The 72,089-nt window shown below is 36.8% G+C and overlaps 1 protein-coding gene across 1 annotated transcript; it reads left to right on the top strand.

The window, feature by feature from the left end:
* Window positions 1-38,592: 38,592 nt before the first annotated feature.
* LOC131069201 (ethylene-responsive transcription factor ERF010-like) lies at window positions 38,593-48,949 on the top strand. Its single transcript, XM_058004559.1, has 2 exons — window positions 38,593-38,877; window positions 48,743-48,949. The coding sequence occupies exons 1-2, from the start codon at window positions 38,593-38,595 to the stop codon at window positions 48,947-48,949; spliced, it is 492 nt and encodes a 163-aa protein (XP_057860542.1).
* Window positions 48,950-72,089: the final 23,140 nt, after the last annotated feature.

Genomic DNA, 72,089 nt, shown 5'->3' with positions numbered 1-72,089 from the left:
AACTGGTAGATGATCTGAAACAACACTTTGCAAAGATAGAGTTTGAGCAGATACCAAGAGAACAGAATCGCGCTGCTGATGCCATGGCTACAATTGCTTCACTCATTGACCTACCGCAAAATGAGACCTGTTATGAGTTCCTGGTTGACAACCTGCTGATTCCGTCATATGAGATCACTCCTACGGAAATGATATGTGTTGTTGGTCCTGAATCCCAGTTATATGGTTCCATATTCACATACCTTCGCGACAACATCTTACCTCCCGATTTATCGAACAACCAACGCCGCACTTTCATCCGCCAATCCTCCCGATACGTTATCCTAGCTGATATCCTATACCGACGAGGTCTAGATGGCACCCTCCTTAGATGTTTAGAGAGTGACGAAGCTCAGATTGCGTTACGAGAAGTGCACGAAGGGATATGTGGTCCGCATACTAGTGGTCCTACCTTGGCCAAGAAACTCATCAGGACTGGATACTACTGGCCTACCATAGAAAAAGATGCATATCAGTTTGTCAAGAAGTGTAAGCAGTGTCAAATTCATGGAGACCTCATACACGCACCAGCACAAGAACTACAGCCACTTGCATCTCCTTGGCCCTTTTGTCAGTGGGGACTCGATCTCATAGGCAAGATTCACCCTCCTTCTTCCAATGGACATAAATTCATTATCACAGCCACAGAGTATTTCACAAAGTGGATTGAAGCCGTGCCTCTCACGCAAGTTACTGGGAAACAAATCGCTACGTTCATCCTGAACTACATCATTTGCCGATACGGGATTCCTACTTCCATTATCACTAACAACGGGCGTCCTTTCAAGAACCAGGATGTTCGTGAACTCTGTGAGCGATTCCATATCTTTCATCGTTTCTCCACACCATATTACCCCCAAGGTAATGGCCAAGCTGAGGCGTCTAACAAAACAATTCTCAAAATACTTAAAAAGACAGTCGACGACGCTGGCCGTAACTGGCATGTCCAACTCAATCCCGCACTTTGGGCCTATCGTACCAGTGTCCGCACACCTACAGGAGCTACACCTTACTCACTTGTCTATGGTGCTGAAGCCATCTTGCCTATTGAGGTCGAGTTACCTTCTTTACGGGTCTCCTTGAGAAACATAATCAACGATGAAGACTACAGGGTCTCTCGCTTACAAGAACTAGAACTGCTGGAGGAACGACGACACACTGCTTTTAATCATCTCAAGGCTTACCAACAACGAATGAGTCGTAGTTACAATCACAAGGTCAAGCTTCGCACATTTGAGGTAGGTGACTTAGTCCTCAGAGAGAACCCCAAGAATCAGCAAGATAGAGAAAAGAAGGGCAAATTTGAACCCAACTGGCTTGGTCCTTACATCATCACAGCAGTATATGGATCTGGGGCATATCAGCTCTACTACAGAAGGTGAATCCTTGGAGGATCCTATCAACAGCATGCACCTTCGCAGGTTCTACACATAAGCTCTTTTTGAGTATCCTAATGCAAAAATACAAAAAAAAAAAAAAATTTCAAAAATACAAAAAAAATTATAAAACAAAAAAATTGTTACTTGGTGAAAACCTGGCAAACAGGCGCCTTGTGACAACAAAAAAATTGCAAAATCCAAAAAAGTAAAGAGAAATAATTTCGTCCAACGGTAAAAACCACTTCGGTGGCGCCCTGGGCAAGTACCATGGTGAAAACTGGGTCACCAGCGCCATGCGTAGGGACTTTGCTCCTCCCTCCTTCAGGATTCCCTTTCATTCTTTCACTTCGCACACACTCACGACCAATTCACTCACAATAAACTTATCCATTCCCATCATGGCTTGTTATTGATCTACCCACGATTGGTTAGCCATTCATAATAAACCCTCCCTTTTCACTCTCTTTCCATCCATAATAAATCAGATCCTATCTGTGACTACGGCCAATTCCTACGTCTAGTAATGGGTGTGGAACTGAGAACATCACATGTTTCGAGGAGTACAGTTTCTTTCAGCTCTCTTCAGTCGATCCACGTGCAATTCGCAATAAAGCAACATTTTTCATCACAGATCCGCAATACAGTTTCATCTTCTCCACGATAAGGTATCAGTTTCATGGATTCAGTCAGTTTCCAAGGAGACACAGCAGCAACAATGGGCTTCAACAAAATCAAATCTTTTAACAGACTCAGACAACATATGGTTCAGTGCTATCTATCCTTTTTGTGAAAGTGAACATTGTGACCACAATCAAAATTTGACTTAAACAAGTGACAAGAGACACAAACTTGAGGACTACAGTGGATGTGGGTGTCGAGTCTTGGTTTTCTTTTGGTTTTATCTTTTTGGTGACATGTCTTTTAGCTTTTCCGGGATGTCTTTGACTAGAGATTCTATCTCCAGGATGTCTTTGACTAGAAAGGCGAGGATGGGGTATCGTCACTTATTTGCATTTGCTGTCTGTGGATTGTCTTTTAGTAATGCTATGACTTGTCCAAGGATATGAGGACACTGTGAGTCTAGTGTGAACTGGGGCATTCCTTGTTTATGACTGTCTTCTCTCCATGCAAACAGGTACAATGACTTTCTGGGCCGAACATATGCCTCGATTGTCATAACCTATTCTGCCATAATAAAGCTCAATGATGATAACGCACAAGAAGCTCTTTCACGTTCATATCTTCTGTCTTCCATCCCCCCTTTCTTGATTGACTTTCATTGTCCTTCTCAAGTCCGCGTAGCCCGCTATCACATGACTGAGTATAATGACACACCAAAAACATTTGCATTTCATATAGTTGCACCTGCATCACCACATATAAGCATTTCATACATATAGATATTATAATTGCATCACATCCTGCATACAACATATGTTAGCACATCTCACATTTTCATTATGTAAATAATCATTTGCATTATTATATTCACTTGTATCACATACATTTTCATTTGCATCATGCATCACATATACAACATAAAAGAACAAAAATATATGGCATTGCATCATATAAGCATCCATATCATAAAACATGCATCACATAAGAACAAATGCATCACATAAGGTACACATGCATATAGCTGCCGCAAAAGATGAATCATCTCATATATATAATCAATCAAATGTGTCATAATACAATGATGTCAAAAGAACCATATGGCTACAAAAGAATCACCCGCAGGTGTCTACAATACAACAATGATACATCTACTGATACAATGGGAGCCCACTATAGCTATGAGGAACTCCCTCCCTCGGAGCCACCTCGCCTCGACGGAGTCTGAGTTGTAGATGGCCCTACCCCTGGATCCCCCTGTCCCTCTGGTGGTGGTGGAGGCCCCATAACCCCACCGCTGGATGCCTGTCTCCTGCGGCTCCCTCCCGTAGCCGTCGCTGTGCGCGACGACCTCTGGAAGCTCCTAGCCCGCTGCTCTGCTGGCACGGCTGCATAATATAGATCCCTCCAGTAGGCGATCTCCTCTCCCGCTCGCAAAACATAGGCGTAGCCTGCCCCTGCATCCTCTGCTGCCCGCCTACCTGCCCTCAGAGCTGTCTCGGCCTCGGTATATCTCTGGATGGCCTGATCCCTCTCCCGCTCTGTATCTCGGACCCTGATCCTGAGGTGGTTCCTCTCTCGAACCAAATCCTCAATCTCATCTGCCTGGCCCTGGCAGATCTCCCGCAGCCTCACCACCTCATCCTCCTCGGAGTCTCCGCTCTCCGTCCCTACCTGTGGCTCCTCCTCTACAGGTGCCTGTCCCTGTGCCTCTGCCTGCACCTGTCCCTGTGCCTGTATAGGTACCTGTGGCTGTACCTGTCTCTGTCCCTCTGGCTGCACCTGTCTCTGTCCCTCTCTGGGACCCTGTGCTGCTGGCACCTGTAGGGGCAGTCCACCCCGTCCTCTCACCACTGGAGCTGCTCTCTCCTGACCTCCCTCCCTCCGAGGTGCTACCCGTCTCTCTCCCACCACTCCCCTCCGCCTCCGCCGGCCCCTACCTGCATCCCCTCCTCCCTCATCATCATCTCCTCCACCCTCTCCATCCACTGGCTCTGCCGGATCTGTCAACCTCGGAAATGGATGCTCTGCCCAGTACGCAGAGTACTCTGCGTCCATCCCTGCATCATCTACCTCTGGCCACATGTCCCATGGCATCGGCATCATCTTCGCTAGCTGCATCACTGCCTGATCATATGATAGCAGTGGGCCAAACTGCACCTGATCTCTAACTGTACGGGCATACATGCCCGAGCCTCGCGGCATCCTCTGAATCCGGCCATACTGCCTGCATACCCTATCCACCAGCTGTCTCTCTAATATATAGGGCGTCCGCCCAATCAGGTACCTGCTCCGGAAGGTGTAGGGCAGCTCCAGTGCATCGTCCCCCCACTCCTCGCACCCCAGGTACGGCCTCCAGATCACCATATCAATGTCATCAATGACTCTCCTCCAGTGCTCCAATCTCCCAATCCGAGGCTGGGATGTGATCATGGCATACAAATGAACAAAACTCTGTCCCTGTCCTCTGCCTCAGAAGTGAATCGGCCGTGTGATAGGAAGGTGCTCATAGGCCCACACCTGCAATAGAGTCACACCGCAGCCCAGCCCACTGATCCATGGTATACAAACTGATGCAGCTCATAGTACAAATGTGCTAGGACACATGGCCCCCATGCATACCTAGTGTGCTCTGCCATCAGCGTCTCCAAGGCCCCTCCCCAGCCCACTGCCAATCCTCGTGTGGCCCTGTCTGGACACAAGTATCCACTGATAACTCCCCCAATAACTGCCGGCAATGCCAATCCTGTGGCAGTCATGGTGTCCCAGGCTACATGGCCTGCTCGCATCTCCAACTCAGGATCCTGAAAAACCCGTCTCAAGGCCTCCCTGTCACCGTCACGGTCGTAGGGGATCAACTCTCCATCAATGGGAACATGTAATATCCTGTATACATCCTCCAGTGTCACGGTCATCTCACCCATCGGCAGGTGAAACGTGCATGTCTCTGAGTGCCATCTCTCGGCCAGTGCAGTCAGCAACCCCATGTTTGCCCGAAACTCGGGCACATAGAGCATATATGTGAGACCCATCTCCTCAATGGAAATCATGTCCTGGATAGACAACTCTGGACGCAGTCTCTGAGTCGATGGGAATCTCTCCCGTGACTCCAACATCGGCAAATACTCCTGCAGTCAAGCAAATCAATCTTGTCAGTTATCGTGGCATTCACTGTTTATCACAAAATGCTACTCGCTACCCAAATGCATATGGCTATCTACCCTAGTGACACTCACTGTTCATCACAAAGTGTTGCTATTTATCCTAGTAGTGCTCACTGTTCATCACAAAGTACTACGAGTGTGACATTCCCTGTTCATCACAAAGTGTCACTCACATTTGCACTCCCTGTTCATCACAAAGTGCTGCATATCCTGGTGCTCCCTGTTCATCACAAAGTGCCTTGATTTATCCTAATCTTCCTAGAGGACCTGCTTGAGTATATCCTCTCAGCAGCTTATCCAATCGACAGTGTATGTTCATCACAGAACTGCCGATTTGACCTAAAGGACTAAAACCTTGCATTTAAACACACAAACGCACTTTTTAAACACACACGCGCTTTTAACTCATAAACGCGCTTATAGACTGCATAAACGCGCCTCTGCAACACAGACGCGCTTTCTGAACACAAACGTGCCTATGCCAGACACAAACGCGACCAGGGAACACAGACGTCCCTGCATGACATAAACGCTATTCAAAAGCACAGACGTTACTACATTTCACAAACGCGTCCGCATTCAACACAAACGCGGTTCCAGGCACAGACGCGCCTGGACCCGACACAGATGCGCCTGTTGGACACAGACGCGCCTGGCGCTGACACAGACGCGGTTGCGCGTTTTTACACTTTTTAACTACCCTATTTCTAGCGCATTTATTGCTACCTAGCATGCATTAATGACAAAACTTGAAATGCGTGAAAGTACGAGGAGGTTTTCGGGTACTTACCGGCTCTCCTGCATCGGCTGGTCGCTGGAATCGGCGGACACGGTCGAATCTATGAACGAATGCCATCGCTGCTGACTGCTGCTGCTCTTTTCTCGCTCTGCACTGTGATCTTCTATGGGTGTGGATGACAATGAGGATGTATTTTCCCCCGTGGTCTCTCTTATAGCCTAGCCTAGCCCTCGCTTGCATTTTCCCGAGTCCGTCTTCTTTATCCCGTGACTCTGTCACTCTATTCGCTCAACCCCTTCTATCCCATTTTTCTTATCGAGAGATTGTCTGCGCTCTTTCCAGACTTTTTCATCCAATCTCTCGAGGGGGCATATCATTCCCATCCTGGGGCAACTCTGTATCAGTTCATCTTATCTTGTTTGAAACAACGCGACAAGCTGCATTGTCTCAAAGAGGGGCAAAATGTAGACACCCAAAATTGTCATGTCTAATTAAATAAATATTTTATTTATTTAATTATCTAAGCCTAATTCTTCTATTAATTAAATAAATCTTTATTTATTTAATTAATTCATTTATCCTCTTCTAGCCTTATTTCTCATTTAAATAAATACATTTATTTATTTAAATTATCCCTTTCCTAAATTAAATAAATATTTTATTTATTTAATTGCCCTACTTCTTCTATTAATTAAATAAATCTTTATTTATTTAATTAATTCATTATCTTTTTCTACACATGACACATGTCATTCATCTCTTATTTCCTACACTACCTACCTCTTTCATTATTTTGGTATTTCTTATACCTACCCTCTAATCCTAGCCGACCTCTCTTTTTACACCTCTCAATCTTAACCCTCCATTTTCTATTGTGTCTTCTATTTAAGGAGATGCTTTCTTCATTGTCAAACCCTAATCAAGCATTCTAAGGAAGAACTCTAACTACTGGATCAATTGACTACACTACAATTCTACTTGCAACCACATTCCGTTCTTTGTTGAGCTCTTGTGCATACAAAAATCTGAGAGCAAGCATATCAAACAAGATCAATGGAGATAGGAAGAATGGAGATCAAAAACCCTAGTGGACATGTGATGGTATAATCTTTGTGATTTTTGAGTTATTTTGCATTGTCTTAGGTTATCTTCATATGTTATGGTGGATCTTTGTTCATTGTTAGGCTAGGGTTTGGTGGTTGAATCCATTTTAGTCTTTCAATATTGTTGTTTATTGCTATCCATTTTCACCATATACAATATGCATGCAACATTTTGTAGCATAGTCTTGTATACATGTAAAAGAAAGCATTTGCATATAAAATGAGGAATCATAGATTCAAACAATGAATGTAGATTGTATAATTTCATAAAATGAAGGAGGTGTCTATTGCACCAGATAATGTCAAAATAGATTGAGTAAATATTTTAGAAACATTCAAACAAATGAGACTTCATTGACTAGGGCATATATATGAAGATTGGGTTCTAGGAATTCAAAGGAGGATAAAGTATAACTTAAGTATAGGATCTTCCGATATAATCTTGCTACACAAATTCAATAATCATAACCACTTATGATAGATACCCAAAGATCTATATCATACCAATAATAGCAACAAGAATGCTTGAATCATTATAAATATAGAAACTTAGCATACCTAAAGATCATGTCCTTTTGTATGCTTAAATGCTCTATAAATTTTGTCTTTGTCCGAATATTTGTCATCTCCTACACAATATGATAGTACATTGTGGCTTTTGGGTTTCCAATCTTAACGTCATTTTATAGGAGCCTTAACACACATATCCATTTTACCCATTTTTATTTTATGATCAACCTGATTGTAGGAATAGTTGAACCAATCTCAAAATCCAAACCTTGATTCTTATTTTATTACATAAAATTACATTAATATTCATGGAAGCATATCTTCATGTTTGATTTCCTTTAGGTCTATTCATGTCATGTCATGTTATTTCATCAACACTTGTGATGACATTCAAAGTTAATTTCATCATCAATCATCATCAACTACAACAGATCTGAGGTATAATATTCAATATTTTACTTCAACATTTTAATTCAATCCAAGGGTTAAATCCAAACTCAACATTTGACCTAGGAAAACCCCTATCACCAACATAATTTATCTTGTTCTATGTGTAGATGACAGGTTCAAAAGCTATAATTGAAGAATTATGCAAAGTAGATAGAGACAATTAGATTCAAATTTTGTAAGAGTGAAATGCAAAGGACAAGGTCATCCTACACACATATGTCTTAACAAATTTTTGACAAAAAATTATGAGGACATTCAAAATTGCATTTTGATTCGGGTGAGATCACTTTCATTTGCATCCAACATTCTAAGGATAGGTTTTCTAAGCACACAATTGTCCCACACTTTTAGGCTCAAAGTCCATACATAGGTTCTCCTCTACCCCTTGATTCCATATACATATTACAACTACATATCACATTTGAAACTATTTGTTCTTGTTAATTTATATCAATTTTATACCTTTAGCCCTAGACATATTATTTAATTTACATATTTTCATAGCTCATTTTCAGCTTAAACAAAGGAGAAACAAAATTCAATTAGCATTCATCATTTGGAGGCGAATCTATTGATCTCATTTCCCTTTAATGTAATGAGTGAAAAAAAAATTGTTATTCCTTGTTTACATAGCTAAACTAGTGAATGCCCTATTTTCCACCCATTACATCATTGATAAATTAATAAACAATCATGTTACGAGTCCCAAAATTGACTACCCAAGTATTGTAAACACTATCTATCCTATCATCTCAAATAAAACATACCAATGTACGAATGGGCACAAACAACACAAACTAACCAAGATTGCATGAACACTATATCAAACTTCATGGATAAAGGTAGTCCACATTGATATCATACCACTGTAATCAATAGTTTGCACATTCCTACTAGCCACATAACTCATAGATCCAAACATTAAAACATGCAAACTCATCATCACATTAGTAACCTATAAATTGAGATATCACAGAAAATAATATTGTAGACCACATGACTTAAACACCGAATCAACCTTAGGTTTGATGAGACAAACATGTTCACATCCATGTACTATAGTCAAAGAACCAAACGAGCATATAGGATATAAGAAACAATCTTTGAACATAAAATCAAATCATCCCCTAGCCACCAAAAATATGATTATGTCATGTGTCAATGCAAATGTGTACCATAATCAACACTAAAATCATACCTTCTCTCAACTATCTCCTACACAAGATACCAAGTTAGAAGCCATGTCCTCAAAACTGAACACAACCTATGTATTTGTCACCACAAATGTCTAACTTTGAAAAAAACTATTAAATTATACAAAGAATAAAAAAATCTTAATATTATCTATAACATAATGAATGCCACATAAAAACATGCACGCATTCAAGGTTTTGAACACCTCTTCACTTGTTTGTATGCCCATACAATCAAATCTTGAATCTCACAAACCTACAAGTGGTAAACAAGGTACACAAGTATTTATACTTATCAAACTTAAAAAAATAACAATACAACTGTGTAGTAGACTTAACATGCTCTCCAACACATATTTGTAACCAAGAATCTGATTTCATATGCAAAAGTTATGCTTAAAATTGTGAAAACACAGATATCTAAAATCCAGACCTCAAAACATAGTCAAAACAACAAAGTTAGGGAACCAAACATATACCACTATGCCATTTCTAGAACTGACTTTCCAACAAGTATAAGTTAAAAATATGAGAACGTAGGTGAAAGTTATGCTTAGTTTAATTTTTTTTCCAATTTTACTATAAAAGGATGTATTGGTGGCCCTTGGGCAAAGCTACCAACAACTCACATGTGGAACCCAAACAACATTGTGGTGGATGGATGGTGATGTTGTGGTAAAGGGTAGATCCGCCAATTTATAAAATTTGATTTTCAATTTTTAAAATGACAAAAAAATAATAAGAAAAATATTTGACAGGGTTTAAATATTTTGGCATGATTTTCATTTAAGAGTGTGGTTTTAATCACCATTGTTGGTAGTGGACCAAACAATGAGAGACAATACTAAAAGGTACTTGTGCTACTTATGGTAACTATAGTTTTACAGTATCTGCAAGGGGATCTAGTGTTGGGAGTGACCCCCCCAAATTCCAAAACTTTCTTGAATGCTACCCCAAGGGTTTTTTTATTTTTAAATTTTTTAAAATTATTTTGGTAGGAATATTAAAATGACACGGCTAAATTATTTATTTATTTTTCTTGCTCCTAGTTATGTCATACAACTAGGACTAGGAGCAAAAAAAATTGTAACTTTTACAAGATATTTCAAATATGTTCAATTTAATGTTATGATTCATCTCTTAACCAACCTATATCTAATATTGAGGTCCGTCTTGTCTCGGAAAGTAACTTGTACAAATTATCCTACAAAAACCTCACATGAAAACCCATTCTAAGAAGCCCTATTGACCCATTTTTCTCACAACCCAAATTTGCCAACAATCCATTCTAACAACAAACTGAAATCCCACAAATCTAGAATAAACATTTGAAAATCTCTCATATCTTGTCATGTCTTCATTCTTTCATGCAAGCCTTAGATTTAAAATTAGCAAAGGATTTACTCAACCAAGGGTTATCCAACAACAACCATGGCTCTAATACCTCATATAAGGAAACTTGTAGCCACATAATGATAATTTCCAAATAACCAAAAATAAAATATATGCAATCAAGTATATAGATCCAAATGTGAGAGAATAGACAACATAATCATCAAATATGACATAAGATATATAATGGGAAGACCCTCGAGAGGGAAAAATGTAACCTAGAAAAGCATCCACGACTCATGTACTATTCAAAATAACAAAACTATAGTACATCTTCAGAGCCTCCATAAATATCTGTAAATCTTGTCCTCTCTTCTTGGTGGAGTTTTTTTTCCCGCAAGGGCTTCTCCTTGTAAATCTTTTGTTATGTCCAGGTGTTATTTTGATCAATTTATGTCTTATTGATGATATCTTATGGTGTTTTTTATCATCATCTATTTCTTTTATAATTTCACATAAGACAGGTTTATTAAGCATGGTTAACAAGCAGATTTTTGGCATCATAAACAAAAAGGATCCAATCATAGGTTTTCCACAATTAAGGAAATTTAATTTATAGATTTCCATATGAGTTTCAGATTTTCATGTTGCTACTATCCAAGCCTTGAATCTCATCCTTTGATTAATTTATTGGATAGGGATTTATTTTCATAATCTTTGGTATTGAAATTAATTTCTTAACAATTTATTAGGATTTAAAATCATAGATTTTAATACATTGGTTAGTAGTTTTGACTCCAAAACTAGGTCACATCAATTAGTGTAGTTTGTATTAGGGCTTCTTACTAGGTGGTCATTTAACTCATATTGGTATTATTTATCCCCATTAATCATTTTCTAACCATATGGAGTCCTTAAAGCATTTCCTCCAACTTTTACCTAGAGCTCAAGTGGCTTGGATTGGATCGCTAAATTTCTAAGACACTTAGACATGGTCCTTTATGTTGGAAAATAATTTCAATTGAAGTTACACATTCTTTTATATAAAAATGTCTATATTGGTAGGATTTTAGAGTTCAAATTCTCTTCAACATCTGAAAAGATAAAAATGGTATTTTAAAATTATTTTATTAATTCTTGTTATTCTTTGTGTACTAAAGCCATGATATACTCCATGTGCTTTGTGAAGATTCAAGTGCAAGCTCATAAAGTTTCACTTGAAGTTCCTTATCTCTAGTAACTGCCAAATCATTGTGGGAATGTTGTTTAAATTATATTGTAGTTATGCTTGATCCACTCCTCAACAAAGACATTGACATGAGTGTAACAAGTTTACAAGGCATGGCAATGGATCTTTTTTTCAATAGTGAAAATGGTTCTCTGCCTCTAGCTTTCAAGAACACTATTGATCATGGAGGGAGGATTGATTGTCATGGATACCTTCAACCTCTTTCATGTATAGGGAGGTTCTTTGATTGGGCTTACTTTGGAAATTTTTATTACATGGAGTTGGTCATCTCTCCAATAGGTACACATCATTCTCTAGAAAACTATCCTAAAGAAGAAGAAGGTGGACTCATTGGATGCAAATTTATTAATGATGCTACTCGTCGACATGATCTAATTAGACTTTGTGAGTGAAATTTCTATTTTTCATTTATGCTATACCTTCCTAAACTATTTATAAAATTGGAGTTTTGAATTCCATTCTCTTGCAGAAAGATTAGACCTCACAAAGGCTACTTATGGCTATCTAGAGATGTATTTTTATGGTGGACTAGCTAAATATTTTATGATAGCTCATTTTTTTCAATTGGGACATGACACCATAGATTTCAATGTGTTTGGTCAATAGTTTGGGTACCAAAATTAAGCCACATCACTTGTTGTAGTCTATATTAAGTCTACTCACTAAGTGGCCATTTGAATTCTCTTGGTATCCCAAATCCCCACTAATCATTTTGTGACCATGTGGAGTCCTCCAAGCATCTCTTATAAAATATCTCTAGAGCTCAAGTAGATTGAAATTGGAAACATAACTTTTCAAGCCATTTAAACTTGCTCCTTCTTTTTGGCATATTATTTTAATTGGAGATTGGCCTTATTTTGGACACAAATATATGTATATTAAGTATTCTTTCAAATTGAAAATTATCTTCAACATCTGGAAAGATAAAAAAAATATTATTATTATTATTATTTTATAAATATACGCAATTCTTTGTATACTAAAGCCATTATTTACTTCATTTCCTTATGAATATTTAGTTATAATATCATAAAGTTGCACCTTAAGTTGCTTATTTTTAGGAACTACAAGATCACTAATGGAATGCCATCCCTATGTAAAACAATGTTACTTAAAATTTATTGGACTTGGCCCTATTAATGTTCATTAATTTTCTTTTTGAACATGATCTAATCATATTTTGTGGGTGGATTTTTTATTTAATAATTTTTTTTTATTGAAACAAAAGAAATGAAGGAAAAGATAATAGGCAACATCTATATAGCCCCTAGGGTGCAACCATCCATTAAGGTTTCACATCTGAATCCCCATCATCATAACTACAGTTCTTCCACCTTAGCTCAATTATCAATCATTAATTATTTCTCATTGTCCTTTTGCTTCATCTATAGTTTGTTGATTTGATATTATCTCCCATGATGATTTTCATTAAATGTTAATTTTAATTTACATATCTTTTAAATTCTCTTGATTTAAGTAAGGTTTTACATTTATAAAAGGTTTTAATTTTACAGTTTATACTAAGCCTGCAATGTAAAACCAATGTGTATAAATATATTTTAATTTATTTATTTTACATATTTTTCTTATGTATTTAGAATATGAAATATAGAATATAACATTTTATTTAAATATATAACATAATATCAAAAATCAAATATTCCACTTATTTTAAAAACTTAGAATATAACTAAAAATATGAAATATATATTTTTAACATAAAATAAGAATTTCATATAAATAAAATATAATATAATTCAAAATTGTATAAATCTTACTATAATAAAAAACATACTGTATATGGTGAAAATGGATAACAATAATAACAATATTGAAAGGCCAAATGAATTCAACCACAAAAACCCTAGCCTAACAACAACAAAGATCCACCATAACATATGAAGATTACCTAAGACAATGCAAATCAAACGAAATCACAAAGATTATACCATCACATGTCCAATAGGGTTTTGATCTCCATTCTTCCTATCTCCATTGATCTTTCTTGATATATTTGCTCTCAGATTTTATATGCACAAGAGCTCAACAAAGAACAGAATGTGGTTGCAAGTAGGATCGTAGTGTAGTCCAGTGAATGATTAGCCTGAGTGATTAGGGTTTGATAATGAAGGAAGCATCTCCTTATATAGAAGACACAATATGAAATGGAGGGATAAGATTGAGAGGTGTAAAAGGAGGTCGGCTATGATTAGAGGGTAGGTAAAAGAAATAATAAAATAATGAAAGGGGTAGGTAGTGTATGAGTTAAGAGATGAATGACATGTGTCATGGGTAGAAAAGGTTAATGAATTAATTAAATAAATAAAGATTTATTTAATTAATAGAAGAAGTGGGATAATTAAATAAATAAAAATATTTATTTAATTTAGGAAAAGGATAATTTAAATAAATAAATGTATTTATTTAAATAAGAAATAAGGCTAGAAGAGAATAAATAAATTAATTAAATAAATAAAGATTTATTTAATTAATAGAAGAATTAGGCTAAAGTAATTAAATAAATAAAATATTTATTTAATTAAACTGGACAATTTTAGGTGTCTACATTTTGCCCCTCTTTGAGACAATGCGGCTTGTCGCGTTGTTTCAAAGAAGATAAGATGAACTGATACAGAGTTGCCCCAAGATGGAAATAATATGCCCCCTCGAGAGATTGGATGAAAATGTCTGAAAAGATTGCAGACAATCTCTCGATAAGAAAGAAAGGCTAGAATGGATTGACTGGATAAAATGACAAAGTCACAGGATAATGAAGACTGACTCGAGAAATGAAGGCGAGGGCTAGGGTAGGCTATAAGATAGACCATGGGGGAAAATACATCCTCATTGTCATCTGCACATTCACAAGAGCATATTGCAGAGCGAAAATAGAGTAGGAGCAGTTAGCAGCAATGGCTTTCACTCACAGATTCGACTACGTTCGTCAATTTCAGAGGCCAGCAGAGGCAGGAGAGCTGGTAAGTACCACCAAACCTCCTTGTACTTTGACGCATTTAATTTTGTCATTAATGCATGCCGAATAGGGTAATAAATGCGCTTAGACTAGGGTCCAAAAAGTGTCAAAAAACGTCCAAGCACGTCTGTGTTCGCGAGGCACGTCTGTGTTTGTGCTAGGCGCGTCTGTGTCTAGACCCGCGTCTGCGTCAATTGCGGTCTTGTCTGTGATGTTCAAGCGTGTTTGTGCCAAAAAGGCACGTCTGTGTCAAACAGGCGTGTTTGTGCAGAGCATAGGCACGTCTGTGTCAAGCAGGCGCGTCTGTGTTTTTCAGGCGCGTCTATGCAGTCTTTGAGCGTGTTTATGTCATGTAAGCACGTTTGCGTTTGAAAAGTATGAATTTGCATCTTTTAGGTCAAATCGGTAGTTCTGTGATGAACATACGCTGTCGATTAGATAAGCTGCTGAGGGGATACACTCAAGCAGGTCCTCTAGGAAGACTAGGATAGATCAAGGCACTTTGTGATGAACAGTGAGTACCAAGATAGAGTACTTTGTGATGAACAGGGAGTACTGAAATATGAGCAGCACTTTGTGATGAACAGGGAGTGCAAATGTGAGTAACACTTTGTGATGAACAGGGAGTGTCACACACGTAGTACTTTGTGATGAACAGAGAGTACCACTAGGATAAATAGCAACACTTTGTGATGAACAGTGAGTGTCACTAGGGTAGATAGCCATATGCATTTAGATAGCGAGTAGCATTTTGTGATAAACAGTGAATGCCACTATAACTGACATGATTGATTTTGTTTGACTGCAGGAGTATTTGTCGATGCTAGAGTCATGGGAGAGATTCTCGTCGACGCAGAGGTTGCGACCTGAGTTGTCGCTCGAGGACAGAGCTGCCATCGAGGAGATGGGTTTGAGACATGTGTTGTATGTGCCTGAGTTTCGGGCAAACATGGGTTTGCTGACTACGCTGGCTGAGAGATGGCACTCTGAGACGTGCACATTCCATTTGCCAATGGGTGAGATGATAGTCACCTTGCAGGATGTCTATAGGATACTGAGGATACCGATCGATGGGGAGCTGATCCCATACAATTGCGATGGAGACAGAGAGGCATTGAGACGGGTATTCTAGGACCCTGGACTGGAGATGAGGGCAGGACACGTGGCATGGGATACCATGACAGCCACCGGGTTAGCTTTGCCGGCAGTGATCGGAGGGGCTATCAGTGGGTTCTTGTGTCCGGACAGGGCGACACGGGGTTTGGCTGTGGGTTGGGGAGGAGCACTGGAGACACTGGTGTCGCAACACACCAGATATGCCTGGGGACCATGTGTGCTGGCCCATTTATATTATGAGCTTCATCAGTTTGTTTATCACGGATCAGTGGGACTGGGCTGTGGAGTGACACTGTTGCAGGTATGGGCCTACGAGCATCTGTCGGTTACCCGACCGATACACTTCAGGGGCAGAGGTCATGGACACAACTTTGTACATTTGTATGATATGATCACATCACAGTCGCAGATTGGTAGGTTGGAGCACTGGTGGCGAGTGTTGGACGACATTGATGTGGTCATATGGAGACCATATCTGGGCTATGAGGAGTGGGAGGATGATGCCGTTGAGCTACCCTACACCTTCCGGAGTAGGTACCTGATTGGGCGGATGCCCTATGTGTTAGAGAGACAGCTGGTGGACAGGGTTGGCTGACAGTTTGGCCGGATTCAGAGGATGCCCTGGGGATCAGGCATGTATGCCCGCACAGTCAGAGATCAGGCGCAGTTTGGGTCGTTGCTGTCATATGATCAGGCAGTGACTCAGCTTGTAGAGATGATGCCCCTACCTTGGGACATGTTGCCAGAGATTGAGGATGCCGCGATGGATGCTGAGTATACAGCTTATTGGGCAGAGCATCCATTCCCACGATTGACAGATCCAGGAGAGGCACTAGAGGGAGATGGGGGTGGTGACGAGGATGATGGTGGAGGCGATGGGGGGAGAGGCCGACGGAGGAGGAGGGGAGTAGTTGGAGAGAGACGAGTTGCACCTTAGAGAGAGGGTGGAGAGGAGAGGCAGGCTCGAGTGGTGAGGGGTCGCGATGGATTGCCTTTACAAGTGCCAGCAGCACAGGGTCCCAGGCAGGTACAAATACAGGGACAGGGACAAAGACAGGTACCAGTACAGGCACCAGTACAGGTACAGGTACAGGCAAAGGGGCAGGCACCCGCAGAGGGGGAGCCATAGGCAGAGGCAGAGGGGGTTGACCTCGTGGAGGCTGAGCTGCTAGATCTGAGGGAGATCTGCCAGGGCTAGGCAGATGAGATTCAAGAGCTAGAGAGGGAGAGGGATCAGCTCAAGATGAGGCTCAGAGATACTGAGCGGGAGCGAGATCAGGTTATCCAGCGCTACACAGAGGTTGAGACAGCACTGAGGGCAGGGAGACAGGCAGGTGAGGATACAGGGGTAGGATACACTTATGTCCTGCGGGTAGAAGAGGAGATAGCCTACTGGAGAGACCTCTACTATGGTGCAGTGCCAGCAGATCAGCGGGCGAGGAGCTTCCATAGACCGTTGCATACAGCGACAGCTACGGGAGGGAGCCGGAGGAGACAAGCATCGAGTGGTGGGGTTATGGGTCCTCCACCACCACCAGATAGAGGGGATAGGCAGGATGATCCTGGGGCAGGTCCTTCAGGGGCTCAGATTCCACCGAGGCTAGGCGGCTCCGAGGGAGGGAGTTCATCATAGTCATAGAGGGCTCCCTTTGTATCAGTTTTGTACCATTTTTATATTGTAGACACCTGCGGGTGCTTTTGTAGCCATATGATTTTTTGACATCATTGTATCATGACACTTTTATATATACATACGAGATGATTCATTTTTGCGGCAGCTATATGCATGTGTACCTATGTGATGAGATGTTCTTATGTGATGTTTGTTTATGAGATGGATGCAAATATGTATATGATGCAATGCAATATTTTTGTTCTTTTATGTTTTAACATGTTATGCATGATGCAAATGTGAATGTATGAAGTGCAAATGAATATGATAATGCAAATATCTATTTACATGATGAGAATGTAAAATGTGCTAATATGTGTTGTGTGCAGGATGTGATGCAATTGTGATATATATATGTATGTATGAAATGCTTATATGTGGCAATGTAGGTGCAACTACATGACATGCAAATGTTTTTGGTGTGTCATTATACTCAGTCATGTGATAGCAGGCTACGCGGACTCGAGAAGGACGATGGAAGTCAATCAAAAAAGGGGGATGGAAGACAGAAGATATGAAAGTGAAAGAGCTTCTTGTGCATTATCATCATTGAGCTTTATTATGGCAAGTAGGTTATGACAATCAAGGCATATGTTCGACCCAGAAAGTCATTGTACCTGTTTGCATGGAGATAAGACAGTCACAAACAAGGAATGCCCCAGTTCACACTAGACTCACAGTGTCCTCATATCCTTGGACAAGTCATAGCATTACTAAGAGACAATCCATAGACAGCAAAAGAAAATAGGTGATGATACCCCATCCTTGCATTTCTAGTTAAAGACATCCTGGAGATAAAATCTCTAGTCAAAGACATCCCAGAAAAGCTAAAAGACATGTCACCAAAAGAAAGATGAAATCAAAAGAAAACCAAGACTCGACACCAACATCCACTGTAGTCCTCAATTTTAGTGTCTCTTGTCACTTGTATAAGTCGTATTTGATTGTGGTCACAATGTTTACTTTCACAGAAAGGATAGATAGCACTGAACCATATGTTGTCTGAGTTTGCTGAAAGATTTGATTTGTTGAAGCCCATTGTTGCTGCTGTGTCTCATCTGAAACTGACTGAATCCATGAAACTAATACTTTATTGCAAAGAAGATGGAACTTTATTGCGGACTATGATGCAGATGTTGCTTTATTGCAGATTATGCACGGATAGACTAAAGGAAGCTAGAAGAAACTGTACTCCTCGAAACATGTGATGTTCTCAGTTCCACACCTATCACTAGAAGTAGGATTTGCCTTAGCCACAGATAGGAGCTGATTTATGGATGGAAAGGGAGATGAAAAAGGAAGGTTTATTATGAATGAAAAGGTTGTGAGTGTGTGCAAATTGAAGTGATGAAAGAGAATCTTGAAGGAGGGAGGAGCAATGTCACTACACATGGCACTGGTGACCCAGTTTTCACCATGGTACTTGCCCAGGGCGCCACCGAAGTGGTTTTCACCGTTGGACAAAATTATTTCTCTTTACTGTTTTGATTTTTCAATGTTTTTTGTGTCACAAGGCGCCTGTTCGCCAGGTTTTCACCAAGTAACAATTTTTTTGTTTTATAATTTTTTTTTGGTATTTTTGAATTTTTTGATTTTTTTGTATTTTTGAATTTAGGATATTCCGAAGAGATATGTGTAGAACCTACGAAGGTGCATGTTGTTGATAGGATCCTCCAAAGGTTCACCTTCTGTAGTTGAGAGCTGATATGCACCAGATCCATATGCTGCTATAATAATGTAGGTACCAAGCCAGTTTGGTTCGAACTTGCCCTTCTTCTCTCTGTCTTGTTGATTTTTAGGATTTTCTTTGAGAACCAAGTCACCTACCTCAAATGTGTGAGGCTTAACCTTGTGATTGTAGCTACGACTCATTCGTTGTTGATAAGCCTTAAGATGATTAAAAGTAGTTTGTCTTCGTTCATCCAGTAGTTCCAGCTCTTGTAAGCGAGAGACCTTATAGTCTTCGTCACTGATGATGTTTTGCAAAGAGACCCATAAAGAAGGTAGCTCAACCTCAATAGGCAAGATAGCTTTAGCGCCATAAACAAGTGAATAGGGTGTAGCTCCTGTAGGTGTGCGGACACTTGTGTGGTAGGCCCAAAGTGCAGGATTAAGTTGGATATGCCAATTATGACCAGCATCGTCGACTATCTTCTTTAGGATTTTAAGGATTGTTTTGTTAGACGCCTTAGCTTGGCCATTACCTTGGGGGTAATATGGTGTGGAGAAACGATGGGAAATATGGAAGCGGTCATAGAGTTCACGAACATCCTGATTTTTGAAGGGTCACCCATTATCAGTGATAATGAAAACAGGAATATCGTATCGGCAAATGATATAGTTAAGGATGAATGTAGCAATCTATTTTCCAGTAACTTGTGTGAGAGGAATGGCTTCAATCCATTTTGTAAAATACTTTGTGGCAGTGATAATGAATTTATGACCATTGGAAGAAGGAGGGTGAATCTTGCCTATGAGATCGAGTCCCCACTGACAAAAGGGCCAAGGAGACGCAAGTGGTTGAAGTTCTTGTGCTGGCCCATGTATGAGGTCTCCATGAATTTGGCATTGCTTACATTTCTTGACAAAATGATATGAGTCTTTCTCCATATTGGGCCAATAATATCCAGTCCTGATGAGTTTCTTGGCCAAGGTAGGACCACTAGCATGTGGACCACATATCCCTTCATGCACTTCTCGTAACGCAATCTGAGCTTCGTCACTTTCTAAACATCTAAGAAGAGTGCCATCTAGACCTCGCCGGTATAGGATATTAACTAAAATGACATATCGAGAGGATTGGCGAATGAAAGTGCGACGTTGGTTATTTGAGAGATCAGGAGGTAGAGTATTGTCACGTAAGTATGTGAAAATGGAACCATATAATTGGGATTCGGGACCGACAACGCATATCATCTCAATAGGCATGACCTCATATGAAGGGACCAAAAGGTTATCCACTAAGAACTCATAGTGGGTCTCATTTGGAGGTAGATCAATCAGTGAAGCAATTGTAGCCATGGCATCTGCGGCGCGATTTTGCTCTCTTGGTATCTACTCAAAGTCTATCTTTATGAAGTGTTGTTTTAGATCATCCACCATTTGTTTATAAGGCATTAAATTTTCATCTTTTTTTTGGTAATCATCAGTTGCTTGACGGATGACAAGTTGGGAGTCCCCAAAAACACGAAGCTCCTAGATCTTCCATTGAACTGCAATTCGTAATCCTGTTGTTAATGCCTCATATTCCACTATATTGTTAGTGCAAGGAAATGATAAGCGGTATGATTTTGGTATAGAATCTCCTTGAGGAGTTATAAAGAGTATGCCAGCTCCTGCCCCATGCTATGTGTATGAGCCGTCGAAGTACAGTTGCCATGGCTTTGCATGTGACATTGTCAAAATGGATTCATCTGGAAATTCTAAATTTAGAGGAACATCATCTATCATGGGAGCATCTACTAATTGATCTGTGATGGCTTGTCCTTTTATTTCTTTTCTGTCCACGTACTTGATGTCAAATTCACTCAGTATCATTACCCATTTGGCTAGTCGCCCAATAAGTGTTGCTTTATTAAGAAGGTATTTCAATGGGTCTATCCTTGCAACTAACTTAGTCTTATGAGTAAGCATGTAATGTCATAATTTCTACAAAGCAAAGACCACAGCGAGACATGCATGCTCAATTGGTGTGTAATTTAGTTCGTATCCCACCAATGTGCGACTGATATAGTATATTGCTTTTTCCTTGCCCTCAGCAATTTGTTGTGCTAAGAGTGCCCCTAGTGCTGTTGGAGTGGCTGATATGTATAGTAACAGTGGTTGATCTGGAACTGGTGGCATCAAAACTGGCAAATTTAGAAGATAATCTTTGAGCATCTGGAAAGCCTGTTGACAGTTATCATCCCATTTGAATTTGATGTTTTTATGTAGCAAGTGCTGAAAAGGATTAAACTTATCTGCCAGTTGGGCTATGAATCTTCGGATAGACTGGAGTCTGCCTTATAAGGATTGAAGTTGACTGATATTTCATGGTGGTTGCATTTCCAAGATGGCCTTAACTTTTGTTGGATCAGCTTCAATTCCTCTTTTGGATACAATGAATCCTAGGAGCTTCCCGGAGGTTACTCCAAAGACACATTTCTTGGGGTTTAATCTTACTTTGTATTTTTCCAACCGATCAAAGACGACTGAAAGTATGTCCAAATGTGTGTTTCTGTCTATTGATTTGCCCAAGAGGTCGTCAACATAATCTTCCACGGTGACGTGCATGAGATCATGAAAGATAGTAGTCATGGCTCTTTGATATGTAGCACCTACATTCTTTAGCCCAAAGGGCATGACATTCCAGTAGAAAGTTCCCCACGGACAAGTAAATGATGTTTTGTGTTGATCCTTGGGTGCGATCCTTATTTGATTATAACCAGAGAATCCATCCATCAATGATAACATTTCATGATCTGCTGTGAGATCAACAATCAAGTCAATATTTGGCAATGGGAAGTCATCTTTTGGGCAAGCTTTGTTGATGTCTCTGAAATCTGTGCATATTCTGATGCTGCGATTTGGTTTACTAACAGGTACCAAGTTGGAGATCCATTCAGGATAATCAATTGGGCGTATGAATCCGACATCGAGTAATTTCTCAAGTTCTGCTTTGACTAGTAATGCCACTTGTGGATGCATTTTTCTTAATTTCTGTTTCACTAGTTTTGCCCTCGGTTTGACTGTCAGATGATGCATTACTAAATCCGGATCTAATCCAGGAATATCAGTGTATGACCAGGCAAAGTTAATTTGTCATTCTTTGAAGAAACTTATGAATTTTGACCTTTCGGACTCTGTCAATGATTGAGCTAGGAATATGTTGTGTGGAACCTCTTCTATACCAATATTTGTTTTGATAGTCTCCTCTACCAACATGGATGACTTTTCCTCATATGATGCTGGGAGAATGTCGAGCCTTCCATCTTCGGGTGCCTCAGAGAGGTTTTTGCCCTCAGATACGTCCTTTCTTTTTACTTTTTTGCGGTCAGACAGTGCCACAGTGTGGTTTTCGCCATAAGACCCTTGATTTGTTCTTATTTTCACATTTTTGCAACTGGAAGGTCCGACACCCTCACCAAAATATGTCACGCTATTGAGTTCTATAGTGTACCTCGCTTTATGGTCTCCAGGGGGAAGATCATCTCATACGCCCAGATAGTCAATAAAAGCTTCATCGTTTTAGAATGTATCAAACTGTGCAGGTCCTTCATGATCCCAGTCAATGAGCTGGTGGTGAACAAGGGGAAGGCCGTTAATGTCTTCAAAGTTAGCGGGGCTAAGAGTGAAGATGTGGTTATATTCGAGTATGTCAAGGTAATTATCGAGGTCATTAATGGCACTCTCCTCATCAGTCTCGATCGTGAGCGAATCCAAATTATCATCACTCGTAGCGCACTCTGGGATAGGTGTTCTCATCCTATGTGATTTCAACCTAGAACCTTGAGACAAGGACTGTGTGGAATCCTCATGGGTTGTTTCTTGACCAATTCTGAACTTGTTATAAAATTCCTCTTCTTCTGTGGGTTCTTCTGGCTCTCTGAATATCTCGGTGAGCTCGTAGTCACTAGAAGACTTGTCTGAACCCCATTCCCATTCGTTAGAATCTATGGAATAGCGATCCTCTTGTTGCATTTTGGCAGCTTTGATTTGTAAAGCTTCTTTTGTCCTTTGGGTGTGGACCTTGGAAGTTAAGAAACCAAGTCCTTTCGAGCGTTCCTTTTTGAAGGTCAATTCGGGTTGTAAAGGTTCCATGATGCCTTCCTTTCGTAATCTCAGAGGGCTTTTTCCATCATACTCGAATTTTTGTAGAATTTTGAAGCCTTTGCCATATTTCTCACATGGTAGATTGATGCAGTCTTGTGTTTCCTCTTCATTGTCTCTGAAAAGCATTTGGTATAAATCTTCCTCTTCTAGTTCACCCCATCTTTGAAAGGTAGTAGGGTCCCATTTGAGCATCATGATGGAGATTTGTTTGTTAGGATGTGGCCTTCCATATTCTTTTGGGGAACTCATGACTTGTCGTAAGTACATGGTTTGGTTGAAAGTATATTCTCCCATGCCTTTGTCCTGAAACTTGCCTTTAAGCTCACCTTGTTTTGAGGTCGAGGGTTTTAATGACTTAGGATCAATGTATGCCGACAAAGGAACAACCTCCCGATTACTGGGAATGATGGTCTCCGTCTTTGATTTCAGGTTATTGCAATATATGAATGGATTAGGATCACCGTTAACTGTTACTTCCACTCCATTATGAGGAAACTTAATGCATTGGTGATAGGTGGATGGGACTGCCCTCATTTCATGAATCCAAGGACATCCTAGCAATATGTTATAAGTGAGATTTAAATCCAGGACTTGGCAAACCACATCCTTTGTAACTGGCCCAACTCTGAGAGGTAAGGTGACTGTGCCCTTGGATGAACATTCTTCGTCATCATATGCTTTAATGGTGATCTTGTTTGTAGAATTCACAGCTTTATCAAAATATCCCAATTGTGTAATAGTGCTTAATGTGCAATTGTTTAGACCCGCTCCTCCATCTATCAGGACTCTTTTTATTTGATGTTTGTGTATGAAGGCTTCAATGTGTAATGGTGTATTATGCGGCTGACTTACGGATGTGTCATCGGCTTCTGTGAAAGTAAGGGAGTGTGGAATGGAAAGGTATCCCACCATGGCTTGAAACTGGTCCACTTTCAGATCAGTAGGAACAACAGTATCTCTCAAGATTTTGTCAAGAATAGCTTTATGTGCGGGAGATATGCTTAATAGCTCAAGGATTGAAATGAGCGCGGGTGTCTTCCCTAACTGTTCTACAAGGTCATACTCAGGTTTGGTTGATGAAGAAGTGGTGTTTTTAGTTGGAGCACCTTGCAAAGTGAATTTACTTCGACGAGTTGTAACATGACATTCAGAGGTAGGTTCCGAAGAAGATCCAACACCTTTTAGGACAATCTTGGGTCTCTGAGTAGAATTCTTAAACGCTTTGTCCTTGATGATAATAGTAGAGACGTAATTGTCCATCGATATGTGATTGATAGTTGAATCATAGTTATAAGATGCTCTGGTATAGTTGGTTTGATCATCTGTGTCTTTAGCTTTTCCCTTGTCATGTTTTGGGAATGGTTCCTTAAACATTTCATGTTCTTGATTAGATGAATGTCCCTCAATCTCAATGTCACCTCTATCAATGAGATCTTGTATGATGTTCTTCAGTCGATGACAATTTCCTGTCTTATGACCCTTGCTCTTATGAAATTCACAATACTCATCATCATTCCACCAATTTGGTTTGACCTTTGGTTCATATGGCGGAAAATCTGGAATTGTGATCACCTTGTTTGCCACTAGCTTTTTGAAAACCGACTCAAGTGGTTCTCCCAATGGGGTGTACTTCCTTCGTGATCTGGAAGTTGTTTGAGTATTCACTTGATTGTTTATAGAACTTGACCCTGAAAAGATGACTTTGGGTCGCACTGTATTGGCATCAACAATACCATCATTGACTGTGTTCTTGTTTTTATTCCAAAATCTTGGCTTGTCTTTTCCCTTAAAGTCATCTTTGTTTTCCTTGAATATCTTAATGACTCCTTGTTCAATTAGGACCTTTTCTGTCGGTAAGCCTTTTTCAATAACGTCCTTGAAGGTCGACAAACAAGCTTTCCTTAGATCATAACCAATGTCTTTGTTAACATTTTGTGTGTACATTTCTACGATTTGTTTTTGGGGAATTTCACAAGAGCATCTGCTGGCTAGATTTCTCCATCTTTGTAAAAATGATGCAAAAGATTCTCCCTCTTTTTGCTTGGTGTTGCACAAAGTAGTGACTGATATGTCTGTCTCTATATTGTAGGAGAAATGTTGAATAAATGCCTCTGCTAGGTCACCCCATGACTTAATACTAGGTGGGAGTTGGGAGAACCATTCCATAGCTTGATCGCCTAAGCTCTATGGGAGTAATCTCATCAAATATGTCTCTTCTGTTGCTACCTCAATGCAAGCTGTAAAAAACTATCTTATGTGTGCCTTAGGATCCCCTTTTCCTCTATACTTATCAAATTTAGGGGTCACAAAATGTGTAGGAAATGGAGGCATTGGAATTCTCTTATCAAATGGATAAGGACATATGTCTCTCATTGTGTATGTTGGCTTTGGTGTATTTATGTCCTCCATTTTCTTTTGTAAGTCCCTGATTTGTTGTTCCAAACTACTCTTAGGTGGAGATTGACTTCCTGGACCATATCCTATGTTTGGGGCACCAATTGGAGGAGGAGCATGTTGCATATATGGATGATATTGATCATACACATGTTCATATGGAGGAGGTCTGTAATGATGCTGCGTATATGGACCACTTGGTATAGATTCATGTTGAGGAACACCATATCTATTTTGCACATGTATACCATACTCTACAGGCATGTCATGTTCTATTTTATTGCCCCCAAATTTGACATGGGGTTTCCTTGTGTCCAAATTTTGAGCATGCCTTTGCATATCCCATTGCTCTGGTGGTTGATCCTGAGCATTGATATGTGATTGAGCATATTTTTCTCCATAAGATTTCCATAATGGTCTGCGAAGGTGAGTATCATATGTTTGACCATGTGTATGTGGGACCTCTGGTTTTTGAAGCAAAGCTGATGGTGATTCAGGTACCATGTGTGGTCCTCTATTTCCTCCACTATTAGGTCTCCTTTGATCCATGTTGGAGTGATGTTGTTGCAAAGGTCGATTTTCCATTATTTGAGACATGTCAAAATCATGAGGTATCTTGGCTCCATTTTGTGCCATCATTTGCAAAAAGTATTGTCCATCCCTCCTCATTATTTCCTCAACCAATCGATTAAAATGGGGATTCTTAATGGATTCTTCCACATCTGCTGAATGTACTGAAAAATTGTCCACATTGTCATTTTGTGTAGCATTGTTGTTTATAGTGTCCATGTTCTCAACATTTGGAATGTTTCTATAGGCATCCATGTCAGGTAATGTAGTATGATCAGAATTGAAAAAGATCTCATTGTCATACTCATAAGAACTCATGTTTGTGGACTCTTGAGCCTCTTTAGTTTCTCTCCTAGATTTTTGAAGATGGGTTTCAACCATGAACTAGGTATTGACCAAGATGTGTGAGACTAGATGAAAGATGGAAAGAGTATGGAAGACCAAGAGTTGAATGGAGTGTAAATGAATTTGAAGTGTACTTGCAATGTCCAAAGTGTAAGACCAAGTATGTATGTAGTAGAGTAGGTGTGATTTCCAAAGAGAGGATAGTTTCTCTTGATGGGGTAAGTTGACCTTGACTCTAAGTAAGACCAAATGAAACCCAAAGGTAAGAAACCTTGATGAGGGACCACTTAGCAAAGTGTTGTTGTATGTAGTGTGTTGACAAAGTATGATGAGGACAAGCAAGTGACCTTTTGACTCAAGTTAGACAATTGTGAATGTAAAGTGAGATTTAAAGCAATGATGGACTTTGTGAGACCCAAGGACAGGTTGAATGCTAAATGAAACCCTGGAGAAATGACCTAGGAAGCTCAAGAATTCTGAAATTAACTGTGTTTGTTTGCTGGACTACAACGGTTTTCCAATTCTGGACACAGACGCGCTTGTATACTTCACAGACACTGCTCTGTTTAACACAGACGTGTTTCTGAGATTTTTTTTTTTTACCAAGTGTACTGTTGATTTTGTGGACACAGACGTGTTTCTGCCCTTCACAGACGTGGCTAGACAACACAGATGCTATTATGCCTGACACAGATGCGTTTCTGCAAATTTTATGCAATTTTTCCAATCTATGAAGTTGTTTTGTTGTGACCAAATCTGACTGTTTGACTATTTTTCGTGACAAGAGGACACAGTGTTGATGGGGACTCAATGTTTGCAAGTGTCTAGACTCCAAAATAACTCCAAGAAAAGTGTGTTGTTTGATGTAAAAATGTTTTGCATACACTTGAAGACACAAAAGACACAATGTTTTGTTGTTTGGTCTTGAATGTTTTGAATGTTTAACATAAGTCAAGCACAATTCTTATGGCTGGCCAAGACAATAGTTGTTGATCCCACATGGGGTTTTACCCCCAAGGCTACGCTATTCAAAGCGGATACATAGATGCTTGACCTCACTGGCTCCACCCTCGGCACTCACTTCTCGGGTCATCCAAGCATCAGCCCCCACGAAAACTCCACGTGGTGAACTTTGTATCTCTACTAAGAATCGTAGGTGTGTGGGCCGCTACCAGAGGTCCGACTTCCTACCCCAACAACTAGAAGGATCTGGGCTTCTAAAACAAAAAGGTGCTAGTAAGGGCATCCGCTCGTGTGGCCATACATGCGACACTTTTAGCTCTGTAAATATAGAAGGCTCCCAGCCGGTAGGGGTTATGCCCTACAACTGATCAAATAAATTTGATCAAATGGGTTTATGGGGAGACATAGTGTCGGTATGAACTAATCAGCACACGTTATCCATAGTTTTCACCATGAATACATTTGTTTATAGTGGTTCAGAAGAGGTGGGTTTTCCTCGCTACCACTTGGGTTGTTCTCTTCTCACTAGTAGTCCTAATGACCACATGGGAAGACAGGCCCTCTAAAGATTAAACAAAAAGAGCCTATTGCTCAAGACACAAAAGACAATGATTCAATTTTAGTGCACCAATGGAAGTGTTTGCTAGTCTATGAAAACAAGGCACACAATAAAAATCCAAAAAACCCTTGCCAAGGACCTGCAACAAAGAGTTGTTAGTAGTTTGGATTGTTTCAAATGATTACCCCTTCCTGCAAGCACACAAGTTAGGTAAATTTTAAACCCAAAAGACTTTGTGAAAATAGGGGCCTTCAACCAAACGATTTAGCCTTCAAGACAAGCTACACCACTTTTGTTAGCTAGATCTGAAAATGTTAGCTCAAAATAAACTAGATCTGAAACCCTGGATGCAAAATCCAAAAACTGAATTAATAAAAACTCAAAATTCAAAATTGGTGAACACGGGCGTGGTTACCCTCTACACAGATGCGCTTTTGTTACATAGACGTCGTTCTGTGATGCACAGATGCAACTACAGAACACAGACGCGTTTCCTGGATGCAGACGCGACTAAAAACATCACAGACATGCCTTTACAACATAGACGCACTTTTCTGGAACCTGCAAAATAAAATATTGCCAATATCGCAGGCGCGATCCCAGATGTTGCAGACGTGCAAGAAAATCAAAAACGCGATTTGAAAGTGCGCAGACGCGAAAATGTCAAAAATATTGTTGAAAACGTCAGATCTGCAACTTCAAAATACAAAATCTGCAACCAAATGTTAAATGCAAAAAGGGACAAGAGTCCCACCGGGCATGCCAAAATGTATATGGTGAAAATGGATAACAATAATAACAATATTGAAAGGCCAAATGAATTCAACCACAAAAACCCTAGCCTAACAACAACAAAGATCCACCATAACATATGAAGATTACCTAAGACAATGCAAATCAAACGAAATCACAAAGATTATACCATCACATGTCCAATAGGGTTTTGATCTCCATTCTTCCTATCTCCATTGATCTTGCTTGATATATTTGCTCTCATATTTTATATACACAAGAGCTCAACAAAGAATGGAATGTGGTTGCAAGTAGGATCGTAGTGTAGTCCAGTGAATGATTAGCCTGAGTGATTAGGGTCTGATAATGAAGGAAGCATCTCCTTATATAGAAGACACAATATGAAATGGAGGGATAAGATTGAGAGGTGTAAAAGGAGGTCGGCTATGATTAGAGGGTAGGTAAAAGAAATAATAAAATAATGAAAGGGGTAGGTAGTGTATGAATTAAGAGATGAATGACATGTGTCATGGGTAGAAAAGGTTAATGAATTAATTAAATAAAAAAAGATTTATTTAATTAATAGAAGAAGTGGGATAATTAAATAAATAAAAATATTTATTTAATTTAGGAAAAGGATAATTTAAATAAATAAATGTATTTATTTAAATGAGAAATAAGGCTAGAAGAGAATAAATGAATTAATTAAATAAATAAAGATTTATTTAATTAATAGAAGAATTAGGCTAAAGTAATTAAAGAAATAAAATATTTATTTAATTAAACTGGACAATTTTAGGTGTCTACACATACAAACAATATAATTTAATTTAAGATATAAATTGAATGTAGAATTTGTAGTTAATTGTGTCATATATAATACAATTTTAATGTAAAATTAAAAATTTAATAAATAAAATAACTAAAAAATAGTAATTAATATAAAGATCTATGTAAAATTAAAAATAATTTTAAAAATTGAGATAATTTAATTTTTATTTTTTAAAAGTTAAAAAAATTAAATATAATATGACTTGATATTGCATAGGTGTTTATTGTAATAACCATAGTTTTATTTTAAATTATAAATTTAATTTTACGAATCATTAATATATATGGTCATTGCTTAAATAAATTTGATAATATAATTATCAAATATCTAACTGTTTCGATTATAAATTATAAATTACATAAATCTATTTTCAATATCGTCTCTTGTAAAATCTATTGATAAAATGATCTGATTGACAAATAAGGTTGTTGTCAATATCTCTACTATATCCTTCATAATCAATGAAGTATCAAATAAACATCAAACATTATGTTATATCAAAATATACATTTTACATCCTTCAAAATCGAACTCTCGAACTAAATCTTAAAATAATATATTAATTGAAAATACTGAAAAAAAAAAGTAAAGAATAATATCTCTAAAAGTTGCATTTGTTTACTCTCCAAAAAAGACAAGCACCAATCAATTTTATGAGTATCCTTTCCTTTATTTTTAATACATACTTTAAACATTGTTTTAAAGGTAAAATCTTTAAGAAGGCACACTTGTTTATTGTAATTAGAGGTTCAATCATTATCAGGTATATTAGTTTATTATTAATTAAAAAAATCGATATTTATGACAATTTATCATTCAATTATCAAATTTGTTCATAGTTATTGTAATTTGTAGGTAATTAAAAGTGAGAGTCATCAATAAATTTAAAACTTTAATCATAATCAAAAGGTTGTAGTTCAATTGGTTGAACACAATTGTTGAAATTGTTGAAGATAATAATAGATTCATTATGCCATCCACCAAAATTCAAACAACTAAAATATGATATATAATAGATGAAATTGAAATTGAAATTGTAATCCACAAAATTTTAAATAGAAACCCCCTGCACTACTTTTATTTATTTACTATTATTATAAAGAGATTTGCAGTTTAAATCTTTGGAAGCAATTGTTTTATGCAGCTAAGGATGAATTGGCGTTCAACTAGAGTGTAATAATCAGCGGAGGTAAAAATGAAGTTAACTATTTGCAGCATGGCACGAAAGGACAGCGAACTGCAGTTAATTATTGAGTCAAGGCGAACTTGAGTTAGAATGGAAAGAACATCATCCATGGATGGGTGCTGTATAGCCTGTAATGTACTCATTCATTATGAAAAGTGACGTGGTGTAGAAATCTTCGCACGCTCCATCACTTCTATGTAAGCATCTAATGAGAAAGAAAAGTACTGCAGATTCCATTTATGGATGCTCTGTTATGCTATGTTCTAGTGGTCATAACTTTTCAGAGGTTAAAATCCACGACTTTTTCCTTCTCCTCCTCTAGAGCGCGTTTGGTTGTGAATAAAATAGGCGAACTTCTTGATTGCCGACCAAACGTGGTGTAAAATGAAATACATGTGTAATTTCATCCTCCAATTCTCGAGTTGGAAAACAGTTGTCATCGCCATTGCAGCACATCCTAAGCTGGAAATCAAAATAACCTGCAACAGTTTCAGGATAGTTGACCTCGGCAGTGTTTAAATAGATGGAATAACTGCCTCAACTATCTTATCCTCAGAAGAACTCTCTTTAAATTATTCATAAATTCTAGATGTCTAATGATGGAGAAGAAATAAGATTTCGAGGCGTGAGAAAGAGGAAATGGGGAAAATATGTGGCCGAAATTAGGTCAGGAAAGAGATCGCGCATATCGCTGGGGTCATACTTCACTCCTCACGCTGCAGCTCGAGCTTATGACACTGCCCTCTTGTGCCTACGAGGGCCCAGCGCTTCGTCTTTCAATTTCTCAGACTCGCAGTTCAACCCAACTGCCTTGGGTGTGGCAGGTGCACACACCAACCCTTCACCCGAAGTAGTTCGAACAGCTGCCATTGCGGTTGGGTCTGAGTTCGACACCATTCCTGCAAAATACAATGATAATGTGGAGGCCGGATCCAGTGCTGACGGAAAACCCTCAACCCAGTTTGGCCAAGGTGTTGATGATCCACAGATTGAAGAGAGGGCGGAGGAAGAAGAATATATGTGCGAGCCAAGCGATGCAGCATATCTTCTACAATCTCCGGAGGAAATTTCATTTGAGGAGAGGGTTCAGATGTCCCTACAGTTGCCTGAGGAAAAGCAGACAATTCAGCCTCACGATTCATCCGAAATGTTGCCTGATTTAGGGATACCGGATGAAACCACTTTCCAGGCGACACCAGAAAGACCTCCTACTTAAATATACATCTATATCCAAACTTTTGATGTATTAGGCATAATGACAAAATTAGGTAATGAATGCAGAGTAAATTAGGATACTGAAAAGAAAAAATTACTCAATTAAGTTTCACCCACATAGTAAACATTATTATTATCAGTAGTCATGTCTATCGAAGCTCCATCATTAACAGTTGTCGACATGTCCCAAATAATATGACAGATTTGTCAGCATAGATGGAGATGAGCTATTCACGACCTCCAATCCCTGCCACGTCCCGAATAATATGCCAGATTTGTCAGCATAGAAGGAGACGGGCTGGCTATTCACGACCTCCAATCCCTGCTACGCTTGTACCTGGAATTCTGTAGCTGATGTCGTGGAAGATTCACAGTGACATAAAAAACCTTAGTATTCTAAAATCTTTTTCTCTAATTGTGGTTGGGGGTTGCTCATTCAATATATATTTATATTTTCTATTATTAATAATTTTACCTCATGATAGGATACAATGTAGTTGTAATCATCTTTTACAAATTTGTCGCATGCAAATATATAATATAAAGAATTGCAACATATGTACAATTTCATCCTAGTACAGATACACATAACGACAACATTTCTTCGCATAAAAGATAATAGTTTTCATTATCATAATCCTATGTTGTATATGACACTTAGATTTGATAATTATTATATCTCATTTTAAGAAAAGAAAAAAGAAGGTATTTAGTATACTTGTTGATGAATGTATTTAATTTTTCATACATCATTTATAAGTTCTTTTGTGTTCATGTAAGTGCCCATTTTGACATACAACTATTGATACATTAATTTATATATGAAATAAATAATGAATAAACAATTATAGTATTAATATGTTTCAAAACTAAACTCCATAACAATGAATATTATACCAATAGTAGAGCCCTACTTAACAATTGGTCCCTCTCCAAGGAATTGCATCATAAAGTTTTGATCAAATATTTTAAATTTTGTTTCAAGTCACTTCTAACTAGATGTGTTGAATTTATTTCTACTTTTTCATATCTATGTATATATTAATCTAATAATGTCTTCATATTCAATAAATATGTACAATTTTTTCTTATATATCCTTTGATCCTATAATATTTGGCACTAATGATCCAACAAAGATCTAGAGACCTAATAGAAACCACATAAATTTAGAAGATCAACATGAAAAGAATAAAATATATTCCTATCAAATAATATAAATGCATAGAGGTTCTTGATTCCATTTTCTATCATCTCCTGATTCTTTTACATCTTCATGGACGAACACCTAGAACTTCTATCCTTTATAGTTAGCTCTATATTTCAAATTCATGTTTCTCTATGTTCACATTCTAGATCTGTCTTACTATTTCATTATTTCATGTTGCACTTATTGTATTCTACCATATTTAGTTATTTTGTCATTGTTAACATGGCTCATTTGCATGCACACAATCAAACAATTCCAATCATATGCAATCAACTAAAGTGTGAGTTGAGGATAGAACAAGCCCACTCATACCTCTAATGTTTCATGGGAGAAGGAATCAATCCTAGGTTACTACACTTTTTAGTCTAGGATCATTTTTCATACACATCATCAACAAATTAACCTTAATTATAGATTTAAATCAAATTACCACCTCCTAGATCTACTTAAGAAGCACAACACAAGGATTCCTAAATAATAAAATAGCTTTATCTATTAAAGATTCTACTAAGGAAATGCAAAAAGGTAAAAATAAATATAAGAAAAAATCTCTAGTTCTTGCTACATTGTCATCATTAACTCTAGCTTTGATTGTTGCTTTGTGTGCTTTGCACTGTTCTTCATAGGTTGAGAATTCATCATTAAATCCTTGTAGTATGTCCTATGTCACTTTGGGTGATGATACTCTAGAAATAATTGTAGGGAGAGACAAAATTAAAGTTTAAGGTGGAACACTCACAAATTTTCTAATCATACCTTCTCTTTCAACTAATGTCCTATCTATGTATCTAATTAGCCACGTAGGAAAGGGCATGATAAATCATTTTTCTTTTGACTCAATTGAGATTAAAGAGTTTGATAGAAATAATTTTTTAGCCTTGGTAAGGGAATTTAATTAAGCTAATTTATACACCTTCTCAAGCTTTGAACTTGATGTTTCTTCTACAAATTGGTTATGCATTCAAATGGAGGTAGACATTTTTGAAATGTGTGGTTTGGTCACCTTAAATACTACTCCTATGAGTAGCTTAAATAGTAGGATATGGTCACAAGGTTTCATAGAGTTATATTCCTTAAGTGTCTTTATGAGGGTTGCATCCTTGGGAAGCATCTTGAAAACAAATTTGACAAATCCAAATCATGGAGAGCTACACTAGTTTTGGTGCTTATTGACAATGATGTATTAGGAGTATTTTGTCACTCACAAATTTAACTAAGGTAAGATACATTTTCACTTTCATAAATGAATTATCTAGATACACTTGGGTCTACTTTATTTAGCAAAAATTTGAAGTCTTCAACTACTTTCGGGACTTCAAATCTCTTGATCAAGAAATAATTAGGAGTAATCATTAAGGTCCTTTATATATATTATGGCTGAGTATGTCAATAGTAGGCTTGATAAATTTTGTATATTAGAGTATAAACTTCTAGCACATATTTCCGTATACACCCCAATAAAATCCTACTTAAAAATGTAGAAATATATTCTTAAGAAAGATGGGAAAAACATGATACACTCGAAGGGCCTTACACAATGGTACTTGATAGAAGTAATCAATTGTGTTTGTTACATTTAGAAGTAGGTGTCATTGAAGGGAATCACTCCCTTTGAAGCTTGGATAAGTAGGAAATGATAAATTAAGCACTTTAGGGGCTTTTAATCTTTAGCCATGGTATGCATATCAACATAGAATTATAAGCCAATTGAACCATAATCCAAAACTTACATACTTATAGGTTATCCAAATTATATGACAAGACATCACCTTCTACACAATAGTATCATGTAAATGATTGTTTATTGAGAGTAATATTAATCATTTGGAGAGTTCTATCAATTCTATCCATGAAAATTTACCTTTTAATTTGGAATTACTTGGATTCATGGTTCTTCTAATGACTCAAACCATCCAAAATAGATTCTTAAGACAAAGTCTTCTTTTTCTAGATTTGAGACTAAATATAGGGATGGGAATTCATCTTCATATATTTTTACACATATTTTTGAGGATGATATTTTGGCACCTAACTCACCTACTTCTCACATTTTGGGGGTTAGATAGAAACTTTAGGGGGTAGGTAGTTTGGTAGGAAATCTAGAAAATTGTAGATGTACATATTAGACTATTAGACTAAGATATATTCATTCACTGGCTTAACCTCTTATCCACAAACAATTTGAGATGCATCAAACATACCTAAGCGGGATAGTGTTATGCATGATGAATATAATTCCTTAATGAGAAATCATGCTTGGGATGATACTTCACTTCCAAAGGGAAGGAAGGTGGTTCAATGTGCATGGATATATCAAACCAGTTATTTTTTAGATGGGTAGGTTGATAAGTACAAGGCATGATTTCTTGCAATTTTCACAAGTTGTTGACATTGAATACATAGAGACCTTTGCACCTATTTCTAACATGAGTTCAAATTCACTCATAATTTCTATCAATGCATGCATATTTTTTGGATATCCCCTAGATGGATATGAAGCATTATTTTTTTACATACACTTTAAAGAGGATATCTACACAGAACAATCACCAAGTTTGTTTAGGATTCATCCTTAGTTTGTAAACATGGAAATCCCTCTATGAACTCAAATAGGGCTCTCAAGTTTGGTGTCCCAAGATGGATTACTTCCTCATTGCTTCAAGTTTTACTCAGTGTGCCACTCAGATCCTAATGTATATCTTGTACAATAGGACGCTTCATTGGTTATACTAGTATGATATGTTGATGAACTTGTGATAATCAAGAGCTATTCATTTACTATTGCATTAGCTTAAAGTCAGGTTGACAAGACATATTTTGACATGAAAAAAATAAACTTATTATGTTGCTTCCTTTGCATTGACATTTAACAATGTTGCTTCCTTTGCATTGACAGATTAAATATTGAATATCATTTTAGCACCATTGGCTGATGCTACCTTGTATCAATAATTTCTTGTTAGCTTCAGCTATCTAACCCACACTACATATAAAATTTAATTATAGTAGGCATGTTTTTTGAGATTCATGCAAGTTCCTTGTGCGCTATATTAGAAAGAATATAAAATGATATTTCTCTCCCTACTTCCTTTCTCGTCTCCCTCTCTCTTTGTGATAGACCAAGGGGAGAGATATAGAGGTGGCGAGGGTGGGAAAGAACAAGAGAGGGGAGATATATAGAGTTGAGAAACCTACATCCTAGGGAGAGAGGGGTGAGAGACCAAGGGTGAGGTAGAAGTGAGAGAGATAGAGGGGGGGAGAGAGGTGGGTAGTGAGACAAGGAAGGAGAGGCCAAAAGGTAGATAAGTAGAGAGAGCGGGAGAGACTAAGAGAGGGGATAGAGTGTGTGTGGGAGGGAGAGATCTAGAGAGAAAAATAGAGAAATATTAAAGAGAGGGAGACCGAGAGAAACATGGAAAATGAGATAGATAAGTTCACAAAGAGAGAGAGGGGCAAGGAGGTAGGGAGAGAGCTGGAGAGGGTGGGAACAAACTAGAGAGGGGAGATATATAGAGGTGAGATACCTAGAGCCTAAGGAGTGAGGGGTGAGAGACATGGGGACAGAGATAGATGTGAAAGGAGAGGTGGATAGTGAGATGGGGAGGGAGAGGTAGAGAGGTAAAAGTGGAGGGAGGGAGATACCTAGTTATCGGGAGAAAGAGAGAGAGGGTCGGAGGATAAGTAGTTACCAAGAGAATTGAGAGGGGAGAAAAATAAAAAGAGATGGGGAGCGAACAAGAGAGAGGGAGGGAGGGAGGGATAGAGATGAGCTACGGAGGGAAGGCAATATAATGTGAGATAGGGGAGGAGAGACCCAAAGAAATAGCAATAGGGAGGGAGTGAGGGGGAGGTGTGTAAAGAAAGAGAGAGATGAGACATATAGTAGAGAGTGAATGGTGGGAAAGAGAGAGGTATAGAGGTAGGGCTAGATCTTAGGGAGAGTGGAGAGAGTGAAATAGAGGTCGAAGGGAGATAGAGGAAGAGTGATAGAGAGAGATAGGTTAGATTTCAACGGAGAAAAAGAGAGTGAGATAGAGAGTGTGAGAGAATGTTGATATAAGCATGTTGATTACTGGAATTTGACTATCTAAAATTTATACAATCTCCTAAAACCTATAATCTATATTATAACTACTAGAGATTTGAAAGCCCTTCGAAACATCCTTCCAATATATACATAAAATTTATATATAGATTGGGTTTGACTTGTAGACAATAAAAATGGATTCTTATATTTGGCTTTACCATTCTAAAAATGTATTTATATTTGGTTAGTGTCAAATTTAGAGCTAGCCAAATGAAAATTTGCATTTTTCACATTGTTTTCACCTCCCACCCTAGAACTCCCCCCTACCCTCTTTCCTTCTCTCCCCTCTATCTGTCAATGTCCCTCCCTATTGCAAACATAAAATGAGCATATTGGTATTAGAATTTGTTTAATTCTTGATCCAGAGTTTTTAGTTGCATTTGCATTCCTATAAATGGATGCATGTTTGATTTGAAAATATCACTTCTTTGAAATTTTATTGCACAAACATCCGCAAGATAAATGACCAATTGACCTCATATATTATACAAATATATAGAAAAAATAGACCATTTTTTTCCTCCATTGACCTTCAACACCTCTTCCCCATACCCATTGCTTATCAAGGTGCAATTGGTAATCATTCATCATGAAAAGTGACATGTTGAAATCGTCGGCCGTTGCATCACTGAAGTTTTCAGCAAATAACTGTAAATAAATGTGCTTTTCTATTCGTTTGGAGGCTGAGTTTTTAATGAGAGAAATGTGAAGTAACAAATGTCAAAATCTTGTACCGACTCAGAGGGAACCACTGCAGATTCCAGTTACGGATGTACTGTTAGTAGCCATAACTTTTCAGAGGTTAAAATCCATCCTGTTCGTTACGAAGCATTCCATCTCTATAGCGTGTTTGATCAGGGATAAAATTCGCGAATCTCTTATTACAGACCAAACGCGGTGAATGAAATACATGTGTAAATTCGTTGGACTTCATCCTCGAAATATCGAAAGCTCAGTAGTCATCGCCATTACAGCACAACCTAAGCTGGAAATCAGAAAAACCTTCAAGATCATCCAGTAGTTGACTTCCCGAGGAGTTCCGTCGATATGCCCATGGAGTGTTTAAATAGATCGAATAAATGCCTTAATTGTATTATTCTAAAAAAATCTATCCTTAATCTAATTATTCATAAATTCCAGACTTGTGGCAATATGTCTAATGACGGAGAAGAAATGAGATTTAGAGGCGTGAGAAAGAGGAAATGGGAAAAATATGTGGCCGAAAATACGTCAGGAAAGAGATCGCGCAAGTCGCTGGGGTCATACTTCACTCCTCAAGCTGCAGCTCGAGCTTATGACACTGCCCTCTTGTGCCTGCGAGAGCCCAACGCTTCCTCTTTGAGTTTTCCAGACTCTCAGTTCAACTCAACTGTATTGGAGATGGCAGCTGCACAGAGCAGTCCTTCACCCGACGTTATTCGAACAGCAGCCATTGCGGTTGGGTCTGAATTCGACACTGTCCTTGTGTTGAGAAACATGTGTCTCAACCTTGCAGTCTTTTTCTGGAAAATTCCAAAATTTGTTTGAGGTAGTTTTCCACATGTTTATGCATTGGAAAATGGTTAGTGAGTTGTTAAAAATGAGTCTTGTCCATAGTAGAATATAGGTGGGCCATTTTTAGAGCCTTAATGACTGATTTTGTGACTTTTAAGAGGGTCTAAGCTAGGGCACAAAATTATGAACGGGATTACTATTTTAACCTGGTTGTTTTTCCATTTTGGAAATGTAAATGTCAAAAATGGGCACCATGTGGCATGGTGGTTAAGCCCATGGTTTTGTAAAACCACAAGTGGTTTCCAGGTTGTAAAATCACTATAAAAGGAGGGCTTGGGGAGGAGTTTGATAATTGAGTTTTTGCAAGACTGGATGCTAGAAGGAGTTTCTCTGAGTTCGAGTTGTGGTGATGCGCTCCTGTAAGAACTTGCATTGCAAGTTTATTGTAATCAGCTTGATTTGATAATACATTGTGCGAGTTTTGGAGGGTGGGATTTTTCTCCCAGAAGGGTTTCCCCACGGTAATCACTGTGTTATGTGTTCATTGCTATTTTGTTTATGCTTTATTGTGCATTTCTTGATATCTTAGTAATATTTAAGTTGAAAGTTGCATAACCGTCCTCTCAAGATTAGCGTAGGAAGCATTTCTGCACACCTTTGCTTCCTTACAAGTGGTATCAAAGCCTGGCCAGTTTTGGTTCTATTTGTTGGGTACAAGGTCTTTTGAGCTAATCAAGGTTTGAGTGGGAGCTTGTGCAGAGTTTTTCATTTCTATATTGCAGGATCGTAAAGATGGCAAGTATGTCAGGGAGGATTGATGTAGAGAAGTTTTCTGACACAAACTTTGAGATGTGGAAGTTGAAGATGGAAGATCTGTTGATTGATCAAGATCTATGGCATGCGATTGATGAAAATAAGCATACGCCCGCAGATCCGACTTTAGCTGCACAATATGATGTAATGGATAGAAAAGTTAAAGGTCTCATAAGATTGTGCCTTGCAGACTCAATTTTGATTAATGTCTACGAAGAATCTACTGCAAAGAAGCTTTGGAAGAAGCTAAGTGAGATCTACCAAGCGAAATCACTTGTGAACAAGATCTTCTTAAGGAAGAAATTGTATTCTTTGAGAATGGAAGAAGGTGGACAAATTTCTGAGCATCTGGAAAGCTTTAATATGTTGGTAACTCAGTTGACCTCGGTTGGGGTGCCAATGGATGAAGAAGAAAGATGCCAAATCTTTCTATGTTCGTTGCCAGACTCATGGGACAGCCTTGTTATAGCCATAGGGAGCACTGTAGTCATCTTGAAGATGGAGGATGTTGTTGGTTCTCTACTTTCTGAGGAGATGAGAAGGAAGGTTTCTCTGAATGCCAAAGAGGCTCTGAGTGTTTAAGGAAGACCAAAAGAAAGAGGCAAGAACGGAAAGCAGCATGGCCGTTCTAAGTCCAAGAATAAGGGGAGATCAAAATCTCCTGTTATGTCCAAGGTAATTTGCTGGAATTGTGGAAAGCCCAGACATTTCTGAAAGGACTGCAAAGAAGAGAAGAAAAAGAAGAAGAAAAAACAAGATTCTGATTCTGAGTCCGAGAAGGAAGATGGAGATGCTTTCATCGTAGCCTTGGCTACTCGTGTAGGTGACAATGCATGGTTAATAGACTTAGGTGCATCTTTCCACATGACTCCTAATAGAAATTGGTTTAGTAAGTATGAAAATTTTGATAGTGGTAAGGTGTATTTGGGTGATAACTCAGTACTTGATATTGTTGGTCATGGAAGTATTCGTGTGAAATTTTCTGATGGTAGAATTAGAAGATTTGATGGTGTCTTGCATATCCCAGGACTAGCAAGGAATTTGTTATCTGTTAGCAAGCTAATAGATGCGGGTGTGCATGTACAGTTTTCTGAAGCAAGTGTGAAAATGGTAAGAGCTGCTATGGTGATAGCAAGAGGAAGCAAAATGGGTACATTGTACCAGCTTGATGCATGCACAGTTGAGTGCAATAGCACTTCTGATAAGACTATGATAAAGACTATGTTGGAAAAGGAGAGGGTTTCTTTTTAAACAGATGGTCGTGGTTTTTGGGTACCCAAGGGTGCTTTGTCTACCAAATCAAAGTTGCTTGCAGAGAAGAACATGTTATGGCACCAGAGACTTGGCCACATAGGTGAGAAGGGTCTACAGACCTTGAAAAATAAGAACCTTGTTGATGGGTTGAATGATTGCAATCTTGAATTTGATTTTTGTGAGCATTGTATTTATGGAAAATAAAACCACATTCAGTTTTACTCCAGTTCTTATAAGTCTTCAAGTGTTTTGGATCTAATCCATTTGGATGTATTTGGTCCAGTTGATGTTTCTTCTATTGGTAAATCAGTTTATTATGTTTCTTTCATTGATGATTTCAGTAGAAGAACATGGGTTTATTTTCTTAAGAGTAAAGCTGAAGTTTTCAGTCGTTTCAAAGAATTTAAAGCAATGGTTGAGTTGCAGATTGGAAAGAAGATAAAATGTTTAAGGACAGATAATGGTGGTGAATATTGCTTCAATGATTTTGACACATTTTGTAAAGATTGTGGTATTAAAAGAGAGAAGACAACTCCATATTCTCCACAATAGAATGGAGTTGCAGAAATAATGAACAGGACCTTGATGGAGAAGGCTAGGAGTATGCTGAGTGGAGTTGGACTAGAACAAAAGTTCTGGGCTGAAGTTGTAGCCACTGCTTGCTACCTGATAAACAGGTCTCCTACATCAGCTCTTGTTGATAAGATGCCAATGGAAGCGTGGTCGGGCCACAAGCATTCACTTAGACATCTGAGAGTGTTCGGTTGCAAAGCATATGCTCATGTGCCAAAGGAGAAGCGGACAAAATTGGACAACAAAGCTATTAAATGTATTTTCATCGGATACAGCTATGGTGTAAAAGGATACAAGATTTGGAATCCTATTGAACAAAAGTTATTTTATTCAAGAAGTGTTATTTTTAGAGAAACTAAGCCTTCTTCTATTACAGTGCAGCCAGAATAAACAAAACAAAAGAAAGATGTGATTCAACTACCTGTTACACCGGAGAAAGTTGAATAAAGGCTCTTAGAAAGACAAGAAGTCGAGGAGAGCTTTATGAGTTTTGAATCATTAGAGGAAGAAGAGGTACTTGAAGCTGAACCTAAACCAGATCTTGGTTGAAGGTCTACTAGACAAAGGAAACCACCTGAAAGGTATGGGTATTCTCCTAATGATTGGAGATGCATATTTGCATTGAATGCTAACATTGATGAACCGAGATCTGTAGAAGAGGCTCTTGGTATGAATGATTCAGAGTCTTGGAAAATAGCCATGGATGAAGAAATGGCAGCTCTTAAGAGGAATGAAACATGGGACCTTGTACCATTGCTTGAAGGACGAAAGCCTATTGGTTGTAAATGGGTGTTTAAGAGGAAGATGGGTTCAGATGGAAGCATTGAGAAGTATAAAGCATGTTTGGCTGCAAAAGGTTACTCTCAGGTTGAGGGAGTAGATTATGGTGAGATTTTTTCTCCAGTAGCCAAAATGACATCCATTAGATTTTTACTTTCTATTGCAGCGTCCTATGATCTAGAGATTGAGCAAATGGATGTGAAAATAGCTTTCCTTCATGGAGATTTGGAGGAAGAAATTTACATGACACAGCCAGAGCACTATGTGATGAAAGGTAAAAGTCATTTGGCCTGTAAGTTGAAGAAATCCTTGTATGGTTTAAAACAGAGTCCTAGGATGTGGTACCAGAAGTTTGATACATATGTGTTGAGTTTGGGATTTGCGCGATCTAAATCTGATCACTATATATATTTTAAATCTAGTGGTGATTGTTTCTTGGTCATTGCCCTGTATGTCGATGACATGTTGTTTATTGGCAAAGGAAAAAGTTTGATTGGAGAGTTAAAATCTCAGCTCTCGATAAAGTTTGAAATGAAAGATCTTGGTGTAGCTAGGCACATTCTGGGAATGGAGATTGTAAGAGATAGACAAAATACAAAGCTTTGGCTAGGCCAGAGCAAGTATGTTGGTACTATTTTGAAAAGATTCAATATGCAGGATTCAAGACCATTGAGTGTTCCTATTACAATGGGAACAAAGCTTTCTAGTTCACAGTGTCCTACATCCCCATTGGAGATGGAAGAGATGAGTCGAGTACCATATCAAACTGCTGTTAGAAGTTTGATGTATGCTATGGTCTGTACAAGACCAGACATTGCCCAAGCAGTGGGAGTTCTTTCTCGTTATATGTCTAATCCAGGAAGAGCACATTGGGATGCAGTAAAAAGAGTTTTCGGATACTTGAGGGGTACTTTAGAGTACTTGATATGTTTTCATGGAATAGAAAATGAGCATTCCTTAGATATTCGAGGCTATGTGGATTCAGACTGGGCCGGTGATGTTGATAGAAGAAGATCCACCAGTGCATATGTGTTTACATTATTTAGTGGTGCGATCAGTTGGATGAGCAAGCGACAGGCTGTGGTCGCTTTGTCCACTACTGAGGTAGAATATATGGCAGCTACTCATGCCTATAAGGAAGCCATCTGGCTTTAGAGATTGTGTTCAGATATAGAGTTTAAACAGGGTCCAGTGACAATTTACAGTGACAGTTAGAGTGCAATCTGCCTAGTGAAGAACCCTACTTTTCATGCTAGGACCAAGCACATTGATGTACAGTATTATTTTTTGAGAGATATGATTGAGGATGGCAAGGTGAAGCTGGAAAAGGTAGAAACTTTGGTGAATGTTGTTGATGCATTAACTAAGCCCGTGAGCACAGAGAAATTCAGATGGTGTTCAGAGTCTATGGGCCTCTCGGCCCCTAGCAATTAAGTCCATGATATTTTGGATCCCCTGACTCTTGCAAGGTGTTCGACAAGTGGGAGAATGTTGAGAAACACGTGTCTCAACCTTGCAGTATTTTTCTGCAAAATTCCAAAATTTGTTTGAGGTAGTTTTCCACATGTTTATGCATTGGAAAATGGTTAGTGAGTTGTTAAAAATGAGTCTTGTCCATAGTAGAATATAGGTGGGCCATTTTTAGAGCCTTAATGACTGATTTTGTGACTTTTAAGAGGGTCTAAGCTAGGGGACAAAATTATGGATGGGATTACTATTTTAACCTGGTTGTTTTTCCATTTTGGAAATGTAAATGTTAAAAATGGGCACCATGTGGCATGGTGGTTAAGCCCATGGTTTTGTAAAACCACAAGTGGTTTCCAGGTTGTAAAATCACTATAAAAGGAGGGCTTGGGGAGGAGTTTGATAATTGAGTTTTTGCAAGACTGGATGCTAGAAGGAGTCTCTCTGAGTTTGAGTTGTGGTGATGCGCTCCTGTAAGAACTTGCATTGCAAGTGTATTGTAATCAGCTTGATTTGATAATACATTGTGCGAGTTTTGGAGGGTGGGATTTTTCTCCCAGAAGGGTTTCCCCATGGTAATCACTATGTTATGTGTTCGTTGCTATTTAGATTATGCTTTATTGTTCATTTCTTGATATCTTAGTAATATTTAAGTTGAAAGTTGCATAACTATCCTCTCAAGATTAGCGTAGGAAGTGTTTCCGCACACCTTTGCTTCCTTATATCCTGCATGATACCATCACAATGCGGAAGCCGGGCCTAGTGCGGACAACGAAGCCTCAACCAATTTTGGCCAAAGCGTTGATGATCCAAAGGTTGTAGATAAAGTGGAGGAAGAAGAAGATATGTGTGAGGCGAATTATACAAAATATCTTCTACAATCTCCAAAGGAATAATCATAGGAGGAGAGGGTTCAGATGTCCCTACTTTTGCCTGAGCCTTTCGATTCATCTGAAATCATCTCTGATTTATGGACATTTGATGAAACCACTTTCCTAGTTAAACCTCCTACTTAAATATGCATCTAAATCCAAAGTTTTACTATAGTAGGCTAGAATTCGATAATGATTGCATAATAATTTAGTAGTTTTACTCAATTCAGTTCACCAATATAGTAAACATTATTATCAGTAGTCATGTTTAGCGAAACTCCATTATTAAAAGTTGTTGACCTGTCCCAAATAATAGGTCAAGTTTTTCACCATAGACGGAGATGGGCCATTAATGATGTCCAATCCCTGCGTGTTTGTACCTAAAATTCTGTAGTTGATGAGCCTGTTTCTACAATCTTTTATCCGGCTAAAGCTATTCTGGCTCCAAAATAGATCTTTCATACACTATGATAGCGACGTGTTAGTCAATCGCAGTCATTTATTGCAAAATTGATGGTGTAAAACATGCGACTAACATGCATGTTAGTCAATCCGTACTGCCGTTTTGGAGCCAGAATAGACACGTCCCTTTTACCCTACTTGTAGTTATGGGATTTAGTCTCCAATTCATTTATCCTATGTTTTTATATTTAATTAAATAAATAATTAAATGTTTGTTAAGATAAATCTTGATATAAATATATTAAAATTTATGATGGAGATATTTTATAACTTCATTATTATATTGTTAAAAATATAGTAAATACTTTTTTACTTTAAATAAAATATTATAACTTCCAAATGTAAATGTGCTATTATATGAAATAGGATGTTCATGTGAATAAATATATTTTTATATGAACATATTATTATTATCAATTTATCAATTACTATTAGAACATAGTATTTTTAGCTCAAATATTGGTGTAGATGATGTATAAAATATAATGACGACTAGTAAATTGTCACAAACATTGATATAAATAATTAGGTAAGATGTAAGATTCTAGTATAGTAATCATGGATGTATGATGCACATGATAAGATATATAATTGGATCGATGAGAATTTGGTACTATTATAGAAGGTGTCAACATAAATGGGGATTGAGGTAAAATTGTTAATTCATGAGTATCTATGGAGAACGGACATGAGGGTCTAAATGAGCCAAGTAAATGTGTTTATTGATTATAGTGTATTGAGAACATTGAGAAAATGAAGAAGATGGTGATGAAGTATGTGAATCCTCATCCTCTGAAAGTGAATTATGTGGAGGTGAAAACTTATGAGTTAAATATGAGGTTGTGTCATTTGAGTCACTATAATTTGATTCAACTATGGAGGATGGATGAAGAGGATAAGTGACCAAGTTAAAATAACTTTCCTCATGGTTGTGAATGATGAAAATGTGAATCTAAATAATGTGAAAATAATGCAATCCAAGATCCAAAACCCACATTCACACTCAGTCAATAAAGTCTAAGATCTACATGTAAAATCAAATGTTAAACAATAATACCTTAGCAAAGTCCTTAGATTTCTCCATTGTTACTTGATATTTGTTTTAATGGTTGATGTAGGTTTTCTCTTGAATTTGGTAGCATAACCTTGATAATGATATGATAAGATGAAGGGGACTCGAGCCATGCTTCTAAGATAGATAACTTTCCAAGGAGCAAATTATATTACATTGGATACTACAAAGTATCACTTTAAATAGAAACACAAAGTTTACTAACATTTTTTGGAGTACATTGATGAAAATATTTAGAATATTTTCAACATAATAAAAAATTATTTTAGCATATCATTTTAAGATATCAATATGACCTCTTATCTATCTACAATTAAGGTTTGGACCTTTGACTCATCAAGGAACAAACAACATCAACGCATCTATTGAGAAGTGTCCTTAAAATAAAAGTTTAAATATTTGATCAACACTATATTATGGAATTCCCATCAAGAGAGACCAATGCATAGGTAGTGTTGTATTGTAGGTATATTTCTTGTTGCTATGGGATTTTGTTTCATAACATACTTAGAATATTTATTATTTATTATTATTCCACATGTGAATTAACATATTAAGAGTTTTTTCTTTAAATGGATGCTTACATGAACACATAAGAACCTATGGATGACATGTTAAAAAAATAAATACATTCATTATCAAGTGTAATAAATATTTTTTGTCTTTATATAAGTTATCATAACTATCCAAAATAGGATGTAATAACTCTCCAAAATAAAATGTCATAGTAACTATCACATATAAGTGTCATATATAAAATAAGATTTTTGATGTGAACAAGTATTGTCTCTTATATGAATAAATATTGGTTTTATGTGTATAAATACTAGAATGATATTATACTTTATTCTATATGTTTTTCATGTGACAAATGTAAAAGATGAATACAAAATATATGATATATTTTATCATGAGACAAAAATATAATAATATATAATATAAACATTTTGCAAGATTGAATCCCATTACTAAACTTACACAAAAAGATTGTAGAAATGCTAAGTGTGTATTTCTTCCATTGTGGATCCTACATCATATCAGCTACAAAATTTCATGTACAAGAGTGGCAGGGATTAGACAACATTGATAGCCCATCTCCTTCCATACTAACAAACCTTACATATTTATTGGCACATTTTTAAAACTTTTAATAATGGTGGTTCAATAAACATGAGTATTGATAACAATATCCTTAACTTATTTTGCATTCAGGTGCCAATTTCAGCCTCTAATATAGTTTTTTTTTTGATTTATATGTATATTAAGTAGGAGGATTTACTATTGGATCATCAAGAAAATCGCTACATGTAATGTGCCCCAATTAGGGCATATTTCAGATGGATTGTAAGGTTGCATCATATCCTTTTCCTTAGGCAAACTAGGCACTTCCGAACCCTCTCTTGAAAAGATATTTCGTCTGGAGATTGTAGAAGGTATTTCACATCACTAGGCTCATACATATATTCTTCTTTCTTGGCCATCTCTTTAATTTGTGGATCTTTGAAACCATGGCCAAAGTAGGTTAAGGTTTCTCCATCAACACTAGGCTCTATCTCTACATTACCATGGTATCTCACAAGAACAATGGAAAACTCTTACCCAATTGCAAGGAAAGTTATCCAAATTGTTGAGACTGTGAAGTCCAATGGTAATTTGACCATTCCTTTTCTCTTCTCCATATCTCTTCATATTTGAAGACAAAAACATTTGTATATAATAATAAGCACAAATCATGTATGGTGTGTTGATGTGACAATAAATAAAGATAATCCCTTGTTATAGATGTAGCCTTTTATGGTGAACCATGTAATTTGCTATGTTATGTGTTCTTTTTTATTTCTCTAGTTTAGTTTTATTGTTTATTATTATTTTATTTACTCTTTATATGTAACAATTGGCATCAAATCTTGGTTAGAGCCAAGGAGAAGTTGTGAAGAAATTGAGGAGAGATGGAAGAAGTAGATAAATGGAGAATTGGAAAATTCTTAGGAGAATCTACAATTGATGTTTGGGTGTTCGATTTGGAATCTTTGTTTCATGCCACTTTGTATAAGGAGTATTTCAAAAATATACAAATTGTTGACTTTCGTTAGGTTTATATTGGTTAGGATAAATCATGTGATATTGTTGGCAAAGGGGATATTATATTGAAACTAAAAAATTGAAATAGTTGGCTTCTACAGAATGTTAGATGTGTTCCCTAGCTCAAACAAAATTTAATCTCAATTGGACAATTGATTTCTCAATGATGTGAAGTCACTTTTGAATCTTATAGATGCAAAGTAACATTAGGGGCCTTGGTAATTTCTTAGGGAAGTAAATTAAGCTATTTTTATGTAGTAAAGAGCCACATTGAAGTGGGAGTTGTCCATCCTATGTCGGTTCTTTCATTACCTAATCTCAATCATTGTGTGAAGCCTTGGGCTCTTGAAAGAGGTTTTTGGAACAATCTGATTGAATTATCAAGGAATTTGAGAGCCTGTTGGAATCTAATAGTGACATGGATTGTCTAAACCAGGGAACTAGTGATGGAGATATTCCTATCATTGGCAATCTTCCTATTGTAGCTAAGTTTGAGAAGCATGAAGGTGTTGTAGGAACTTTGTCTAATGAAGAGTGGTATAGTATACTAGAAATTAGGGGTTATTCATTAAAAAATAAGAAGACTAAAGAGTGGAAGAATAAAGTTCAGGGTAAGAGTGAAAATGAAACTGTGTCATTTTGAGCTATGAGGAATGATGTTAAAAGACGAGAAATTAAGGAAATTGAAGTAGAGGTTGAGGCGGATATTGAGGTTGAGGCTATATTGGATAGCAGACGGCCTTGCAGAGGGGAGGAAGGAGGACTGTTTAGTTCTGATTTTGAGCACTCCGCTAAGAAGGTGAATGTGCACATGGAAATGGGAACGAGTCCTATCATGGAGGCTGTGTTTCAGAGCCCCATCGTCGCCACTGTCACGCCGCCTCCACCTCCACCTCCACTTCCACCTCCACCTCCTCGGCAATGGCGCTAAGACTAAAAAATTGCCAATTCCTGAGAAAGGATCTGCTTCTTGTGCATTTGGCCAAAAGAGGTTAGGATCCTCATTTGGAGGTGAAAGAGATAGTGTCCGAAGGGAATAATTGCTTTTTGTTCTAGAAATAAACAAGGAGGTATTGGCTGCACATGTGGAAGCATATAATATGTTTTGTCAACTGTTGGAGCGTTAGTGATTCCTTAAATCTAATTTTTCAAATGTAGGAGCGTTAGGGAATCCTTGTAAATTAAGAATCGTAGGTACTCTCCATAATAAAGGGGTAATTACCAGGTGAACTGCCGCTCACTGGATTGGTCCGGAAATTGAGTGGCAATTAATTGATGAATTTGATTTATAGACGAACTCCTCTCTTCATTCTCCACATTATATTTATTTTTGTCGACCACGTTGACATGTATTTTTTTTTCCTTGAGTTTATCAAGGACTCTGCCATGCATCGTTGATTCTGGGGAAGATTTGTAAAATTGTGACCTTTTCAATCTCCTTTTTTACTGGTTTATGCCTAACAAAAAGTTTTAAAATCGGTATAAGAAATCCTTTGTAATAAATCGGATCTGAATTCGACAGTGTTCCTGCAAGATACCATGACAACGCGGAGGCGGGGCCCATTGCGGACAAGGAAGCCTCAACCCATTTTGGCCAAGGCGTTGATGATCCAAAGGTTGCAGATAAAATGAAGGAAGAAGAAGATATGTGTTAACAGAATGATGCAAAATATCTTCTACAATCTCCAAAGCAAATATCATTTGAGGAGAGGGTTCAGATGTCCGTAATTTTGGCTGAGGAATAGGAGACGATTCAGCCTTACGATTCATCTGAAATCTTCCCTGATTTAGGGACATTGGCTGAAACCACTTTCCAGGCGACACCAGCAAAACCTCCTACTTAAATATACATCTAAATTCAAACTTTTACTATGTTAGAAGCTCGAATTAGGTAGTAAATGCATAAAGAGTTACGCATTTACTCAATTCAGTTCACCCAAATAGTAAACATTATTATCAGTAGTGATCTTTATCGAAACTCCATTATTAAAAGTTGTTGACCTTTCGCAAATAATATGTTAAGTTTGTCAGCATAGATGGAGATGGATTCTGTAGCTGACGAGCCTGCTTCTACAATCATTTACCCTACTTGTATTTATGGGATTCAGTCTTCAATATATTTATCCTATGTTTTTATATTAATTTAATAAATAATTAAGTATTTGTTAAGATAAATCTTGATATAAATATATTAAAATTTATGAGCGATTTATTTTATAACCTCATACTATATTGTTAAAAATATAGAAAATATTTTTTTACTTTACATAAAATATTATAACTTTCAAATGTAAATGTGCTATCATATGAAATAGGATGTTCAAGTGAATAATTTTTTTATACGAACATACTATTCTTATGTGTTTATCAAATATTATTAGAATATAATGTATTTAGTTAAAACATTAGTGTTATGACTTATAAAATATAATGATGACTAGTAAATTGTCACAAACATTGATATAAAAAACTATGAAATAATTAAGATTCTAGTATAGTAATCATGGATGTATGGTGCATGTCATAAGATACATAATTGGATCTATGAGAATTTGTTACTATTATAAAAGGTGTCAACATAAATGATGATTGAGGTAAAATTGTTAATTCATAGTATATATGGAGAAAGACTCGAGGGTCTAAATGATCCAAATAAATGTGTTTATTGATTATAGTGTATTGAGCACATTGAGGAAATGAAGAAGATGGGGATGAAGTATGTGAATCCTCATTCTCTAAAAGTGAACCATGTGGATGTGAACACTTATGAGTTAAATAAGAGGTGGTGTCCTTTGAGTCACTATAATTTGATTCCACTATAGAGGAGGGCTGAAGTGGATAAGAGACCGAGATAAAATAGCCTTTCTCATAGTTGTGAATGATGAAAATATGAATCTAAATAATATGGAAATAATGCAATGCAATATCCAAAACTCACATTCACACATACTCAATAAACCCTAATGTTTATGCATAAAGTCAAATGATAAACAATAATTCCATAGTAAAGTCCTTAGATTGCTCGATTCTAGTGCCCCTCCATAATTCTTACTCTATGACGGTTATGATAGATACTTCAATGGAGTCTTCTCACGTCTTGATAATTCTCATTTCTTGGTTTTATCTTTCATATTTTCAGAACTTTTGCATATTAGTGGATATAGTATGATATTTATGATGATGATTATATATTTAAGGTTACTTGATGATGTTAGGGTTTACTATTGCATAGACCTTGTGATAATGCATTTCCTAGATGTTATGATTTATGTTCACTACTTATGATGTTATATCTCAATTTTGATCTTTATTTTAATTTATTATGTTATAAAGATTAGGTATTCTTAATATTAATAAATATTATATTTAATTAAGTGATATTTATATTAGATAAGTTGCAAATTATGATAATATTGTCCTTGTATTATTTATGTGTGTATTTTGAGTAAATGGGTTTGAACAATACTATTTTCCTTCCTACTTTCTAGGATGAATTATTTGATAAATAATTATGTTGTTTTTTTGGTGGCAATAAATAATTATGAACCTAAAATATTTCAAGTGGGATGTTATAAGACATGTTTATTATTAATGAGTTTGGTTTATATGATTTTATTCTTTAGTTTTGTTTGGTTGCGTCCCATACAAACACTAACTCCTATTTTTGGGAATGGTATTTGTCTAGGAAATGACATGGTTATTAGGAGAAGATGAGCTAGAGATTTCCTAGATTTTTCGAGGAAAATTGGTAAGAGATATTTGCAGTCCTATTTATGTTGATTTTTTAGGGTTTTGAAGAGGATTTTTGCGAGGTTGTTATGGGATTTTGAAAATATTTTATTGGGGATTGTTGTTGTGTATTTTATGATTGAGGAGGCTTGATGATTGGCTGGATTTTTTATTCATGAGGAGTGGATTGTGCAGGAGTTGTTCTACATCTTCTCTCTTTGAGCCTTCTCTTGTATTTCTAGGTTGGATTATTAAGCCATTTGATTTTTATGTATTGAAATGATTAATGCCTTTGGAAATATTTTTTTCTCCATTTTTTCAATGCCTGATTCCATTCTAGAAAGATTATGTATTTGTTGTTTGAAATTTGTAAGCTAGATGAAGTAGGTGTTTCCTTTGATGCATTTTTCGAGGCTATTTTTGGTGTGTTAGATCTTAGATATTTATTATGTATCTTGGGGGTTATAAAATACAAATTTTGGTAAGGGAATCACCCTTCTCAAATGGGTATCTACCACATTTTACATTTTGGTTGGTTTGGTTATCGAATATTGAACCCAAAGTCAACCATGGGCTTCTATCCTACTTCTTGTTCTAAATACACTAATACAACATGAAAATGTTCCAAAAGAAGTTTAAAATGTACCCAAAAAAGTTTTGAAAGCACTAAATGATTTTGGAAATGTAGGAATTCACCATTTTTGCTCCCTAGATTAGTTTTGGGGGTCTGAGTCAGTCGAGTTAGTCTAGAGTCTTGTTCTTGGGTTTATATCTTTTTATATACAATTTTCAAATGTTTTATGAGTGTTTTGTAATGGATTAATATTTCTCCTTTAAGTTATATGCATTTATTCATTATGGTTGGTTTATTTTGCATTCATGATGGTGCCTTCAACGCATTGAGATAAAAGAATATTATGTTGATCAAAAAGTAAGTTATAGTTTATATTTTGATATAATGTGATGTGAGTTATATGGTTCTTATGAGATCTTGTTTGAAAGGTCTTATTTATATATGGTTACTTGGATTTTTTATTCGTGATCATAGGCCCAATCCCATGCTTTAATGGTTATGAATTAGTGGATTCAGGACTTAACTCTTTTGTTGATTGAGGTCTTATGAAAGTCAAGTTTTAATTAATGAGATCATTATTTAAGAGATAAATTGTGATGAATAATTATGTGTACCTAAAATGTGTATGATATTATTGTGATCCTTTCTATTGTACCCATTTGTTAGTGTTGTCTAGGTACAAGTTAGGCAGAGTGGCTTCCAAGTGAGTGTCGACATCCAAAGTGGTTGCTATGATCACTTATTCAAAGTTTCTTTAATCAAGTGATAACATTAAACTAAATGAATGAAGGGGTAGATATAAAATACACATTAATAAGATAATTTTTGGTGCCCCATTCATGCCTTGTGTTCTCACATAAATAGAGGATGAAATCTCATGGCTTGGAGTGCTCGTTTAGACTTAGGATGAGATTGAGAAGGCCTGTATGGCAGATTGGCTTCCTTTCCTCCATGGAAGGATTGTTTGGTTCCACATATGTAGTCAAATGTGTATTATGGTCTAGAGTTTGGAGAGGGTAAAATTGACAGAACCACTCATGTTGATGCCATGTGATGACACTCTTCCCTAGTTGTAGCCTATTACCCTATCCTATGTGGTGTGGTGGAAGCCTCTAGTAGTCTATGTTATGTTGTTTTCTAGTCCTTGTGAATGTTGCATTCATGTGTTCATTGTATTTCCATTATTGTGTTAGTGTCATCCTTAGTGGTATGTTTAGTGTGTGGGGCCTTATTGTTGGATATTGTTGCTGCTAGGATATGTTGTTGTCATTAATGTCAACATATTCCTATTCCGATGTTTGTTGTGAGTTGATTTGGTTTGGTTTGTTGATAAGGATTTGTGGTTCAGTAATGAAGTATCTCTAGTATCTCTACTTCATTCTTTATTGATTCCATGATGCTATGTGGTGACTTGGTCGAGTTGTGGATTCTGGTATGAAGATTGTTCCTGTATTCTGTGGTTGACAGAGTTTTGTATTTGATCCATTGTGTTCCAGTATGATCATATCTCTGGTTGTGGATTTGGGAGAGTGGTTTGGATGTTCATGTGTATCTACATTTTAGATGGTTCATGATTTGGTGCTCTAGAAGTTATCTTTATAGTCCAAATTTCTGTTGTTGAGTGTTAGCGTGTTGATTGACGGAGATATGAGTAAGTGGTGTTGGTGCAGATATTGTGGATGGTTACAATATTCATGTGGTGTTTCCTTATCATGTCCTATTTATTTTGGTGGTCCATATTGATCCTTGTGTGTGGTATTGGCTATTTTATTGATCCGGTGATATTATTCATGATATGTAGTATTTTTGGTGGTGTAGCATGTTGTAGTTGATCTTGGCGAGATTTCTGGTGGTGATATGTGTTCAAGGATTTGGTTTAGGTCCATGCTATGTCGTCTATAGAATTGTATTGGTCTGATGGTTGATTTATGTATTGTGTGATGTAATTTTGTAATTAAGGGTTGAGGGTTTAGCCGACCTTGTAGTCAAGGTTGATGAATTGTAAAAATAGGTGTTATACTCATGTATTTTGGGTGTCTATGTGGTGTCTGCATTATCAGAGAGTGGTATATGTTTGAACAAATAAATTCATCTTTTAGTGTGGTGTATTGAGCAAAGATTTTTGGAGGGCCGACAAATGTGATTAACCAGAAGTATCACTTGGCATTGGAAGATGCTATTCTTTTAGTTCATATAATCTGGATTGTACTCCGAATATTATTGTAAGGTAGTGAACCTTCCCTGAGAGTTGGAGCCTTCTGGGTCATTGTATTTTGAGAAGTGAGCTCTAAGTAGTGTGCTTGAATGCATGTGCATTCCCCATTGTAATATTTACACATACTACTGTAGAGTATCATCTTATTGTGGGTAGGTTCCCACCATGGTTTTTCCCTTAACCAAGTTTTCCATGTCAAAAATTTTGGTGTTGTGTGTTGTTGTTATTGTCTTTATCTTTATTCTTACTACAGTTGATTACATCTGAGATTGTGCTTAATTTGTTTAATCCAGTGAAAACTAATTCACCCCTCTCTCAGTTTTCCTTCATTGTAGTTGCCAACACCGATGTCATTCTCTAAAGAATGGGGGTGGAAATTAGGGTTCCACATGGTCGGTTGGTTGATGCTTTCTTCCATTTGGATTTTTGGTGATATTTTCATGATCTTCATGGATGGACTATGTCTTCTTTAGTTACAAGTGCTTTGGAACCAAGATGTAAGTTGTATTATTTTATGTAATGTTTCATTCATCTATATAGAATAGGTTTCAATTTATATTCATTATATTATATTGACACTCTCTTTTATAAGAATATGTAATGTAAGTTTAATGTAATGATGTTAACTATGTGGTTTATTTGTGAGTTTAGATAGTATGGTTTTGGTACCATCTATTCCTTATGAATGATTAGGTTCTTAGTGAGTAGATGTTAGTTGTAATACATGAAATGATATTTCATAAGCATAGTTTCATTTATTTTTGTTTAGTTTCTACAGTTATATGATAATGTGGAAAGTAATCTTAGGAACAAATGGATTTGGGCTTTACAATGAACCTAGTTTCTAGGAGTAATCATGTTGTTTAGTTCTTATATGATATTATTTCTATGTGAAGATTTGTCTATTTATGTTAAGGAATTATGTTATGCAATGGTTAGTTTAGATTTGCTTCTTATGCTTTAGTAACTGCTAGCATTACCTTATAGTGATGTTAGGGGACCTTAGATGATGTAAGTGTTATTGTTTTAAGTTATTTCTTCTTATTCTTAGATAGGTTGTTCTCGTGTTTGATGTTATATGTAGTTCATTAACATATCTTTGTGAGCTAATCTATCTCTTCAGGAAAAAAAATATGTTTGTCCTCTTAAGGTTAGTTGGTTAGATGGTTTTTCCTCTGGAGTTCCTTAGTTGGGCATTACATTTGGTACCAGAGTTAGTGTTGCAAACACTGGGATCTTTGGTTAAGGTTGTGCCCTTAGTCTTGCATAGTGTAGTATATTATTTTTTTCTTGTGCTTGTCCTTCAATATTTCTATTTGGGAAAAGTTATTAGGACCTTGTATATTTTAGATATATTTTCTTTATTATCTCTCTCTCTCATTCTTTCCAAAAATTATAATTGTGTGTGTCATGTGTATTAATTTCTAGTGCTTACCTCCTTGATGCAAGTAATTTTTATATGATAGTATGTGCCCTTTGTTTTCCTTGTAGTTTATAGTAATTACTCGAATACTAAAGGAAGTTTAGGTATGTAATTGATCATGTTATGAGAAAATTGTATGTATCCCCTTAACCGATGCTATGTTCTTGTGACTAGCTTATTTTGTTGCAATAATGCAAGTTGCTTTATCTATGAATAGTAAGATGGTGTGCTTGTGCCTACATATGAATTTGACTTAGTAAAGATCATGATGCATATGTGGAGAACTTGCATGGAATGTATCTATATGTATATATATAGTATTTTAATGATATCCTCTCTCTATCCCCTTCTTCTCTTATCTTGATATGAAATATAAGGATATTAACTAATGATGTATTTTTTCTGATTATAACTATTATGTGTTTATATATGTGATTTTTTATGTAAGCAAAAGATTGTATAGATCTCACCTTTAGTTAGGATTTAAGACTTCTAGTTGTATTTGTAATGTTAGGAGACCTTATGAAAGGTTGGATTTGCATGTTTTAGAGTACATGGTAAGTAACCACATTGTAAAATTAAAATGATGTGTCTATAGAATTTAATCATCCTTGCATGACCTTGCATTAGTATATGTATGCATATAATGATTGTTTGGAAAATCTCTTATTCTTATCTCTATCTTGATATAAGATTCATAAGGATGTTCTTAGGGGTGTATTTGATATCTAATAGAGGTAATGAATGATTATTGATGAGTGTAATTTGGCGTGAATAGAAAGGTAAAAGTTTGGTTAGAATAAATTCTACATTGAAGGCCTAAATTAAAGCATTGTATTAATGACCCCATTTAAAAATGAATAAGTTAGGTACAATATCTTTTGCATATAGTAGATTAATATTGTTGGCAAGAGACACTATTTCGATGAAGATTGTTGCATTATAGATGTTTAGGGGTTGTCATTGATGGAAACTCAGTTTATAGATTACACCTAACGTACATAGATTTAATTTACCAGAAGTTATTTTGTTCATTGGCATAAGTCTGGAAGGTGGAACCTAGTAACTGGTAGAGCATGAGATCAATGTGCACATCTAGATTTTGGTGATGTTATTTTGGTTGTGGAGATCAAGTCAGTTGATTCAAGGTTCGAGATAGATTATCTTGTGATCTTGATATCCAGTGTTGAATTGTGTGCAAGTTTAGAGGTCCGGTATCTGGTAATTTAGGTAGAACATAGCTATCTTGGTGTAACATGTGTTGTGGAGTCATTGGGTTAACTTCGGTAATGAGTTTTGTGTCTGAGGTGATTGGGCCAACTTATGGGAAGCATATTATCATCTTGTTTTGGTCCACATTTGGATTTGTGGTCAGATTGAGATGACTTGCTGATACACATTTCATGTTTCATGTTATGTAGTTTTGGAAGCCAACTTAGTAAATGATTCTTTTTGTTGACACAGATATATAAGATCAATTTGGTTGATCATTTTTTATGTGGGTTATGTGTAAGGAAAGGATATATGAGCGAATTGGAAAGTTTGTTGAATGTGATTAAAGATCTTGGTGCTTCGATGTTTGAAAAAGTGGGAGATCAAAGAAAAATAACAAATCAATTGTAGAAGATAATATGAGCCTAACCAAAACTACAATTTGGCATATTTAGATGCTATACTTTACTTCATTCATTATTGTAATCAATTGTACTAACTTGTGAGATAGTGAGACTTCCTTCGGGTTGTAGCCTTTTTGTAATTGAGCAGTGATCTCTAAGTAGTGTGTTTGAATGCAAGTGCATTCCCCTTATGTAATATTATCATACTTTTGGCCATAGTATAATAATATTGTGGGTACTCAATCCCACCATGTTTTTTCTCTTTCTGGGTTTCCACGTCAAAATCTTGGTTTTATGGATTTGTGGTTGTCTACTTTATGTTTCTGCATTTTCCTTTCCTTCATATGCATGTGGTGGATTAAGATTCAGTTTAATAAGTTATAAACTTGCAAAACATTGATTCACCCCCCCTCTTAGTGTTTATTGATTCCAACAATTTGTATCAAAGCTTAGTTACTTGAAAGAAGCCTAATAGCTTGAGTAAGATCCGAAAGATTGAATCAATGGACTTCGGTTTGCAGAGACAACTTAGTGTGGCACTTAAAGATCTTGATGTAGCAAGAAAGGAAGTAAGTTCCCTAAAAAGAAACCTGAATGTAGTTGAAGACTTCATTGAGACCCTAAAAGATCAAGTGAGAACTTCTAGAGAAAAGAGAAAGGAATTGATGGATAAACTAAAGGAGAAAGAAGAAAAAAGAATTGACAATCAATTCCTACAAGACAAGATAGATGAATGTGAGAATTTGGCTAGGGAGAATGCAATCCTGAAGAATGAGATGTGATAGATTGTAATGAAGCTAACAAAGGAGATTGAAGACTGGAAGAAGAGTGAAAAGAATTTGACTTAGTCACTGAAGGATAGATCTTATGAATGTTGCAGATTAACATATGAGAATGATCAGTTGAAGCTTGAATTGGTGAAAAAAAGAATGGTGGATACGAACTTGAAGGCAGATCATAATTTTGAGAGATGAGCTTTCTACTGCTAATGAGTACAAAGAAAAATTCAAAGCCAATTCAGCCCTATTGGATGAGATGCTGGAAAGTCAGAGACATGGGAAAGACATGCGAGGACTTGGATTTGAGAAAGGAGAATCCTCTGGTTCTTGTCAAAATAATCATCAACAAAAGAACAAGAAATCTCAGGTAAGACAACCTAATGCCTATAAATTCAATGGTAAAAGTTTTGTTTGTTGTAAATTTGGTCATATGGCGAGTCAATGCATAAGTAAGATGAATAATTAGATGATGAGTAATGTGATGAATACTGGTCCTACCTTTATCGGTCAATGTTTCATATGCAACAATTTGGTCATAAGTCAAACAAGTGTAGAATAGTGTCAAATAATTTTTAGAATAAGAGATGCTATGCTTGTGGAATGTTTGGGAACATTTCTAACAAATGTAGGATGAGGCCACATCAGATGAATTTTAGGCCTATGGAAAGGACTTCTATTTGCTATACATGCAACAAACTTGGTCGAATTGCAAGATATGGAAGAAGAAGGAATGCTCTAGTAGATAAGAATAAATCAGATCAAAAGGGTAAAGCTAAAGTGGAAGATATTAGATATCAGCATAAGAAGATGTGGGTTAAGAAAGAAGATTCTATTGTTCAAAATGGCTCCACACCTGATTCTGGTGTAAGGACCTCATCTAGTAGCTAAAGCCAAATTCCTTAGGAGGAATATTTTCATGCAGATCTTTAGAACCCCCTTTCAGAGATCTGTAACCAACCAGTGATGGTTGCAGATAATGGAGACTAGCCGTGCAAATGATATCCGAAATAGCTCATGACGGTTTGAGATTCCAATGGGTGAATTCATGAAAAATAGAGTATCCAAAAGTCTTTAGGGTTTTCCATTTATTAAAACTTAAAGTTAGGTTTTCAGAAGATAAAAAGGCATTTCAATCATTCATTTATCACATTGCGAGAAAAGAATAATAGTAGAAGATCAAAGCGAACGATATTGGGCAGTAATAACCGAGCTAGAAGCAATCAATTAAAGATTTCTTGCATCCGATTTAGAATCAAATGGTATTTTTCATTTATGAGTTATCTTTGCATACCCTTATTTCGAAATGGCATCTGCATCTGCATATGGTATTGCAACTCCATTGGTGGTAGAAATTATTGAGAGAGCAAGGCCTATATTCAAGAGGTATCCATTCAAATCTGTCAAAGCTAATCAGGAAGGTGCTTTTTCCTCTTTTCTTATATAACAAAGACATTAGGGAATATATCCACTACGACATTGAGGAGCTTAGAAATACAAATATGCTCTCACTTTAGACCAAGTATATGATAGATGGATTTGGAAATATGAAGCCAAAATTCAAGTCATTAAATGATAAGGGTTTCATCCAATTCATTCATTTCCCAGTATTTGATGAACCCGAATGGGTTTGATATATCTTGAGAAGAATTCATGATGAGTTCATATGGCTGGACCGACCTCACAAAATCACCAAGTAAGCCATTCAAGCAATTACCTATTTAAATACAACTGATGAGATCCCCAGATTGAGGAAAGTTCAGAATACAATAGTAACAAAGGTTACCAGATCCCAGCATGATAGTTGGTCAATGACTATCAATGATATCATAGAGCATGATGTTAGATTTTCTTCAATGGTGACTAGATATAAAGTGTATCAATCACGTAGGAAGAACTTTGTATCCGACATTGCTATATTTGCAACCTATGAGATTCTTAAGGAGGACAAAAGGTATGATCTTTGTGTAGTTCTTCTTAGTGAGCTATTGAGTAATCTTAAGAAGATAAAGTAGGACAAGAAGCATGTTTTCAAATTTAGTTCTTTGATTGTTTGCTTAGCACTGTATTTCCTAAATCAAATCCCCAGTATTGTAAAGATTCAATGGGCTTATGATAAACTAGTGGTTATTCAAGTCAAAGAAGGTTTACAAGGTCTACGTGATACAGTTGCACATAAATATTCTAGGTGGGATATTTCAAATCCTTTCAAGCCATGATGCAAGGGAAAGGATCCCTAAGGACGTTGTTGAGAAATATGAGAAAACCATCTACTTTATGGTTGATAAAGACTAATATCACATGGAGGCAGTTGAGCCAAGAACTATCTAGATCATGTCCATGGGGTATGAGGTAGATGCAACCACACTTGATGCATATGCTTAACACCTATTGAGTCGACCGATGGATAATAAGGAGGAAAGGTTTGATACCTGTAAAGAAAAAGACTTTACTTACACAAGAAATTTATAGGACCGACAAGGAAGAGGAAAGTAAGAATGGAGGTTGAGGAGTTAGTAGTACAAATGGGTATATCTAAGGAGGATGTACAAAGGGAAAGAGAACAAAATATACCAAAGTAGGAGGACATGGTAAAGCCCAAGAAGTTTAAACTTGTTTCCAGCCTTCTGAAGGAATGAAAGCCAAGACAGTCTCAGTTTGCACCTACCTCTGGTATTCAAAAGCATGTTCCTCCACCCAAGTCACAAACAACAACATCATTTGGTGGAGTGGAAAAGAGAAAGAAGGAGAAGCCAACAAGAAAATATGTGGTTGCTGAGGAAGAGACTAAATCGGATGAAGAGGTCAGGGAAGTAAAGAAGACAACCACTTATGCTAGAGTGGTGAAGAAACCTCAGCTTGGTGGTGCCCAACAATCAAAGAAGCCTAGAATAGAATCTGAGTCATTGAAGCAGTCATTGGTAAGGAGGGACCTCAAAGAGATCAATCTGGACCGACTAGAAAGAGTAAACACAATGAAAACACAAAGATATGATGGAGGCAATACATAATAGATTGATTAATTGCATGAAATTTGATTACATCCAACTGGTAACAATCGGGTTACAACATACCGACACACAAGCCTAGTAGAATAGGTCATAACTAGGACCTTGAATGGAAAGATCTATCTTCTATGTACAGTCTAGCTATATGATTCTCCTATTTATTGCATTCTAAAGAATAACTACAAATATATATCGATCGACAGGATCTAGTCGACCCAAAATTGATCAAAACCCGAAGAACAAGACCTAACATGAAAATAACAAAGGTTGGCCTCTGCCAAGAGATTCCTCTGGAAAATACAAAGGATGAAATGTAGAAGGTCGACCACATGCCAAGGAAAATCAAAATCAACACCCAGGGCTCTGCAAGCTTCAGAATGGGTTCTGATAGATCACTAGAATAGGTCTCAGGCAACTGATAACAAAGAACTATCAATCTGGTAATAAGAAACTGTCATGGAAACCTGTAGCGATGTCTTGATGGAAAGTGATCCAAATGCGATGCAGTCTGAAAGAAAGAAAGATGATCAAGTATTTAAGTAGAATCCAACTCCATAGGATCTGGTGAGCTAAAACTGGGATACATAGAAAGGAAAAATGAAACTACAAACAAAAAGAAAAACATAAAGGAAAATGTTTTTAGTTGATGAAAGATTGTTGTGAACCAGGGATACTCTTGCATCAGAAATCTGAGGTTATTGAAAAAGTGTGCCTCTCACTTTGTTGGGGTTAGAGGAAAACCAAGGCGGTCTGCTGCCTGAGAAATCCAAGATGAATCTTTAACTGGTTTGTCCTTCGATGTCATAAGATATTCCTTATACTGACTGCTCCGGGTACTATGCCTAATCCTACTATCCAAAATCTCTTCAATTCGATCTGGTTCCTTTCGGGGTAACTATTTATCCAAGTTTGCAACACTGTCCTTACTGAATTCTGGTTCAGGGTACTCATGAAGATCTGCAATGTTGAATACAGGTGAAATACTTGGAATATCTTGTATCTCGACTTCATATGCATTTCTAGAATTGAACTTCCTCAAAATCCTATAGGGTCCAAACTTCTTCATCTGTAACTTATTATAAGTTCTGATTGGGAATCTCTCTTTTCTCAGATATACCATCACTTCATCGCCAACTTCAAATTCCTTATGTCTCCTCTTCTCATCTACCTTCTCCTTATATTTTCTCTTCATGTCTTTTAAATGTTGTTTAACCTGAATATGAAATGTTGCCATGTGATCTACAAAATATTCTGCTTCTGAACTCTTCCAATCTTCACTACTAATGTCTCTGAATTGTGCTATACCTCTAGGATGCACTTCGGTAACAATATCAAAAGGTGTTTTTATGGTACTTCTATTCACTGAATTGTTGTAGGAAAACTCTGCTTGTGCAAGGATCAAATCCCAACTTCTGGTTTTATCTCCCACTAAACATCTCAACAAGTTTCCCAAACTCTGGTTAACAACTTTTGTCTGTCTGTCAGTCTGTGGATGAAAAGTAGAACTGAACTTTGAATTTGTCTTCATCTTCTTCCAAAGTTTTCTCCAAAAATAGCTAACAAAATTAGTGTCTTTGTCTGAAACTATTCTCTTAGGTAATCCATGCAATCTCACCACTTCCTTGGCAAATAGGTCTACTACATGTAATGTATCTGATGTCTTCTTACATGGTATGAAATGAGCCATCTTAAAAAATTTATCCACTACCACAAATATAGAATCATTCCCTCTTGGTGTCTTAGGCAATCCAAGTACAAAATCCATGCTTATATCCTCCCAAGGTCTTACCAGTACTCTCAAAGGTTTATACAATCCCTCATTCTGACTACTACCTTTGGCAACTTGACAAACTCTACAGCTCTACACATATCTCTTAACATCCTTATGAATATGGGGCCAAAAGTATTGCTCACTCACCAATGCAACTATTTTGTCAATGCCAAAATGTCCAGCTAGTCCTCCACTGTGTTTCTTCTTTATCAGGTTCTCTCTCATGGAACTCTTAGGTATGCATAGCTAGACTCCCTTGAATAACATCCTATCCTGAATGAATTAATCCAACCATTTTCTTCTATCTACCATAACCAGTTCTCTACATGCTTTCTAAGGTTCTGCAAAATCTGGGTCTTCATCATACAAGGTCTTCAAATCTTCAAAACCTAATACTGTCACTCTCATCTTTGTTAGCAAGTTCCTTCTCCTACTCAATGCATCAACAACTTTGTTAGATTTTTCACTTCTATGCTTCAGCGCAAAGGTGTAACTCTACAAGAATTCTATCCATCTCATATGTCTCTAATTGAAATTACTTTGACTGTTCAAATATTACAAATATTGATGATCTGTATAAAACACAAACTCCTTAGGCAACAAGTAATGTTTCCATTTCTTCAAGGCTTGAACTATGGCATAAAATTCTTGATCATACACTGAATATCTCCTTCATGCATCATTCAATTTCTCACTAAAATAGGCTACTGCTCTCCCTTCTTGACTCAAGACTGCTCCTATTGATGTTCCACTTACATCATAATCCACTTGAAATATTTTATTGAAATCCGATAAAGCTAACACAGGTTGCTCAGTCACTTTTTGCTTTAACAGTTCAAAACTTTTGTTTGCTCTGGTGGTCCACTTGAGTTCCTTCTGATCTATTCTCATGGTCTTAGTCATAGGGTTACAAAGAAGATTAAAATTTTTGATGAACTTCTGGTAAAACTAGCCAACCCATGAAATGATCTTACCTCCCCAATGCTTTCCGGTGTAGGCCACTCAACAATGGCTTTCACTTTCTCAAGGTCCATCTCCAAACCATCCTCAAATATCACAAGTCTTAAATAGACTAACGTATCCTTCATGAAAGTACACTTCTTGATATTGATCAACAACTTTTCTTCTCTCAACCTCTGCAAAACTTGTCTTAACTGCAACAAATGCTCCTCTTTTGTCTTACTGAAAATCAGATTATCATCCCAATACATAAGAACAAAATTACCCAAGAATTTCTTCAATACCCCATTCATTAGCCTCATGAAAGTACTTGGTGCATTAGTCAATTTAAAATACATCACCAACCATTCATATAGTCCTTCAATTGTCTTAAATGTTGTCTTCCACTCATTGTCTTCTTTGATCCTGATCTAGTGATATTTGTGATGCTAAAATTGTGGTAAATAGAAATGCATACACATATAATGAGACAATAAAACATAAATGAAAAGCTTAATTGAATACTAGATTAAAGATGGAAACCATAAGCCTTCCTTTAAATGTCCCATTTTCCTCTATTCTTGAGGACCTTGAAGGTGTTGGATTGATGGGCTCTTAGTAGAGCAATGACCTCCAAAGTGGAAACTCAAGAGTTGAGTAGCTACTTGATCATGATTGATTATGCAAATGATATAAAATGCAATGCTATGATTAATCCAAAATGCTAATTACTAGATGATTAAAATGAAAATGCCTATAGTCATGATGCTAATTCTATGAATGCAAGGGATCCATATTGTTCCAAAATGGGGGATATATATAGGAATTCCAAGGCCAAAGATGAGGGGGTAGGAGTGAATGGTTCAGATCTGATCTGAAGATATCAAGGGCCAAGACTGAGGAAGTTGGAGAAGAGGTTGGAGGAAGGGACACTTGTCATCTCTGTGGTGACAAGTGTTAAGGAGGATTTCTCATGGGAGGGCAAGTATCTAAGGGAGGAGACATGTGGCAAAAGTGCCATGTGCCTCAAGGAGAGAATATCTACACCATAGGAGGTTAGGATAAGGAGGTTAGAATGCACAAGATAGGATAGGGTTAGGCAAACCCAAGGTTAGGTGAAATGGGTTAGGTTAGGGGGATGGTTAGGTTAGGTGGTTAGAAGTTAGGAGCCATGTGGTGAATTTGAATTTAAAAATTCAAATAATAGGAAAGGGCTAATTAACTTTCAATAGCTCATAAATTAATTTGTTTTAATTAATTAGGGGATTAGAAGAAATGAATTTAATGGGGGGGGATTAATCAAATTGGATTAATTAATCAAAAGGAACCATTGAGATGAACCTATTAAATAAATCCTTAGATTTATTAATAAGTAGATGAAAGGGATTTAATCAAATTGCTAATGAATTCAATTAAATTGGGAAGGGGGGTTAATTAAATAATTCCTTATTTAATTAATTATCTTTAGACCGTTTCTAGGTGTATACATTTTTTCTCTCTTTGAAGCGAGGTGTGATGATGTGTAGATTCAAATAATAATCTCAATGTGATGATGTTGATGTGATATTGTTTCGATAGGATTCCCCAACCATTGATTGCTAACTTGTAATACGATGATGCCCCCTCAGGAGATCAATTGAGATAATTGACCTTTAGAGTTTTTGGATCTTTGGGAAATTTATTTCCCAATAGATTATTGGATGATTCTTGCAACTGTGGTTGATGAAAGTGTGAGTTCTTTGATCACTTTGATGTGGTTCTTGATGTGATGATTGATAGAGTTTGATTGAATTGATAAGATTGATTAGATTGATAAGATCAAGATTTAGTCTAGTTTTAGGAATGACACCTCTTGTATAAGACAAAGGTGATCAAAGTGTCTAGTTTTTAGGAATGATATATCCTATATAAGACTTGATCAAAACATCTGGTTCTAGGAAGGATTCATCCTGTATAAGACATGATAGAATGGATCAGATGAGATCAATTGATAGAATTTATAATATTGATTGGATAAAGAACTGACTGTTTGGTGATATCATGTTGCAAGAAGATTCATATATGCTGATGTGGGTTCATATTTGAGGGGGGTAGCATGAGATTTGTGTTCGGTCGACAATATTTGGAGAGATGAGTCATCATTTTGATTGCGTATACACACCTATGATGATACATTGATGATTTTTATGATATATTTGGCCTTGGATAAGATGAGCTTTTGTGATCCCATGCAAAATGAAATGCAAATTTACTTTAAAAAATGCAAATGCAAAATGAAATGCAATCCGAACATCAGACTAGTCATGTGGTCATTGCTTTGTTTCATCATTGAGCCTTTAAAATGTGGGAAGTGAGTGCAAACATCAATGGTATAATTGAACCATGATGACTTGAGCACTACTTTCTTGGTTTTTTATATTGCAAGTTAGCACAAGCATCAAGGTATAATTGAACCAAGATGACCTAAGTGTTGCTTGCATAAAACAAGCAGTATTAACCATTTCTATATGCATGTCTGAAATGTCTTCCATGATACTTCGATGATCATGTCCTGAGACAACTTTGCACATATTAACAATTAATTTATAGATAGTAGAAAAGAAAAATATCATGTTCCTTCCTTTTTCCTCTAGTCAAAAACATCTTGGAGTCACTCAGAAATCATGATAGTGAAAATCAAGATAGATAGGTTGAAACATTATGTTAAAATCATTAGTCAAAAGATATCATCCATTGATATGTGTTTGTCATGTTTAGACTGATATTTGATAGTTGATGGTTGACAATTTGATCTTGTGCGTAACGTTGGATGTGTCTCAGTGTTCACTTGACAAGTGTTGCCTAACTATTATTCTACCTATTTGATTAAGCTCAAAACGATCGAAACTTTTGCCCCCAGCTAGGTACAAGATTTTTCCCCAAGCCTAGAAACAAATTCATTATGATATACCCAATGATTGAAACCATGGCAAGAAATCACCTACGATGCCTGCATATGTACAAAGGCTTATTATGGATATGAACAGTGCTGATGGGAAATGAATGCAAGTGGAAGGATGCATGACCCAATAGATGGAAGAGATAGCTGTTAGATGATGCCTATTTGCCAGGTTTTCACCATCTGTTTGTATTGCACTTTTTCTCATTTTTTATTTTTTAAATTTTTTTTCATTGTTTTTGTTGTTTTTGTATTTTCTACTTTTTCACTGTTTTTGGATTTTCTGCTTTTTCACTATTTTTGGATTTTTTGCTTTTTCAGACATAAAACTTCTTCAGATGCATGTTGTTGATGGGTTCCTCGAGCTGATTCCCATCCTATGTTGATAGCTGATATGATCCTGACCCAAATACTGTTATGACCACAAACAGACCTCACTAGTTTGGTTCAAACTTCCCTTTCTTTTCTCGATCTAACTATTTTTGTGGATTTTCCTTTAGTACTAGTTCCCCAACTTGAAAGACTCATGGTTTGACCTTGTGATTATAAATTCGGCACATTCTATGGTGATATACCTTTGAATGATCAAAGGCATTTTGTCTTCATTCTTGGATTAATTCTAACTCTTGCAATCTAGATACTCGTTCTTCATCTAGGATAAGATGTTTTAATGATACTCGTAGAGAAGGTATCTCTACTTTTATTGGCATTATTGTTTTTGATCCATAAACAAGAGAGAAAGGTGTGGCACCTTTTGGTGTGTAGATACTAGTACAGTAGGCCCATAGAGCATGGTTCAATTGAATATGCCAGTCTCTACCAACATCATTCACTGTCTTTTTGAGGATTTTCAAAATAGTTTTATTTGATGCTTCTACTTTCCCATTTCCTTGTGGATAGTAGGGTGTGTAAAATCTGTGTTGGATCTTGAATTTCTCACATAGGTCTTGGACATCCTGATTCTTGAACAGTCGCCCATTATCAGTGATAATGGTCATGGGTATTCCATAGGGACATATGATGTAATTCAAGATAAATGTAGCAATTTGTTTTCCTGTGATATTGATGAGAGGTACTGCCTCAATCCATTTTGTGAAATATTTTGTAGCTACAAGGATGAATTTGTGACCATTGGATGAAGAAGGATTTATCTTTCCTACTAGACCAAGACACCATTGGTAGAAAGGCCAAGATGTTGCCAATGCATGAATTTTTGTGCCGGTGCATGAATCAAATTCCCATGGATCTGACATTGTTTGCATGTTTTAGCTATCTGAAAAGAATCTCATTCCATAGTTGGCCAATAATAGCCCAAGTGTATGAGTTTTTTTGAAAGGGTAAGACCACTTGAATTAGTGCCACAAATGTCATTATGGACTTCATTTAAGGCCTTCTCAGATTCTTCTTGCTTGAGATATGTTAAAAGAGTATTGTCTAGACCTTGTTTAAAAAGGGTATCCATGACAAGAGTATAATGGGAGGATTGGTAGATGAAATTTTTCTTTTGGTTTTTTGACAAGTCCAGAGGGAGGGTGTTATCTTTTAGGTATGTATAAGTTTGGCCATAGCACTAGGCATCATGCCCAACAAGGTGACAAATAGTTTGGGAATCAGGACAATTATGTGCAAGGGAAAACAAGTCTTCCACCAAGAATTCACAACACTCTTGATTTTCCTGTGTCTGCAATAGAGAAGCAAGTGTTACCATGGCACCTATTGCTTTGTTGTTATTCCTCGGAATCCGCTGAAAATTTATTTTGACAAAGTATTTCTTGACATCATCAACCATCTTTTTGTAAGGCATGAGTTTGTCATCCTTTCTTTGATAATCATCATTGATTTGATTGATGACAAGATGAGAGTCTCTAAAGACTCGGAGTTGTGTAATGTTCCATTCTATAGCCATTTTGATACCTATAACCAAAGCTTCATATTCTGATGTGTTGTTGGTGCATGGAAAGCTTAATTTTTATGCTTTTGAAATTGTATGACCTTATGGTGTAATGAATAGTATGCTTCCATGTTGTGTTCCATTATTGATGCATGCCCCTGGAATGATATTCAGGTGATATATTATAAGATCTGGATCCAACTCTAGAATGTCTGCATATGACCATCTTTTGATTTGCCTCCTTTTGAAGAGTTCCAAATATTTTTGCCTTGCTAGTTTTGATAGAGAAGTTGTTGGATATAGATCAGTTGTGCCAATGTTAATTGCCTCTGTCAGTTCTATTAGGATAGATGACCTCTCTTGATAAAATTCAGGTAAGGTGTCAAATCTCCCATCTTTTGGTGCCTCGAGGAGGTTTTCACCGTTAGATGCGTCCTTTCTTTTTACTTTTTCTTGGTCTAATATTGCCAATAAATGGTTTTCAGCATTAGATCTAATATTATTTTATTTATTTTCATTTTTGCGACTAGGAGATTTGGCACCCACTTGACTTGAAGATATGTTAGTGAAATCCCTAGTGGAAGTTGTTGTGGGTTCGATTGCATTAATATATAAGGACATGACATGGTCATTAGGAAAGGTATCAATGGTGGTATGTCTTTCATTTTCCTAGTCCATAATTTTAGGATGGACTAAGGGTAAAGGATCCTCAGGTTGAATTGTTTCAAAGATATTAGAGGTCATGATAGAGATGTTAGAGCTTTCAATATGCATTTCAATATCTAGAACAATACTCTCATTAGAATGACCTCTTGTAGGTAGCTCCTGCTCATCCTCAATTAATTCCAAGTCAATCGAATGTGATTCTAATTCAAGTGGGCTAGTTCCTAATGTTTGTCCTACATACATGTGAACTATATCGACACCTACATCTTCTTCATCCCTTTCAATTTCAAGTTGCTCTTGTTTGTTTTTCCATGATAGCAAATATTCTTTGTTCCCTCGATCTCTTAGCTACATTTGTTTTTCCATGCTTGATAAAATTGATGCAAATAATTGTTCCTTGGATTGTGTGCTTGAAGATGCTTCCTCTCTGTTATGTGGAACAATGACCTCTTGAGCTAGTTTTAGATTACTACAAAACTGCAATGAATTTGAGTCTGCTGAGATCGTGACTTCCTACCCATTGTATGGAAATTTTAGGCACTGATGACATGTTCATGGAATAGCCGGTATGTCATGTATCCACGGTCTTCCCAAGAGTATGTTGTATGGTAAGTCCAAGTCTAGAACTTGGCATGTTGTCTCTTTCTGCAAAGGTCCCACTCTGATGGGTAATATCACAATTCCTTTAGAGGAATGCTCTTCCTCATCATATGTTTTGAATGTGATCTTTTTATGGGGATCAACTACATCTTCTGAATAACCTAGAGCATGGACAAGAATCAATGAGCAAATGTTCAAGCCAACTCCCCCATCTATTAGGACACGTTCAATGAGCATTCTATGAATGAGGACTTCAATTTGCAAGGGAGCGTTATGGGGATGTTGCAAGGAATCAATGATTAGATATGAAGGAGATAGGATTTGAATATGATCCTCTAAAATAGGTTTGATGGCCATTATGGATATCCCATGGGGAACTTCATCCTTGGGTGTATTGTTTGGTGAGGATTCTATGGAAGGTTCTTGCAAGTTTTTAAGAGGTGTAGGAATAGATGCCTTTGGAGAGTCAATTTGCTTATGGGGGGATAAGCCATTGCTAGACATAGGTGCATGATTTTGATCTTCCTCAGCAAAATCCTTTAGGGATCTCTTTAAGAGTTGCATAAGAGAGCGACCTTTCTTTGGAGATGTATTTGAATCCTTGTGAGGTTTTGACATAGTTGGATTTTGATTTTGGACTTGTTTGATTTCTCTGATATGTTGACCTGTTATGTCTTCTTCTTGTATTTTTCTTTGGTATTCCATGTTTCTATGCTCTTCAACTATTTCGAATGTTTCTATTTCCATTGCAAGGACTCAATTGTCTAAAAGGTGTTTCGTTAAGTGACCAACTGTCAAGGTAGGTATGATAGAGTGATATGACATGGAAAGATAATTCAAGTATTTGTAGATTTGTAAGTTTTCCGATCTTAGTTTGGAGTGCAATGATGATGATTTTGATAAAACCAAGTCCAATAGGAATGATATATCCTATGATGTGGGACAAGGTTATCCTGATCAAATGTTGCAGTTTCATGATAGAGGATGATAGATCCTGATGAGAAACTATGTTTTGAGTGATCAGTTTATCAAAGAAGGTGTGATGTTTCACTTTGAGATGTTAGATCTTAAAATTGTTGGAGATGAATACTTGAGAACCTTAGTGTGTTTTTCTTTGAATCTATTTTAGCAAAAGATAACCTGATTGAGTGACCTGAGAAGGTGGCCTAGTCTCTATGTTTGACTATCTGAGAAATGGGTTGTTTTTGTTTTCTAATTTTGGTGTAGTTTACTAGAAATGCTAACAAAATGACCAAAAAAGCTGACAAATTAACCAGAAACGCTAATAAAATGACTGAGAACGCTGCTATATTGACCAAAAACACTGCTACATTGACTAGAAATGCTGACAAACTGATCAAGAACACTGCTATATTGACCAGAAATGCTAACAAACTAACCTAGAACACTGCTATACTAACTAGAAATGGGTTATTTTTGTCTTCTGATTTTGGTGGAGTTTACCACAAATGCTAACAAATTGACCAGAAATGCTACTATATGGATGAGAGATGCTGCTATACTAACCAAAAATGCTGCTATATGGACCATAAACACTGCTATATTGACCAGAAACACTGACAAACTAACCAAAAATGCTGAGAAAATGACCAAGAACACTAGAAAACTGACTAGAA

Source organism: Cryptomeria japonica, chromosome 3 (assembly GCF_030272615.1).
Source record: "Cryptomeria japonica chromosome 3, Sugi_1.0, whole genome shotgun sequence".
Classification (NCBI taxonomy): domain Eukaryota; kingdom Viridiplantae; phylum Streptophyta; class Pinopsida; order Cupressales; family Cupressaceae; genus Cryptomeria; species Cryptomeria japonica.
This window is presented reverse-complemented; position numbering and strand designations above follow the sequence as displayed.

What these genes read in the sequence shown, in the direction of transcription:
- LOC131069201 (XM_058004559.1), top strand. Translation starts at nt 38,593, where the DNA reads ATGTCTAATGACGGAGAAGAAATGAGATTTAGAGGCGTGAGAAAGAGG. An exon ending in TTCGAACAGCAGCCATTGCG is followed by an intron (nt 38,878 to 48,742) that starts GTTGGGTCTGAA and finishes TGTCTAAACCAG; the next exon opens with GGAACTAGTGATGGAGATAT.